The sequence below is a fragment of the Teleopsis dalmanni genome, chromosome 1, assembly GCF_002237135.1.
Source record: "Teleopsis dalmanni isolate 2A chromosome 1, ASM223713v2, whole genome shotgun sequence".
In the NCBI taxonomy this organism is placed as follows: Eukaryota; Metazoa; Arthropoda; class Insecta; order Diptera; family Diopsidae; genus Teleopsis; species Teleopsis dalmanni.
Genome location: NC_051846.1, coordinates 57,888,940 through 57,961,028, shown reverse-complemented (window position 1 = coordinate 57,961,028; position 72,089 = coordinate 57,888,940). Strand labels below are relative to the sequence as shown.

The 72,089-nt window shown below is 29.8% G+C and overlaps 1 protein-coding gene across 1 annotated transcript; it reads left to right on the top strand.

Annotated features, from left to right (window-relative positions):
* The first annotated feature begins 23,940 nt into the window (after window positions 1–23,940).
* Window positions 23,941–58,063, top strand: LOC119666393 (Ig-like and fibronectin type-III domain-containing protein 2). Its single transcript, XM_038075675.1, has 18 exons — window positions 23,941–24,035; window positions 24,124–24,294; window positions 24,354–24,491; window positions 24,561–25,662; window positions 25,734–25,947; window positions 27,137–27,410; window positions 30,507–30,683; window positions 30,917–31,269; window positions 37,514–37,652; window positions 37,934–38,072; window positions 38,191–38,383; window positions 38,453–38,699; window positions 38,831–39,509; window positions 41,135–41,373; window positions 49,087–49,325; window positions 49,582–49,738; window positions 51,116–51,141; window positions 57,758–58,063. The coding sequence occupies exons 1-18, from the start codon at window positions 23,963–23,965 to the stop codon at window positions 57,770–57,772; spliced, it is 4,575 nt and encodes a 1,524-aa protein (XP_037931603.1). The 5' UTR covers window positions 23,941–23,962; the 3' UTR covers window positions 57,773–58,063.
* The last annotated feature ends 14,026 nt before the right edge of the window (window positions 58,064–72,089 follow it).

The window sequence follows — 72,089 nt, the reverse complement described above, 5'->3', positions numbered from 1 at the left end:
TGTAAGAGACTTTAGGCTAAAATTTCATAAAATGATGAAACATAAGAAGTTTGGTGTTGTATATGTTTTCCAACGTTTTTATTATTTTTCAAACAGAAAAACCTTTCATATAAAAAAAGTACCCGGATTTTGTAAATAAAACACACAAATTTAAATTTTATTCCAAATTTATTTTATCTCCTTCAGAATATGCTCCTTCTGAAGCGATACACATATGCCAACGCTTAACTCAATCTTCCATACACGAGTTCTCTTTTACCGATTCAATCGACTCAAAACGCTTACCACGAAGGGGCAATTTAAGTTTCGGGAACAGAAAAAAGTCGCACGGCGCCAGATCTGGCGAATATGGTGCTCAGGCACCATACAGTGGTGCCGTGTTTGGTCAAAAAATCGCGTACAACAATTTTTGAAAAAGGTCTATAGCTTAAGGAGTAGTTAACAAATAACAAAATCCGGGTACTTTTTGAGCAGAAGGTATTTAATTATTATGAAATAATTAAAAAGGGGTTTATCGAAATTCATTGTGCTTGTAAAAGGACCTACAATACTGAGAGAAGAGATCACCCAAATAAGAAATAATAAATTTAAATATAATAGATCAAGTTCACAATCTAATAATAGAAGAACGCCGTTTCAAAAACAAAGATAATTTCCTAAAAATTTCAAGTATTTTAAATATAGTTATAAGATTTTTCAACAATATATATATATATAAATTGGAATTATTTTCAACCAGTGTTTACAATTATTTAAACAAAACCCAAAAGAACTCCTGTAACTATTTATAGTTGTGGTTCTGAATATACCACCATACTTTTAATCGAATATCTAAATTTTCCTGATGAACCAGCCTTAAAAACCCACTCTATTTTGGGTCCAACATCGTTTTGAAATACGTTCGTCAGGAAAAGGCCGATGTTGGACCCAAAATAGAGTGTGTTTTCCTGACGAACGTATTTCAAAAAAGTGAACGCTTTAGCAAAAATTTCAACTTCTGCTTTTTGGTATGTGAAAATTTATGACTGCTTATCTCGAAATAGGTAAAAATTATAGTAGTATCTTAGGCGATACTTAATTACGATTGTAGGAGTGCCTAAAAGAAAATGAGATTGCGCTTGAGACATAAAAAAATTTTGTTTCACCATAATAACGTAGAAATTTATTCATTAGTAATTGTAATAGTAAAATTGATAAAATGATGTTAAAGGTTACTATTAGTTCCAGTATGTTTATCAGATTCAAATCCATCTGAAATTTATTTAATTCCAAATTTGATAAATTAGAATTACTGTGGGCAACAAATAAATACTTAAGAATATCAAACAACCCAGTTTTGAAAAAAAAAGCTTGGAATATTGTTACAATTGTTTTTTTTTTGTTTTTATTATTATTTTATTCAATTGCACCTAATTGAAACAAAAACTACTTAGCAATATTTTTACATTGAGGATAGTCGATATTAATCCTTATCTACATTATCATAGTATAATGGTTAATATGTGATTTAATTAGTTGAATCAGACGGTTTGGTTTTCTTAGGCCGTCATACAAGGTCTTCTGTTTCAAGAAATAATAAAGATTGTATATTGCAGTGAATTTCAAGTCTTTTTAAATATGGTTCAACGTGATTATTTCAGCAACTGTCGGAACATGCAAGTCACGAAGAAGTTGGCTGCTACAAACATCTAATGGAGCATTGGTAATTGCTCTTAGTATGTTGTTTTATTATTGTTGGATTATCTGCCTAACGGACTTAAACGTGTAACCCCAGAGTTGAAGACGTAATACCTAATTGCATACCATTAGATTGTTTTCAATTGACATAATAGAATGTCGTTCAAGTAGCTACTTAATTAAGTTGAACTTAAGATTTAATTTTTGACGTTTTATTTTTTGACATATTCACACCACCGAAGTGTCGCTCAAGTGTCATGCTCGAGTAGTTAGCTGTATTAGCGTATAGAATTTTTTGGTCATCAATATACAGAGGTATATGTCTAATTTGGGTATATGTAAACACAATTTGTACTTCACAATGGCTCCGCGAAATATACAAATTTGAATCCAATAGATATTTAGCTCCGACCTAAGGACATGGTAAGCTTCTAGAACTTCTCCCAACTACTACAGTTTCTACACTATATTTCCACTAATTGTCGCCTATACTTCGTCATTCTCCTTTCTCTTTTCTCCTCTCATATCGCAGTACTGTTACTCCCAGTCTTTTGTACTTGCATACGTCCCCAAATATTAAGTGAATTTGTAATTGGCGTACAACAACAATAATAATAAACTCTGTAATATATTTAAAGTTATTAAATACAATCTTTATACGTTTAAGATTGATTACCCCCTTTGCTAGCCGCATGACTTTTCGGGCTTCCCAGAAGTTTGTGCTAATATTTTCTCTTTATTCCGGAATAAAATTGTTTTTAAAACTATTAACTCTATCTTACACAACTTTTCTTCAGTGAATAAAGTTAAATAGTTTGCAGTTGTACAATTTAAAAATTTTTATATATTTTAAGAAAATAATTTTTTTTTGATATTATGAATATGTATATATATTTTTATGTTCATGAAAATTATTATACTCTCACATTTTCAGTTAAAGTTTGATTTATTTAAATTTATTTTAATTTTTGAAATACTTTCTACAAATAAACACTTTTCCAGAAATTTATTTGGAAATACTTTTCAAAGATGTGGTCACACTTTGACAATTACGCTGCTTAGCTGCTTATAGGATTATTTACGATAAAGAATGTTTTTGAAATGAAATCACTTAAAAATACTGAAAGAAATGGAAAACTTTGATTACCAGCTTATGAAAGAAAGATGAGAAAAAAAAACAGAATGTAGAATTTTTTTCTACATTAGATAAGCAGTATCAAAAGTTGCTGAGAAGTCAAATTCAGAACATGAAAATTATCATATTCAAGCAAAGTTTTCAAAAGAACTGCAGAGATACGCTTTCATAAAAAAATTAACATATTCCACAAAAGTTTTCCAAAAGTTACTGAAATAAAAAAGAAAAGTAGACAGAGAGCATTTTTAACTTTCCCGTTTTGTTTGCCATAAAACACGAGATTTTAATGTTAAATTATGTATTAAGAGAAGCTGAAATCCCAAGGAAACTTTTTCGATACATGTTAGCGATTTATACATGAGTGAACTAATAATTTAATTCCCAATGTGGGTTTTTAAGTTCTAATAAAAATACAATTTATTAGGGCGAGCATAGAATTAAGAGCAAAACAGAAAAAAATTTTATAAAATTGAATAAAAAATTAAAAGAAAAATACTTAAAAGAATTTTGTATAAACAATAAAATAAAAATATATTTCGACTTTATATATTGTACATACCATATATAAAAGCACAAGAGATCAGCCATTGTCATAATACTCTGCTCCACTGGGGGCCGCCTGTACGTCAAATGCGTTTTATAATTACATTCTATATACATATGTGAAAAAAAATAACTTAAAAGAAAACAATGAGAATTATAAAATTAATAAAATATAGTAAAATTTAAATTAATTAATTATGTATTATATTATATATAATAATAATATAACAATATGATTATTATATATAATATATTATTATTATAATTATAATTTAACAAAAGAAATTAGACTTCAACAACAATATATGAAGTATTTAGCTTGGATTTCGCTAGAACTTCAATATCTAAATACAGGGGAATTGAAAATTCACTATTTAAAAGTTACTAGATTAACAAACATTAATTTATGTAATAGATTATATATATTTTTTAATGTAGGATGCATACATTTTTACTAAGAGTGTTGAAATATTTTCACAATTTTTTTTTTTCTTACATCACATTATTTTATTGAATTTCTCCATTGCAAACTAACATACTATGAAGTGAAAACTGTTGTACTGAATAATGACTTTACACTCTTACTTACTTTTTGTTGTCGTTCTTTCTTAGTGAAACGTAGGACCTCGCGATTTAAGACATTTGGATACTCAAACGTGAATTTAGCGCCTCCACATGCAAAGCACCTGCTGCCATGATGGGGGGATTAGTTGTAGATCGATTCCCACGAGGAGAGATCTTCCGCTATGATTTGATTCCTTCTCTATTCATGATTTTGATTGTTTCGAATATATCTAGAGATTAGTCAATGAGTGATAGGCTCAAAGACTACGGTGAGCAAGTTTCTTAGTGAGTTCTTAAAGAGTCCTTATTCTCGTTAACATTTCTCAGACACTAGGGTGTTTAAAAGCCATTCAGTCTAGCTAATCCTGTTCCCTTCTCCTTTTTCTACCGGGCTTAGAACCGGTTTCGGTGGAGCTAAACATTACACTCACCTATTTGAAACTACAATCCTAAAAATACTAAAAAAACATTAAATCTCCAGGAAATGATTAGATAGCGTTGAAGATTTTAAAAGAATTACCAAACGAAGCGATTAAATTCCTTTAAATCGTTAACAATATCATCATCGCTCGAGACTTTGTTCTATCCCAGTGGTTAGTAGCACAAAGAAACAGTGTTTTTAAGCTGAGTAAATCGACAGAAGATGTAAAGTTCTATCCAATAAACCGGGATGATTAAAATCATTATTACTTGTCTTTCTATAGGACCCAACAGTATCTGGAAAGATATCAAAAATACTTTTCATAATTTTGTTTGAAGAGATGATTAGAGAGATGGTTAGATTCTGTGACTTATGCAGCAGTATCATGCATAAGTATATTAGATCTTAAAGTATTCATCAAAGTTGGTTAAGTAGCTAAATAGCTATATATTTAGCTATTATTAAATAACTTCCCATTAAATAAGGAAGTTCGTTGATGTTGACTTTTGTTAGACTCCCGAATTTATTGAAGAGAGGTTTGCTTAGTGCAGTTGTTTTCGCCATATATAGAGAAAATGGGAATTATTTTTTCTTTCCTCTGTCTGGTTATAGCTGTGATAGTAAAATATTGTGAGAGATTCTTATTTTGGACACCTTTCTCTGATAGGTGAGCATTCAGTAAGTACTGCCATCAGTCTGAAGATGTCTTTTCTATTTCTGTTTATAGTATTTGTTTGAGATTGTAACCAGTATTTGTTTGAGATTGTAACCAGATAATATTGTTCAACCTAAGAAAGTTACTTCTGAAGTTATTTTAGGTGCATTTGTCGTTTTTTTTTTTTGAAACGAAATTATTATTACGAATTAACTGTCTTTGACAATCACTTAACTTTTCTAGACTTTTTATTACTACATCACAAGTACAAAAATGGAATATGCATCCACCTACAGGTAAATGTAAGAAGAAAATTAAAAAATAAATCAGTCTTATATGTTCCATTGCGATATGTGTATAATTATATGAGTTCATGTCTTCTAATCGAACTATTTAAAAAGTCATTATGTCACATTGACTTCAATACAGATATCGATTGACAGCCAAGTTTTCAACATTGTACGTCAATCTCTAGGTTCCACTGGATTGCGAACCTCTAGTAAGATTTAATTTGCCAAATTTTATGTGTGAAGAGTGTTATAAATTAGAAATCTGAATTTATTTGCAAATACAAAAAAGGTGTAAATAAATTAAACCAAAAAAATTGTCAAAGAATTTTTTGCTAAATAGAAAATATTTCAAATTGACAAAATTAAACGAGATACTTAAAAGTTTAAGGTAAAATATTTAAATTTCTTTTTTCTTTGAGTATTTCATAAAGTTTTACTTGATGCGCTTTTGTTTGCTTCCAAATACAAAAAGTCTTAAGGGAACGAACAGAGTTTAGAGAAACTTTTTACACATGAGAATACGTAATCTCGCTTCCTTTAAAATACTTTCAGATTTGTTTCGAAAAGAATATGTTTCCTTAAGAAAAATAAAGTTAAAATATGAAATAATAACAATGCAAGTTAAATGAGATACTAGCTACTTACGAAAGTTATTAACTAGTTTTTTCTTAAAAAAAAAACATTCAAAAATACAAATCTCTAGCAAAACGTCACATAAACTCTTCGTTTTAAGTGCTGTTAGAAAGCAACACAGTGCTAGAATTATACTTTTAGCAACTAGTATTTAGTATAAAAATGAAACCATAATTTAATATATGGTGTATTATTGTTTCATATAAAATTATAATGTGTGCATGCTTTCTTCACAGTGCGTTTATGTTCAGTATTTATATAAATATATTTATAAATGGTAAATAGTAAATCACAGTAATGTGGAAAAATGAATATATATCATAATTACACGTCATATACTACGTTTACGCCAGTCTTAAAATCACTTTTAAAACTGATTTTAAAATTTGTTCTTAGAGCGTTTACGCACAAAAATTAAAAGCACTTTTAAGGTAGCTGTCAATCAATCAGCTGTTTAACAGTAAACAGAAATGTTGATTTTAAACATTTTTAAAATGAATAGAGTAAAACTACAAATTGTTTTACTTTTATTGCAAAAAAGAAATATAACCAAAATTGTAGAAAATAATAATGAAGCAACAATGCAGATTTTTAAAACATCTCGTAAAAAATTTACAAAATTACGAGAAATGCGATTGCAGCTCTTTAATAAAATGGCAATAAGTTCCGCTAATGAGGCTTTAATGAATGTAAATGTTTTTATAAAGTTTTTCATAAAATATTTAGAATGCATTTTTGTTTTTAGATTCCACCACGAATAAGAACTTTTAGCAAAAGGAAGAGAAGTTCGGAATGGTGGTATGTTGAAGTTCTGTAGTTCTATGACGATGAACAATGGATTGTTGATTTTAGAGTGAATCGACAAATATTTTTCAGGCTTGTAGATTTACTTAAGGATAAAATGGCACCAGCAGAAAATACTTTCGTTGAAGGGTTGAATATTCCCAACCTGAACATATGTACAATCGACAAAATTTGTCGTCCGGACAACTTATGCGAGATCATATATGCGCGTACTTGGCGAGAAAATTTCCACTTCTATATAGAAGCAATTAAAAAAATAATGTAGAAAAAACCAATTTTAAATTAATTAATTTATAATTTTTTTTATAACTAACAATATAATATATATAATATAATATATTTATAACAATTTGTGCTTAATGACAAATTTAAATAATTGAAAATAATAAACTTAATTTAAACTAAACTAAAATGTTTTAAATATATAGTTATCATTACGGTAAAGTTAAGATTTTCAAATAGAGAATAAAAAATAAACAAGTTTAATTAATTTAGATTCTGGGATGCAATTAGGCTTTTTCTATATTTTTTGCCGTCTAACAATTTAATTATTTGTTTTTCTGCAAATATTTTAATTAAACATTCTTCCTCCTCTTTCATCCAATTTTTTCTTTTCATTTCCTTTTTCTCCATATTTTTAGTTATTTGATTAGTGTTATTTGTAATAAAATTCAAATTATTTGTACCTATTTACTGTTAACAGCTGACAATTCAAACCTTAAACTGCTTTTAAGGTGTTTACGCAAAGATTAAAAGTGACATTTCTTACTAAAAGTGATGTTAAACTACATTTAGTAAGCTAAAAGTGCTTTTAAGCAAAATTCAATTTAGGGTGTTTACGCGATCTTAAAATCGATTTTAAGAGCCTTAAAACAACTTTTAAGGCTCGCGTAAACGTAGTGATAAATATAGAAATAACATTATCATGCTGGCACTACAGTGACGACATAATGTATAAATGTAACCCGTCACATGTTATTTTTCTTTAAAATACGAGGGCGATTTGATAAGTCAGTGAGTTTCTGAATTTCCCGCGCAGTTACTCCAAATGCAAGTGCGATACTTTAGCAAGTATCGAGCTAAAAGGTGATTATGTAGAAAAATAAAATGTTTATTTGCCGAAAAAAATTTGTTTTATTGAAAAAGTCACTGACTTATCAAACTGCCCTCGTAATAAGATATTTATAGCTGATCCAATGAGTTCAGTGCTATCTGAGTAATTTGCAGTATATATATTGTATATTGCATTTGGCAATGTTTATTAAATGTTTTTTCATACAATAAGTGTTAGAGATTATTGTTATGTTGATTGTGTTTTCATACGTCACGATTATGAGACTTTGTGTGTCTCGTCAATTGAGAATTGTGATATGATATGATTGTATAACACACCTTTTGGTCATTACTAAAAAGAGCGTAAAATTGCGGTGACCACTCGTCATATGATGACCCTTACTGTACATACAAATATCAAATAAAAGCTGCATTTTAAGTTTTGTCATAAAACAGTGCTGGGATTCTACTTTTTACATAGTATTATTCAATATAGCGTTTAATATAAAATTATTTATAATATATGATAATATGATCTCAAATAATATGTTCAAAATTTTAATATAAAATTTGTAAAGTTGATTATTGAAAGGTCTTAAATGGTTTCTGATTTCAATATTCAGATGAGGAACTCCAGAGTGATTGAAAAAATTATGAAAACAATATTTGCTTATCTATGTTTTATTCTACGTTCAATGTTTCATATTTGGAAAATAAGATAGCTCACTTGGTATAGCGTTTTGATACTACTATATTCTGAATTTGGCTTATAGAAAGAAGTACTCTTTTGCTACGGTACCACACAATCTCGAATGTCCGTAAAAATGGCGATAAAACCATATGAATTACTCTTTGGATAACTTTTGATTCCACTGTATTCGAAATCTGGTTCTTACTTTTGAGTAGATCCAAAAAAAATGTGAAGTACCTAAAGGCACTTTAGGTAGCTTTCATATACACTATTTTCTAGATCCGGATTAAAGAAAAAACCTATTTCACAATGTCGAAAATCTGTCAAAACAGTATTACGTACTACTACTACTGAAATTCTTGATAAGTACATCTAACTTTTTTACGAGCATTAACAGTGACGTCTTTTGAAGTATAATTGGGCTTTTGCATTCCTTCTTCAATCGTACGCTGTTCTAGCTGCCACAACGGGACGTCTATACAAAATACCTATACGGGATCATAATGCTCTTAATTTGATAGTGATGCCATTTTGCAGGGAAAAGCTTAGACTAATGGAGACTTCTAGTAAGAGAATTTTTTTATTTCTTTTATTTTTGAAAGAAACTAGAATAGCATTTTAAGATATTTATTTATTTGAAATGAACAGTTGTTATAGTGAAGTTAAACATTCAGACATTAGTGTTTGGGACTTTAATTTCTTTTTCTTATTTTCAGTAAAAAAAGATTCTAATTTATTCCAAGCCTTATAGTGATCATCAGTTGGAGTATCATTCGTTTGTAAATAAAAAATCAGAATTTCAAATGAGTCTTCTATTTGATTCGTAGAAGACTAATGAACAATTTAATTCACCGTATCCCCAGTTTCCGTGGTGCTTAGAATCGAATCCACTAATTCAGGGTTATAATGCTCAATAATATTATCTGTAGAAAAGCTTGATGTACAAATTATATATAATCGTCAATATAATCGTTAAGAGGAGCATTGGAAGTTATTTTATTTACTTTAAATCACTGCCATCGACTGGAATTTGCACAAAGAAGCAACATAAGAAAGAAAAAATTAAAAACTTAGTTTGGAAAAAAAGACTTTCTCTAACACCAAAACAGATTCATACTTAAAACATATTTAAAAAAATTTGACTAGAATGCACTTTCCCACATTCGTATCGGAACGGACAAAATTTTTGTTCGAGTTATAGAGAAATTCGAGTTATGGAAGCAGAATTGTATGTAATTTACTCTCTAAAACCTTGGTGCACTGTTTTTGGTTCGAGTTATAGAGAAATTCGAGTTATTGAAGTTCGAGTTTTGAAAGTTTGATTGTATACATATTATTATATTGTTACGTTATCGCCTGTAATGCGTGTTCGTCCGAATCACAAGATTTTGTACAGTGAAAGAAACTTCTTGACTTGAGAATCTATATACTTTACTTCATCAGTAGTATTAAAATTCTAGTATTTTATTTGGAGCAGTTTACCGAAACACCATACAACTATAGACATAATCAAATTATATCTCAATTATTCCATTGCTGCCATTATTAAATTCGTAATAATATTATTATGTTGAAGCTCTTTGAGCCAGTGCACTTGAGCACTTTTACTCTTTCTTAACTCGAGGTATTTTCAAAACCCCTTTTTACACCTTGACTGGATTATTGTTTATCACTTCATCAGACTAAGCAATAATTGACCTTAGAACTGCACACCTCCCCGAGGAGCTTGTAACCAATCTGAGATTTGATAACACGGTGTTGGTAAGTCTGTTAGTTTTCGCAAATAATTTCAGGGCTCTATCCTTTATGTATTTTTTGATGGGATCAATCTTGAGGTCCCTGAGGATGTCATTTGTCCTAATGTGTCATGGTACTTTGAAAAGTTTTCTCAGAGCCTGACTTTGTGTATATGTATACGTATATTGAAATTATGTCTAAATGTTATTCATATACGATGTAATCACCCTACTTACTTATTGAATGACGGATTATTACCATGCTCCATAGCTTATTTTCTTATTTTATCAGAAGTTTTAAATGAGCTTTTTTAATATTCAAATTTTAATATCCTTCTGCAAATATACTCAAATTTTAATTAAAAAATATTTTTTTTTGTTTTTTCTGGTACAAATTTAACAATTGCACCTATGACTATAACAGCATTTTATGTGCATAAAAGTTTTATAATTTTGAATTAAATTTCAACATCATAAAAACTTTTAAATTCAATTTACAACCGAAGTTGGCAGAATGTGAAAAAAGCACAAAAGTTAAAAAAGAAAGAGAAAGAGAAAAAACAAAAACAAAAATGAAAAGATTTTGCAAATATAATGAAATCTCCATAAATGCGTTAAATCCAATGTTGCGCATACGCCGCGTTGAACAATTGCAACGCACAAGATAAATCACAGTAGAAATAAATAAAAACCAAACGAAAAAAAGACAAAAACAAAGAGATACTAAAAGCAAATACAAAAGAACAAACAAATAAACACGAAAAGAACAAATAAAATATGAGCAAAAACAATTAAAAAAAGTGAAACTTAGCGCCTCGTTATTTAATCAAATTTGTCACTTTGATGTTGAATTCTTGATGGGAGTTTTGTTGGTGCTATTCTTATTGTTGTTGCTATTATTATTGTTGCTGTTGTTGCTGCCTTTGTTGTGTGTGTGCTTTTATGCTGCGTTTGTTTATTACAAGGTCGCTAGCAAAGCTAACTTTTATTAATAGTGTTAACTGCAGTTGCAGCGCGCTTTTTATTGTATTTGTTATAACTTTGGTTGCTTTCCTCTTTGCGTGCTGTTTCCTTTGCTATATATTTTTGCCGCAATTGCTGGCAAGTTTTTTTCCCTTGTTTTTTGTTGTTTTTTTATTTTTAGTTTCTGTTACTGTTTCGATTTTAATTTGTTGCTGTAGTTGATGTAGTTGGTGTTGTTGGTGTTGTTGTTGTTGCTCTGGCACTCGTGAAATTTTCATGAATGGATTTACACAATGTTACACATCCCGTATAGTTTGCCAATGCGTTTCGCTGCTTACGTTTGTGAATGTAAAGCAGCAAGTAACTTGCTTTGTAAATTCAATTTCGTACGCATTATGCTTTCGTAAACTTTTGTGTTCTTTTGCAGTTACACAAAAGTAGCAATAACAGCGTTAACAGCAACAACAACAATAATAGCAACAACAATAACAGCAGCAACAGAAACAGCACTTACTGCTTTAGTCGCACAAACTGTTTTGGTTGCAGTTTTAGTTGCAGCAAAAGTAACAATAACAAAACAGCAAAACAGCAAAACAACAACAACAACAATAATAGCAACTAAAACTGCAGCAACAGTAAAATTTTCGAAATGCTTTTGATACCCTACAAGTGCTGCTATCAAGGGCATCAACACTATTTTGTATTGCATCTAACGGACAGACGGAAGTGCTTTTGTGCAATTCTAGTCACAATAAAAGCAAGCAAACAACATAGACAACAGAAATGGATAGTTAAGTGCAGTGCAGTAGTGGAAACGAAAGCAGCAAAACAATTTCACAAATTGTAACACAATTTTTCTGTTATATGCTCTAGCAATGCATCCATCCAACCATTCATCCGCCCATCTATTCCTCCGACGTCCGTCCGTCCGTCCGTTCTTCCGTCCGTCCCTCCGTTTATCTGCCCAGTCAGTATTCCTAATGTTCTTTGCGATGCACTCACTCACTTCCCGGTTAAAGTGTTCGTGCGATGTATTTGTTAACAGTGCACGCCCGCGCCATCACGATAGATTCATGATGTTATTCCACTGCAATTTCTATATTGTCAAACGTGTTGCAGTGGCAAAGAGATTCTTGTTGCATCTTTTAGAATAAAAATCTTCCCTACATTTTGGTTTTTTCTTTTTTTATGTTGTTTTATTTATATTCATATTTCCTTTATTTTATTGTGTGTGCGCCTTTGTGCCTTTATAAGTTAAAAGTAAAATTCTAAGTTAAAGCAAAAATTTATGCACCTTCAACAATTTCATGCGAAAATGCAAGACTGCAACACTGCTGCAAGACTTGGGGAATTTTTAATTTTAGGGCAGAGCATAGTGGTCTTAACTACTACACGGTGAAATTATCAAATGCAGCCTTTTATCAGAAGCAAAATGAAACCACAAGTTTCACGTTTCCTTCAAAAGGAAGTCGACAATGTTTTGCTCTGCTCAGCTCTGTTCAGCTCTGTTTTATGTTACTCAACTCGGAGGAAGGAAAAAACCTTCCTGCTTTGTACAAATTACTATTAAAATTTAAAAAGAAACAGGAGCAAAACAGAGAGTAGTAAAGGTAAAGAGTGGTAGTGTTGCTAACCAAATGCTGGAGATGCCATATTTCTGAAAAACAGTAATTATTTTTTTAATTGCAGGCAAGCTAGCAAATTTTAAGTTTGTGATACTTTAACGTACAAAAGAAAAATACTAAAGTTAAAAAAAAAAAATAAATATAAAAATAAAAAAAAAATATTATTTTTAAATAAAAATACTAAACTTTTTATTTCACAACTTCATTATAATTTATAAATAAGAAAATATGATATTATATTATTTCATATAAATTAAATGAAATACTTCGTTTCTATAGAATCATAACATAATATGTAGAAAAAAAGGTAATTCATTAATACTAAAAATAATTAAAAAAATATTTATATTGTGATTGAATAATACGGGATGGTATTGTTATTTCTGTATTCCACAAAGAACTATAAAGCGGATAAAATAAAAATAATTACAAAGACGTTTACATGGGTTAGGATGTGGATAAGTAATGGTATTGTGAGAAGGGAGGGGATTATTTAGGTGGAAGAATGGATTGAGGAGTGATACGTACTTAGATTAGGTTGAGTAGGAGCGGTGGACTTATGCTCAAAGCCAACTTAAGCTCAAATAATGGCGCATTGTATATACCACGGATTAGCGTTATTCATACGCAGACCAGAAGGACCCACTAAACAACCGCAATGAGGTTAGAATAAGTTGGAGTGGGGGTTTAAAATGATACCATGATACTATGGTAAAATTAGCGTTATTCATACACAGATCAGGTCAGAATATTCTATTCAAGTGAAAATGAAATAAGTTTATATATTTCGTCAAGTCCTCAATTTTGTAGAATGAAAACTTTATCAGATCGGTAAGAAAATGGGTCTCACATATTTTAAATCTTTTCTAAGCTAGCAACTAATAGTATCATTTGAGATAGAGTACAGTTGTGGTATATTGCATTAGTTTTGTTTATACGCAAACCAAAGCGAATTCTAAAAGGACAGCTTACAGGTCATAGCTATACAGGCAGGGTACAGCTAGATCTAAGTAACTGATGAAAAAAAATAAACAAATTTAGAAATATATTTGTATATAACATACCATATATATATAAATATAAATTGTGAACGAAACAAATGTTTTAAATTGTGATCAAAATACTACTAGAATTTTTAATCTTTCCAGAAAGTTTTTATCCATTTAAATCTTTAATGATTATACTGATTACAGAGGCTCTATGGTCCACTTAGGAGAAAAGAAATATATCATCATCAATGGTTATACCATTCCATTAAAAGTAATCCATTATTGGAATATACATATTTCAAGTTTGGAATATACTGTTAAAACGTATCTACAACTACGCTTCTTTGATCTTAAGCTTGATTTTCAATTTTTTCTTTATATGATAGACTATTTCAACACATTCTGGTTAGAGTAACATTTTGAGCTTGGGAAATAGAAAAAAGCCATGGAAGTACCATATCTGTAGTTCTCAGTTTAAGAATCTCGATCTGTTATTTTGCTCTTACTTAACAAATTAGTGAAAGACTGTTTGCTTTAAGTATGTTTAAATTTGGGAAATAGAAGAAAATCACAGGGAGTCATGTCTAGACGAGGCATGATGTTATACTTTCCTTTGAATTGTTGTAAAAGCACAGCGGTTCACCGGTGCGATGCTGTGTTGCAAAATTCAGTTGTCTATGTAAAGTTTAGGTTATTTTTTTCAAATTGCATCATGCTTATTGTTGTACGCAAAATATTTATGTTCCCTGTTGTGGTTAATATTTCAAAATACCTTTACGATTAGATGGTGAAAACTCATAATGATTCATTGCATTCTAGTCAAAGAAAACGACATTCACATTTGATTGAACTTGATGGCCTTTTCTCACTTGTGACCCTTTCAACAACATTCATTAGGATGATTGAGCTCACTTCTTATTACCAGTTATAACGTGCTGGAACAAGTCTGAATTGTCAATGCCAATGTTCACATATGGTTATGCAATATTGCTTTTATTGCAAATTCAGTTTCAATTTCGAAACAAATTTTGCTGTCACTAGTTTCATGTCAAAACATTCGTAAAACTGCTTCGAATGAGCCATACAGCATTTTCATTTATTCAGCCACCTCTGGGACGGCCCGTACCATTCGTACGTTAATGCCAGTTCAACAAAATATGAAACAAATAGAATGCATTAAAAAAAATACATTCCAGTTTTAAATTCTTCCTTCTTTTGGATCATACTTCATACATGCATAAAACAGGATTAATATGTTTATAATAATATTAATAATTAATAATATTATAATTATAATTTTCACTTTTTTTCCTAAAGTAAAAATTAATAAGTCACACTTTAGATTCAAATTTTGAGCAAATATTTATTTCAGTATATTATGCCAACTTTGCTATTAGGTGTGACGTACAATATCATTTAAATGTCCTCTACAATTCATTTCATATTATTGAAATAAACCATTTGAAATAATCCATTTTCGATGACTTGTCCACACATAACCTGATAGATATTATTTTTGAGTCTAGTTAAGTGTCTAGAAAGTTAAAGAATTTATTAAGATAGTGTTTCGATAGTTACTTACGGATTTTTGCTTTCCTAAACGTGACAAAATTAGTTGATGACAAAATTGATGATAACAACTAAGCGAACTGATGAAAATTTATTGCTTGAAATTATTGCCATTTCTGTTGTACGTTAAAATGCAACCATTGTTGCATATACCCTAGAATGGTAGTTCATGGATCATGTGGATTCAAGACTAGGAAAGATAAGCTGTATACTGCCATTTATTAAAGAAATTGGATTTGGAGAAACACTCTAATCCGAATAAGGGGCAGAATTGTTCTTTTAGGTCGCAGTGCACTACCTCTTTTCAAATAATAATAATAATAATGCATTGAGTAATCTATATTATCTATATAATATTTTATATTATCTATATTATAATAGGTATATAATCTCTATTCTATTACAATATATTATCTATATTATACATAATAATATTTATAATAATAATAATATGTAACGTCTTAAACTAAACGTTAAATGCTTTGGATGATAGTTTTGTTTTACAATTCTTACAGAAATAGTGCTGTCGAAACAATACAATGAAATGGATATTGCTTGTGCAATAATTTCCCTCAATTTTTTGTTTTTCTATGTACATTGTGTATTACATAAGATTCTGGAAATTAATACGTAATCCCTAAAGAATTCCTTGGACTTCTAGAGATGAGAGTGTGCCTTGTCTTCTAGCTATTCTCATGTCAGGATCCTTATGCCAGAAAATATAATAATTCTGCCTTAAATGTTGTCCATTCTGTTCATCGCTTTTTATAGCTTTTCAACCAGTTCAGTGCAGTTCGGGCTTGATTCTTCGGAGCAAGTCTTTGTGGATGTTGGGCGTTCCACCCAGCTCTTCAATCCACTCTATGAATTAAAGTATTCACCTGTAAAATAACATCTTTTTTCGTTGATCGTGTGTCCATAAACGATGACAGTTTTTTCCAAAGTTTCTCAATTGATTTGTACTTACGTACTCTTATCTTATGTATCTTATATGAATATAAGACATTAAATTTATTGAATGGAATTGAACCATTCATTTCAATCGATATTTTTTCAGATATAAGTGATAATATAAAGGTATTAGATCTGTAGAATATTGCGGTGGTGGTCATATGTTTTACTCAAACTGTAAAAGGCTTTGTCTCTGAGATAATTCGCTTCAAAAATAAATAAATTTTTTGACATTTGAAAAGCAAAATATACACTGTAAGTCGTCAGGTGGAGAAAATTTTTTTTTTAAAGAATATGTCGAATTTTGAAATAAAGCCATTGCTTTTAAATTAATCAATCAAAATCGATAAATTTAATCTCTAAGCAATCTAATTAGTTTTGTTAGGCAATTAGCATTACTCAATTTCTTTTTTTTATCTTTTTTAGTTGTGATTGCCTTCACAATAGGTTATATCTTCAATATTAGATTTGTGGAAAAGAAACTCTTTGAACTTGTTGTAGTACAGATCTTCTAGCAATTATGTTCATTTACAACTAATAACTTTTTTCCCTGTTGAACTCATTTTGATTTTTCTATTAATAATTAAAATTTATTATAACTACTGCTATTGACTTCTCATGTTTGATGAAGCACTAAGTAGAAACTTTTACACAAAATCAAAAATTCTTTTTTACTTATCCTTTTAATAGCCCTATACAATCCTGCAATTTTTATTAAACTAACGATTATGAAAAGCAATTAAATCCTTCGAATTCATTTCAAATTTTCCATATGGTCGAATTTACCGCCAGCTATGATTTAGTATTGGCCGACAAACATGTCGTACTTGCTACCGGAAGACGTTCACATTATCATTGACGCCACTGTCCATAAACATTAATGAACCATTGCGACCACAGAAGCCAACATAATTGGCGATGCTTGACTTCATGTAGTCCTTTAAAAACCTAAATTTGCGTGTGACCTCGTTATTAAGAATTTTTTATCATATTATGGATTTACGAAAAGCTTGAGTGAGAAATTTTTTTTATCGTAGTATTTCTTTTGTTTCATCTACTCTAATCTAATTTGTATCTTTTAATACTTGTAAGACAGCAATTAGAGTATTTTTTTGTTTACTATTTTCATAAATATTTTAAATATATATTAAATATATTCATTTGTTTTGCACTGTGATAAGGATTTCGCTGAATTTGAGCATTACTTTTCTAAACTACTTTAGTAGGTGCTACAATTTTTTTAACAATTTTTCTTATAATATTATCAGTTCCAGTATAATATGCTTTGGTACTACACTGTAATAATTTTTTTCTATTGTTCGAGGCCTTTTTATCAATTAAATATGGCGTTACCACATCGTTATGTTTGAATTTAATCTCGATCAAATTTTATTTTGAAAACTAGGACCCAAATACTTCCTGTTAAAAATTATATTGCCTGATATTAAGAGAATTATGGACACAGTGTTTCTACCAACTGAAAAGATATGTACATTAGTTTAAGATTAATTGCAATTTAATTGGATCATTTTTGTGTTCCAGATTAGTACTTATTTTATTTTTTTTTAACTGAATCCTTTTTTCAAATTTAAATTTTTATTAATTTCAATTCAAAATTTAAATTATGGACACAAAGTTACCACCAGTTGGAAAGTTAGATCAGTTTAAAATTTGTTGCAATTTAATTGGACCATTTTTGAACTCAAAAGTATTAATTTATTTTAATTGTTTTCACTAAAAGTTTTTATAAATTCATGATTTTATAAATTTTCATTTAATAGTTAAATTTTGAACACAGTGTTACCACCAGTTGGAAAGTTACAATACTTTAAAATTTTCTGCACTCTAGTTGCACGATTTTTAAATTCTAAAGCATCACTTTATTTTTTGCAGTAGGTGGAAATTAACGAAAGCCACAGTGTAAGACTTGAACTCACTGAGACTACCTCTTAGAAATAAATGGAGAAGATTTTCACAGCAATGTGGTAACTTCATTCCAGTAATCAGTGGAGAGAGATGAGAACAGATAGGCTTAATCCTAGTAGATTTGGTTCATCTAAACTAGAAGCATGGGTGTGAATTAGGGAGAATGGATAATACTGAAGGGGGTGGAGTTACGGCTAGTAAGCGGGGGTGAGATTAACGCTAAACTTTGTGGCCAGGGTCACGAAAGCCGCGGTTATAGAAGGGGATGACATAGGGACTGCTGGCCCATACATCAAAGTAATGGTATAGGTACTGAGGGGGTTTAAAGTGCAAGACTTAAACAAGGTCTTTAGAGAGGGCAATGGGAATGGAGGTCGTGAAGTTTGATGAGGTATCTAACTTTTTGTATTATTTTTAATTATAACCTTTTAAATATTTATAATTTTAATCTACAATTTGGCTTAGAATTGCTAAAATTATTGTTGTGTGTACAAAACTTGTATCTTACTGTACTGATAATTGACAGAAACAATGATTATATTGTTTATATTCATTAATTAAACTTGTAAAATATATTTTAAACAAAAATATTCAAAATAAAACTGGAAATTTTTGCATAAATTTAATTTTTACATAAATTATATTTTTACACAAATTCAATTTTTACTGAAATTTTTAAATATGTCACAAGGTCAATATTTTTAAGTAATATTTTTCAAAAAGTATACAAGGATGTTCTTCAGCAACATAAAAAACATACAAGTATTTGCTTTAAGCAAATATTTTCGGGCTGGTAACGCTAAAGTTAACCAAAATTATGTTGCTTCATTGTAGCTGAAAGATGCCGCAAGCACATATTTATGCCAAAATACCAAAAAACATAACAAGGAAAACAAAAACAATTTTAGAAATTTTTGATATAAAAAACAAAATAACGCACTTAACCCAACTACCTTCGAAATACATAGTTGACATGCAAAATTTTAATTAAAATAAAATCTACATTAAACTTAAACAAGCAAGTATGGCGTTAAACAACAACAAAAACAACATAAAGAATAACAAAGTAAGTAATAACAACACTACCAACAGTAGTAACATAAGCAGATGCCATAACAGTGAGGCATAGACAACAAGAGCAACAGAATTACACACTAAGTTACACAAAATAAGTATGGGAACAACAACAATAATAACAACAACAACATCAACAACAACAGTAATAATTATACCAAAAGCAAAACATAGAAGCAAAGATGACAAAACTAGCTGTTGGTGTTGATGGTCCCCTTGAAAAGCTCATTAGCACCTTCGCTTGAGTTGCTTCTGATACCAATACGCTGTAGCAGTGATGATGTTATGCTGCTGTTAATGTTGATGCGGTTACTTGAGCGTTAACAGTTTTTTTTTGTTTTTGTCTTCTTCTAGTACAATGTTTTCTCAGTAGGTATAAAGAGCACATACACACGTGCTGGCATATGAAACATAATGCTAGCAGCATTATGGAATAGGGAAGATGTAACACAACAAGTCATGTGATTGTTGCTGCTGCTGCTGCTGCTACTGCTGCTGCTGCTTTACTGACAATTTTGGCGCACTTCTATAAGTACAATATGGTAGCAACCTACACATACCCTTATGTGTATGAGTAAATGACAAAGCTGAAGTTTATGCCATTGGCGCACATCAGAAGCTTTTGCTTAGACCACAAATACAGACAGAAACATAGCTATGAACAAGTGCATTTGTCAATGAAAAACAAAGCAAAAAGTCACATTTCATTATGAAATCATTGTGCATTATTTGTTTTTGTTTTTTGGCATTGTTGTTGCTCTGTGTTTTTTCATTTTTTTTGTTGCTTTTGTTAAGAGGTAAACTTGTTGTGTGTTGTATTTGTTGTTGCTTCAAGTAACATTGAAAAGTAAACACTATTTATGAAGATTGTAAAGACAAAACTATTGTTGTTGTAAAAATAATGTAAGTAAAACACAAACCGCAAAAATATTACAATTAAAAAAGAAACAATAACAAGTGACAAAATTAAGTCTAGTCTTGAGCATTTGACGGTTTCAATTTGTTATTGTTTTTACTGGTCTTAATGTTTATGGTTTATGTGGTGTATATTTCCCTATTGAGATTTTTTATTGTTGTTATTGGTGCTATTGCTGTAACCTAGACATTCAGGAGGTTACAAGTTCAAGTTTAGTTTACAGTATTCATTTCAAGGTAAATAGTTTGTTATAAATATTATTCTTTCAATATTACATATATTTTCTTAAAAAATAATATTTATTGTTTTGTTATTCTTTCTTGTTTGTATATACAATTATAAAAGTATTAACAATTTTAGTTTACATATCGTAAAGTTATTACTCAAGATTTTTACGCCTCATCGAACAGTAAACTTCTCCAAAAAAAAAGGTGAGAATTTACAGTTGTCGAAGAGGTTAAGCATGCAAACTTTGCTGTGCTTCCTTGCCACTTTGCCACTATCTTTGCAAGTACTTTGTGAATTTATGTGTGAAATCTTGCTAAAGTTTCACTTACACCTACACTTGCACAAGTAAGTTGGCTGCTTTACATGGGTGTGTGCGTATCAGTAAATATGGTCGGCTTCGCACTAAAGTTACAAAGGTCGTCTCTCTTAACTTTTATTCTGTTGAGTGGTCTCCAGACTGAAATATTTGATTTCACCACACATGTGCACTTTGAATGCAACTCTGCAAGTTTATTTGAACGAACTAAGTGAATTATGTTGATTTTAGTAGATTAACAATATGGAAATGTTTATTTGGAAAACTATTTTCCTACAAAGTTTTAAAATTTACGAAGATAAATTAATTTAATTGAAAATTTTAATTTAATTACTCTACAAAATTATTGTTTTTTTTTAAGTTACAAACACGGAAATTTATTTAATGCAGTTTCTTGACTATCAGAACTATCTAAATTATATTAGAATAACTCAATTAAAAATATTAATTTAAAATTTAATTTATCTTATTACTAAAATTAATTCTTTAGATTAAATATTAATATAATTATAATAATTAGAAAAAAATACTAAATAGTGAGTGGACTATTGCCGCCGCAGCAGCCACGTCGACAACCTCTAACTTAATACACAGAAGCAAATCAGAGATATCTATGTTAATATCTGTCTTTACAGGGCACTGGACTATAGGAGGGCATGGAGTTAGACTTCGCTAACCCTGTGGTATTTCTAGCAATGGTTGTCTACCAGGTCTCGAAAAAAGGACACCAGAACACCTGATATGTCTATATCCAGGTTTTGCCAGAACTATGCTTTAGTTTCCGGGGGCCCCCTTCTTCAACACACTCGGCGATATCTCTAGCATTAGCAATAGCCAGATTTGTTCCTTTATAAATGCCTCTGGTTGGTTCTAGCGTGACCTTCTCTCTACTACCCACTATTTAGAGGTTTTGTGAATTCAAAACGGCTTTTTTTAGCTAACTGAGGAGGACTTATTCCTCCTTTCATCACAACTAACAAAAAAATTTGCACCTCAACATAAATCGTTAAATTATATAATGTTATATATGATCTGGCTACTCTGGTCTTTTTGTTCAGATACAAATTTTTTGTTTTTGAAAATGTTGAAAATTTCAGCTGTTTTTACTGTTAAAATATTTAACTCATATGGAGTTAGATAACAGGAACATCTCGGAAAACTGCATGATAGACGATATTGTTTTGGAGCCGTCTGCTTTCCTAGATTTTTATATCAAACTTGCAAAGATCAAGCTGAAATCAAATAAAAATGTTTAACAGATGAGCAAACCTGAGCAGATGAACTCTCTGGTCAGATTTCAAGATTAACTTGGTTTAAACTGGACAGAAAACATACCAGTCAGCTAATTCAACTTAAGTGGATTCTGCTCAGCACTACATTAAAGGTGGTTAGAGATCACATGCTATGAAACTGGGCTATAATTACTTTTGTTGTGTTTGTGGTTCTGCGAATTAGGAGGAAATTCTCACTTATAGTAGATTCAAAATCTTTGGCACTTTGTTACAATCATTTTTAATTATATTTTTCATTGGCCAACTTTAAGCGTTTGTGAAAATGAAAACAAACCTGTATCGAGGAGAAGAGCTCGATGAGCTGAAACCCCCTCCGCATTGAATCAATTGAATATATGCACAGAAATAAATCAATGTTAAAATATCGTCTGCAGAGAAAATTGAGGATAGATTATAGTTTGAGGGTTTGAAACTGCTGATGTGAAGTAATAGAACTTATTTTTCCATTAAAATGGTTGTGGTTGACTTCCTATTCAAAAATAATTTACAGTCAGAAACGGAAAAAACTAATATCTTCATAAGAATTTAAGAAGGTAGATAAAAATTATTCATTTATAAGTAAATTTGTGTCAAATTTTATGCATGCTGTGTTCGCAAATCAGTTTGACAACACTTAAAACTCAAAAAAAGTTATGAATTATGTCTTATAATAAAAATAACCACAAACTACATCATCTGATAACTTCAAAGAAGAATTTAGCATTGAATTTCTAAAAACCGCAAATGGAATAAATTTTTCCCATTTACTACAACTAACCAAACATCACTCAGTAGTCAAAAGAATAGATATTTTTGGATGAATTCAGAACAAAAAATGTGAAGGTACATTTATGGACTATTAAGACCATTGCAATATGCCGCCTATTACTTTGAATCGATACGCTTCAAAAAGCAATTGACAACGTACAGTGTGACCTAATTGAAGTCCAACCAATTCCTTTATGTTATAAGTTTTGAGCTAGTGTTAATATTGCGTCTAAATTTCATTAAAAGACAACTGATTTTATTATTTAAAAGCGTACCGAAACAATCACATCTCAGTTTATTGCAAGAAAATTATCTGTGATGGAATTCTAAAGTTATTGTGGGATGATATTATTTTTTAGGGGACAACTACATGTAACTATTGTTAGGGCACTCGACTCCTTGTTAGATCACGTTAAACATTGTATTAAGCATTAAAAAAAATATTACAGAAAGAGCATAACATAAGCATTGATTGATTTGTCGTGTTCTTTCCAGATAAAAGTTTTTCAGATACTTATAATAAGTTTTGGAATCCTTCACTATTATAAAACTTATGTTAACTATGTGTACGAACATTTTTTTGTAAAAAAAATATATTTTCTATACATTTGTTATCAGAAATTTGAGTAATAAATCGTCTAGGCATAGACAAACATACATGAGCAGATGAACCCTCCTGTCAGATCTTAAGATCGACTTTGTAAAAATTGGACAAGAAACATACAAGTCAGCTGCTTCATTTTAAATGGAATCTGCGTAGTATTACGCTATCGGTGCTAACGGGTTAATGCGTAATACGTACAGATGAGTTTGGGTGTACCCTATAATGACTTTTGATGGGGTTGTGGTTCTTCGGACGAGGAGGAAATTGTACTCCACCTTATGTGTCGGCGTCTATCTGTATACTCTCTGTACCACACTCATGTGTAATAAGTATTGAACATTATTTCATACATCAGTTATCAGGACCTTGCGTAAAAAACTGGTTTTTATTTCGTTGTGGTATATTGCCGAATAACGATCCATTGCAAATTTCTTTAATGATCTATTATATCATCTATACTTTATTATTATAACTAAATATAATTATAGTTATTATTATTAATATAATATGTTAAATAAATTGATTTTCTTTTTTCATTACAGGCGGCCACAGTGAGAATAATGCTTAAGCTGCTGGTGATATTAACAACCTCAACATGCTTATTTTCGACTGTTAATTCTGGTGTGCCAATTGGTAAGATCTTTTTATTAATACGTATTCATTATAAAAGTGAAAAAAGTATTATAAATAAATGTGTCATAACTAAATGTAATAAACATAGGAACTGGTGGTCCGTCAATAATATACGAAGGTAAAGATGCATTACTTACATGCGTGGTATCAGAAAACCGCTCGAACAATACAGTTATATGGAAGAAATCGGGAGAAATTCTGACAGCTGGTATGGTGCGCGTCTCCAGCGATTCTAGAATAAGTGTACTACACGATGAGAGTAAGTCGTTTCTATGCCAATTATATTAAATTTTTCACATAAATTAAAATTGACACTAGATCCGCGTGGTCGAATTGGTGGTTCAGGTGGGGAAGTTTGGGTATTACTAATAAAAAGACTTAAATCTACAGATTCTGGTAGTTATATATGCGAATTAAATTCTGAACCTGCGTTACGCAGTATACACATATTAACTGGTAAGATTTTCTACTTATATATACTTTATACATATATACTTTTACATTATGAACTATTCATTGGATTAGTTAAACAATTGCCGTCAAGTAGTACGAATAGCACAGTGATAGAAACAACAGATTCTAGTGATTTGTTCTTAGTACCACCACCACTTGACGCCACAGATAATCGTTCCTTCTGGCGTCCCAGCATACCACCACAAATTACACACGATTTCACAGAATGCTGTGAAAGAGGTAATGTTACATCGGAGTGCATGGGCTTCTGTAATGTGCACAATATACTCGATGGCACAACAGGCGTTGAACCAGAAGCATGCGAAAAAGATTTTCCCAGTATTGTGCGTTGCATGGCTGATGGACGCAACCATGTGCCATGTTGTGTGGAAAAACAAATACCAGATTTGTGTCAAGATATGTGTCGTGGTGAGTACACGCCATTCACTGACCACCTCAAGACACGCGTGTCGTGTGTGCATCACACATTAAGTGGCTTACAATGCATATTGCAAGGCGTACAAATGATACCAAGCATGCCGGTAGCAGTTTCAGCCACCAATATTACAGAAAATTCAGTAACCATTTATTGGTCTCCACCAGAGAAATTGTCACACAAAGTCGATCATTACATTGTTAATTTAACCGCTTTGCATAGCTTTGATGAAGACGATGCTAATGATGAAGATGATGTGTTACGTTCACCCGAAAAAGTAATTATTCGTTCAGTGCCTAACAGTCAAAATACAGTAACGATAAATTATTTGAATCCACTGACGATGTATGCTATCACCGTAACTGCAGTCAATGATTTTGGTTCGAGTCTGCCAAGTGAACGTTTACGTATTTTCACTCACAACAGCGACTCAGCAGCTGAACAGCAAGCCGGTCAGACCAATAAAACGAATGCACCAGATTTGCCAGACATACGTGGTTGCTGTGAAGCGAATGGCATGACACATCGCATGTGCTTGGAAAAGATGTGTGATCCACAAAAAGCTGACTTGGCACGTTTGCCGGACTTTATGGTTTGCGCGCCTTGGACGAATATCACGTTCAATTGCTTGGCAAATAATATCGATCATACGCCATGCTGTCGTTCACGAGGCATCCCAACCGCTTGCTTTCCTTTGTGCACCGGTCAGGTTACAGCGTTGAACTTTAGTTTATTTAAGTAAGAAAATGAAATTGCATAAAATTTAAGTAACAAATAAAAAGATATTATACGTTTTTAATTTCTTTTAGGTGTTTGCGTTTTATGCCTGAGTTCAGCAGTTGCCTCTTTCAGGGATATGGGGTGCTAGCGGGGCCACCATCGAAAATCGTAACAGTGGCAAAAACAGATAATTTCGTTATACTGGATTGGAATAAACCAAAAACTTTACCCGAGACCATAAGCAGTTATCACGTTAAATTTCGGCGTTTGGGCGTTGGTGAGGACTACCTCACAATTGAAAAGGTATTGCAAAAAATTTTAATATACCCGTATATTATAATAAAAATTTAATTAAAAATATTATTGCTTTGCTGATTAAAGTTAATTAAATTACTGAAAATTTTGCGAAAGCATAAATGCATTAATAAAAAAATTTCACTAAATTATATTATATTTTGTAATATTGAATTATTGAAAATGATATAAAACTCATTAATCAAATGTGACTGTTTAATGGAAGTATTTCAAGGATATGCAAAACATTTGTTGAGTTGCTCATGTTTAGTGGGAAAATGGATACAGTTTAGTAAAACGATATTTTAAACTGACCACATGTCTGTTAGGATTACTGCTAAATATATATTTACAACATTACTCAGTAGTAAGGCCAGCTTGAAACTGCATTTAATTAAATTTTTCAATTTTTGAAATAATCAATTTTTATTTAAAATATATTAAAATTTGTAATAAAAATAAAATTTTATATAGGTTTATATAAATGTTAATTATTTCCATTATAAATTTTTATTACCTTTGAAAAAAAATTTATATCGAATAGAGAAGTGGTAAATTGTCCAAATGAAAAATTTAATTTTTAATCAAGTTTTAACTTCTTGGACTATATAACTAAATAAACATTAGCAGTGGTCTTTAGCATTCATTAAGTTAATTTTCCGCAAAAACTTTTTGAGTTACATATGTCAGCAATCAAATCCTGCCCGATTTGAACCATAGATGCCTATATTAACACCCAAGCCAAACTTAAACTTATTCCAATTTCAAATATTTTCAATTTTTTTTTGTCAAATGTGTCGTGTCTTATGATGAAAGGAAATTCTAGTTAATTTATTGAAATTTTTGTTGTTGTTTCTTCATTATTGTTCGAACCTTTCTATTTTCAATGATGCTTAACATGTTTTTTGCATCAACTCTAGAACCGTTAGCTGATACCAAGAATATATTGGAATATGGAAAAAATATAAAATATATAAATAAATATAAATTAATGATATGTATCAATACTATTATTAATAGTTACTTTATATAAGGTATTAATCAATAAAACTAAAAAATGGGGTAACACAATCAGTTTATAGGCCTAAGTGGGTCCCTTGAGATCACTGGTACAACCTACCTACCTACCTATCTAAAACTTAAAAATTAACTTAAAAAACTAAGCTTTGTATATAAATAATATTTACAATTATTTCAGAAAGCACCTCCTCTAATCCTAGAGGGTTTAGAACCTGAAGCATACTATGAGTTTTACGTGGTATCGGTGAACTCCTACGGCAAAAGTGAACCTTCACCTCGTTTAATAACTCGAACACAACCAGCTAAGATTGAAGAAGAAACTGAAAGTCCTTATAATATGACAACATGCTGCAAAGCTTCTGGCCTATTACCACAATGTGCACCCCTGTGTAGCTATAATATTCGCATGTCTGATATAGAAAAATTGGGCCCAGCGTGCAGAGCTCAAATGCGTAAGTATCTTTTAATTTATTTGTTATTATATTAGAATAATAAAACGTTTTGTATTTTAAAAACATATTAATGTTACATTGCTAATAACTTAATATATGGTATAATGATATAATGTAACATATATATGACATAATAGATTATAATTTATACTTGATTAGGAAGTCTTCATTACTTATTCAGCTAACATAAATTAAAATTTTTGAAGTAATATTTTAAATAATTGCCACTTAACACATTGATTTGTTTCAGGAGCTATCCACTTAAATTTGCTTTCTACTTAAAGAGTCCGAAGAATTTTCTTCTACCAATATGGATAATTTTTTTGCTGTTATTTGTTTTTTCACATAATCCTCTCCTGATAGACTTTTTTAAATGATAGTCCAACTTTTTTCCTCATCTTTTAATTAGATGAGGTTTAAATTAAATCAGTTTCTTTTAATTAGAGTTCTAGCTGTCCGAGTCAAATATTTACAATACAAAAAAAAATTATCTCTAGGGAACAAATGTAACAAATGAGGGGGACGATTAATTAATTTGAAATGTTATTCGTGAAATTTTGCCATGGCGACTAGTGAAGATGGAACACTTGCATTTTCTTAGTTAAACGAAATGAGTCCATTTTCTGTTGATTACGTCATTTCAGTTAGTAAGTTGTTGTTGTTGTTGTAACCCGCTGGGACCTGTAAGTAGGTAACATAAAAGGATATACAAGACGATTATATGGATAGAGAAGTGGGTTGGTAGTGGTATGGGTGATGGAGGAGGATAGATGATAAGGTGAAATGGGTTGGTGGGATATAATTGAATGTTAACTTGGATCCAGACGGAGACATCTGGCCACTTCAATACGGTCTTCATTTAGTAAGTAATGTTGCATAGTATTCTTCAGTTACTATAGACATCTTTAATTTCATTGTTCTGGTAGTTAGGCTGTGAACTGAAGTAGTGTGTTGCTTAACAGATTTGTAAAGATCTGGCAAATATCAACGATTTTTTTTTTAGAGTGGTAAGTTTTCATTTTATTATAATGCCAACGTCCGCTTATCTATCAGTAGTGCTGGAGGTTGTCTTTAGCAAAGAAGAGTCAAAGTTATCTTTATCTTTTTCTAATAGAGTTTTGTGATGAGTTTGGATGTTGGTTATATAGTAAGTACTTTTAACGATTCTCTCAATTGTTTTTAACTGATGTTTATGCAGAATTTCGATGTTGAAGTTTGAGCTTCCACGGCTGTTTTAATTGATTGTTGTTGCTTACTATTGAATATGTAATATGTAATATTCAATATTCATATTTTTTCGAAATGTATAATAACTCGAACGCTTGACCATGGTTGAGTTATATGTAGATGTTCAACACAAGTTATGAATAAAATTGGCAAAGATTTTAACAGTATATATATAAATTTTTCAGTCAAGGTTTACTCAGTACGACATTTAAGCATACGTAACTTGTTTATTAAAGGTTAAATTTTTATGATTTGCTCTCAGAGCATATATTTAAAATGACATTATAACTCATAATCAGATAATTTTATAGAAATGTAATTCAAAGCTCAGCATATTTTCTTGACGCAATGTATATATAATTTTTTAAAAGAGAGAGCAATTCTGAATTAATACCAGCATCCCCAGAAAGATTTAGGTTTAGTGCTCTGTTTTTGATGTACTTTCACACGCTCTCGACTCTTAAGTCCTGATATACATCGTCATACCTGATATACCATGCCATTTTTAGTTGTATTTTGGTTGTCTGAACATAGTATAAATATGTTCTCATATAAAAACATAATTAAAAAACCGAAGCATATACTGTAAAAAACAAAAAAATTATTAACAGAAAGTGAATTTCAAACAATTAAGTAATGAAAAGAAATTAATATATGATATTGCTCCAACAGTCCAATATTTCATAGAAGTAAAAAAATTAAATGAATTGCTTGATTTTTGGTCAGCCAAAAATTCAATTAATTAAAAATAATATAAAAAATAAAATTTTTGTTGTTGTAGTTTACTACTGTTCGAAAAAACCTCTTTATGGAGAAAGGAAGAAAACGATATCCAGTGGATTTTTCTTAACCTTTATACGCTATATAATCAATTCTCTACATGATTAGCTATCCCTTTACTCTTTTTAAGTTCCACTGCACCTTATTTTTTGGTCCGGACCGTTTCTACCCTGAAACTTTGTCGCGAATACTTCAGGGTAGTGTCCCTGTGTTGGTTATCCATTAAAAAATTTTTTTTTTCTTCGTTAGCCTGCATCCAGCTTTCATTTAGATTTATTTCTTTGTCGCTTTTTCGAAATTAGTCGTTTTCGAGGTCATATTTTTTCCGTTTAAGGAATCTTTAAAGTAAAGTAAAGTAAAATAAAGAAATTAAAAGAAAATAACAAATAAAACAACGTTATTTTCTCTTTAATAATTAAATTTCATTACATTTATTAAAATTCTACATTTAATTTCTTTAAAATTTCCTTATAAATTTCTTATAGTTTAATCTATAAAACTCTTATGATTTATAAATGAAGTCATATTATAGTTCCTTGTTGATTGTTCTATTAAACTTTGAAGTTAAGACAGGAAATTAGTTTCCTTTACGAGTTCATACTGTAAGATAATAACCGGATGATCCATTTTCAAAGTGCCTATTTTTTACTAATTTTTTTTTTGTTATTTTTGATGAAATTTATTTTATGTTTTAAGTTATGCTACCAAGAATTGTAATAAACTTCAGCAGAAATGCGAAATTGATTTCATGGGGCAACTTTCAACAGAACTCAACGTTGAAATTTAAATCCTGCGTTCATCTTGTGTACGTAATGGTGATTATTTTCCTGTTCCCAATCCATTGGCATTCGCATTTTCTGCAGAATCTGCATAAAGTCATTCACAACAGTGTATCCGCTGCTTTCCACTACATCAATTCCATTTTCGTATAAATGCAATAATTTCCATAAATTGGTATAAAAAAAAAATAAAATATAACATATAAAACATGAATTGAATATAAAAATAAATAAAAATATTTTAAAAATAATAATAAAAATAAAAATAGTAGTAAAACGTTTTCAATAATTTTGTTAACTTTATTTCCAGCTGTAATTGCTCGCTGCGCCGCTGGTGGTCGCGATCATACACCTTGCTGCAATCGACGCGGTGTCATACCAGCCTGCCTGACACTCTGCCGCGGCGTAATGCCCGTAACAACTTCAGCAACGGCCTTGCCAGATTGTTTATCTTACGCTGGCAACATACTTCAGTGCCTCGAAGAAGGTTTGTTTATTTTTCCATTATATTTTACGTGCTTCTTTATTTGACTTTGAGTTGCTTTATTGAAAATATCTCGTCCGTTTGTTTGTCTGTTTGTTTGATTGTTTACTTTGGACATTTTGTTTGCTTGCTGCTTTATGCTATGTGCTAAACGTTGCATTTAGTAGCGCGCGAGTAAATATTTGTCAATTAAATAGTAATTAAATACAATGCCAATTCGTGCTTATTTTCCACAGGCACTAGATTTATACCCGCACCCGTTGAAGATGTGCACACCACTGCGATTACGAATTCAAGCATTACTCTGGCTTGGGTAGCACCAAAGTTCGAGGGCGGCAACACGTCAAGCAATCCAACAGAAATAGCAGAGCCAACAGCAGCAACTGGTGAATCTGATGCAACCGTAATGGAAGAGCATGTTGACACTGATTATGCAGACAACAAAGAAGACGATGCAACTATGTCGTCATCCTCTTCGACAGCAACGTCGACATCGACAACGTCGCCAATTGCAGATATTGATTTTATTGTGCAATATGGTAAAGTCAATAACATGACCATGTATGAGACCGTAGCTAAGCTGGAAAATGTAAGTGCACTTGATACAATATATACATATAACATATATATGAATTTCACACAAACACTCGTACTCGAGTAGTCATACCTTCGGTCTAAGTAACTAATCGTTGCAATTATGGTAGTTGGCATTACCGCAGTACAACTGCTACTGTTTCTACTGTTATTGGTAATAGCATTATTGTTGTTGCAACGTAATGTGTACACATTCATTAAGTAATCTGGCACCGTGTTTGTATGTATGCGTGTTGGTGTGTGTGTGTGTGCATCTCTCTAATTGTATGCACTGATTGCCAATATCTATTGAATTGCTATTTTATTTGTGGCTTAGTTAATCGCTGCAATTTAGCAGCTTACATTTCTATAGAAATCGCATCATTATCATTACATTGTACGCACATCAATGCCATCAACCAAAATACTGACTCTGCAACTACGACGACAACTACAGCAATGTTGCCGGCTGCAGTTACTCTTGTCGCTGCAGCAGTGTGGCATCATTGACAAAAGTGACTTACTTGTACGATGCGCTTAAATATTTGATGTCAATGTTGGAATATGCGTGATAGTTTTGTTTCTTTTTTGGTTTATGGGGAAAAAGAGACGTAAAAGCATGCGGTGCAGCAGTGCTAGTAACTGCTGAGGTTTAATATATGCAATACCGAAAAGCTTTTAAATAAGTTGTGCAAATATTTAGCGGCTTGGGGTTACCAGATGTGAAAAATTTCTTTATTAAAATATTAATTCTATATATATGATAACATATTAACATACATCACAAACACATATATATAAAATATAATTATATATAGTAGTAATTATATATACAGGGATACAGAAATGTGATTACATACATGTATTAATCATTATATATACAGTCGAATGGGAATAACAGTCGATTTTCCAGTCAAATGGGAATACCAATGTTATACGGTCGAATAAAATAAAGGCAGTGAAACACCACGTTATGTAGTGACAATCGCGCTAACGAATTACCCAGTCAACAGAATATTTTTGGAATGTTTCGAGTTCAGTACTCCCCGCGAATTCTCTTTTATAGCAGCTATCGAATGAAAACAAATAGCTAAATGTGGTAATCTAAAATTTGGAAATAGAAGAATGTCGGCCAAAATTATATTAAGGAAGTAATAATACTTCCAACATTATATTAGGATGGCTGTTAGATAAGATTTGTTATGTTTTTGGCTGGAAATTTCTTTACAATGATAGCCTAAGGAGATGATGCGTTATTATGCTGGTAATTCAGTAGTTTACTTTCCAGAAACCTAGTCTTTTTCGACAAATAGGTTCTCTCACAAGTCGCATAACGCTCAGATCATATTCTTTATTTACTGTCTGCATACACAATACCGCTGTAATCACAAATAAAAAAAAAACTGTGGACATCAAGCTTATTTTAATCGATTTTTATGTGCATTTTTCGGTTTAAGCTCAATTACAAGGCTACAATCTGAACTTTAACTGCTTCGCATGTTAAACTTAACTGAACGCTTACAACGCATTTTCTGAATATGAGATCGAAACTAACTCATTCTATTATGTCTTTAGTGACTTTTATGTGGTTAAGTTCTCATAGAAAATTCAGTTAGGTGAGTTAGGAAAATTCAAATAGGTGAACGGTAACGTACTTCATGTCCAATAGATATATCGTTTAGAATAGTACAAATAGATTTGAGAGACCCAGAAATTGCAGCAGCTGCCTCTCTCAGACTTGAACGATGGTTTTCAGACATTATTTTCTTTAACCTAACGGTAATAAGTTCATTGAAAGCGTTGATAACTGAACAGAACGAATAAATCTTCCACTGCACCCACTTTTGAATGTACTGTATTAGTCGATTCATTGTAATTCTTATGCAATATTCTCAGCGCTTCGACAGAGTGCTGATAATTAAACGATAAAAAGAATATCGACAACCTCTCTAAGGGGTCCTTTTAAATGATCGATGATACGATGCACATTAGTAGAATCAGATATTCCACATAAATATTTATGCATAAAGTTATTTTAGGTGAAGTGATTAGGTACCACTTAAAACTATTTTAAAAAAATATTTTTAAATTACGAAAGTGTTTAAAACACTTAAAGACCACACTTATCACAATAACTTAGTGTAGTTTTTAAATTAATTTATTCATTACAATTTATAAAAGATTAAAAATAATGATTAATAAAAGACTTCAAAAATTCGAGATCTATATCCTTTACTATATGCTTCCATATATCTATGTCGTTGCATAGATCCAAACAGCCTCACTAATAGTTTTTTTAGAAGAAATTCTGCTTTGTAGATTTAATGTATCTCACAGTTACAGTCACTTTACTGTAACCATAATTACTTCAGCTAAGTGATGTGGTGCATCTGCCAAGTTAACCTTCTGTCAAAATATAGCAGAAGATTTTGGTAACAGCTTCCTTTCAAAATGGATGATGGAAATAACGTGGCTTTGTGTTGTGTACGCGTCTGAGCGAAAATGTAATTAAAGCAGAGCTGATGAAGTTAACACAATCGTTCCAGTTATTGCTGTGTCATCAGCAATTGTAGCAATAAAGTGCATTGTAATTGGTAACAAAAGGTATCTGAGACAGTGAAATTCATACACACAGGACATAAAGTGTTACGTTATGAAATTTATGGGGTAATGCTAGTGTATGTAATTTCATAATTTGTTTAAATATTAATTTTAAAAGTGAAACTGTTCTTGACCATTTCATATCAGTTTTTCTAGTAGTTTTTACATCGATTCTCTGTATACACGGTTGCCACTTGAAAATTTTTTTCTGTACCAAAATTGGTTTAAAAAGGTACCATTTCTGTAAAAAAAGGTCCAAATTTTTCTATTGTCTTTTTATAAAAATACAATTATATAAAATGTACAAAAAGTATAAAACAATACAATATCCACAATAAAGTTGGGTCGCCGAAAATGTACCATTTTTTGAACATGAGTACCAGAGTACCAAACGGAAAAAAAAGTACCAATTTTGGTACTAAAGTACCATAAGTGGCAACCGTGTCTGTATATATCTTTTTAAATAAAAATGATTTAAGTTAATCAAACAAGCGTTGGTGACTTGTTTTTATATACTCTAGATATATATAGGTATACTAGGTATTCGGCCTAACAATATTGAGGATTGTTTAATATCACATTGAAATAAGATTTTTCGGTCTAATATTTCCTTCCTGGTGCAGTTTAAACCCAGAAAATCACAAAAAATTCAGTTGAGGTTTTTTTTTTTTTATGCAAAAACCACTTTCTAATAGCTCAGATTAATTTATCTTATTGTGATGGTAATTTAGGTTTAGACGACTCTGTTCATAAAAACTAAACAGCTTGAAGGATTAAGCCTATCGTTCAAGCACTAACTAAGGATGTTATAAAAAGCTATATAATCTCTTGAATAAATTAAATAACAATAGTTTAGACGACTCTGCTTATAAAACGATTGTTCTCGTTTTTTAGTCTTTATAAACAGAGTCGCCTAAACTATTTTTCTTCATTCTATTCAAGATATTATATATCTTTTTAAAAGATCATTCGTTAGTGCTATTAAGAAGCACTTGTTTGGTCGTTAAAAGCATTATTATTATTAATTATTACTTCAAACAAAAGTGATGAGAGAATACAATCTACGCCGAATATCACGATTGATTCTTTACAGTTGGGCAGTATTTTTTTTACATTAGTAGATAGCTCGCAGATGTGTTATTGAATTTTTTGGTCTCTATCCAGTCAATGAAGAGAAAGAATATCGTAATTTTGCAGGAACGTAAGTTCCTGAAAAACTTGCCATATAGCACAAATTTTATATGTATCAAAAACTCATATAAAGTTGATGAGAAGGAAGAATAAAGACAATCTTCAGTTTTTGAACTGTTTACTATTGATTTAGAGCATGCTGATATGCTTCAGGTGCTACTTGTTTAGTTTAAAGCCATTTTGTTCTTATTGATATGTCAAAACACATATATGTTATGTTACACATATACATTTTTTGATGAGATAAATGTGTGGATACTATGATTACTTTTATGATGTTAAGTAAAGTTATATTTTTCAATCTCGTATAGATATGCTACCTATATGTCATGTTGTTAGAAAGTCACTTTTTTCTAAAGCTACATTTCTTTGAAAGACACCTTACTATGAAGGTCACTTTTCTTCAAAAGTTACTTATCTTTGGAAATCATTTTTCTTCGAAAGCCACATTTCTTCGAAATTCCTGTTTCTTTATAAGTCGCTTTTTATTAGTAGTCAGCTTTTCGCAAAATTCATTTTTCTTTAAAAAATGCATTTTCTTGAAAATAAGTTTTTTTGAAATTCCTGTTTCGTTGAAAGGCGCCTTTCTTTGAAAATTACCTTTATGGCAAAGATATCTGTCTTTGATATTTTTCATTCTTTACAAGTCACTTTTCTTTAAAAGTAACTATTAAAAGTCACCTTTTCTTGGATGTCACTTTTCTTTGTCATTCACTTTTATTTAAAAGATATCTTTTCTTCTAAATCGTCATTTTGAAGAAAATATCTGTGTATGAAATTCTTTTTTTTAAAACTTACATTTCTTTATTAGATATCTTTCCACGAGGGTCGCCTTTCTTTGAAAAGGCGAGTTTCTGTTCCTCAGTCAAATGTTAGCAATTTATACTTTTATCTTGTATTTTAATTAAAAAATTTAATAATTACAAAAAATAGTATTTCTTATGACCAAAAAAAAACTCTTTAAAAGTTAGAAAGTTTCAAATAGAACTGAAAAGACAATAACAAAAATTTTAGTTAATTTATTAAAATTTGGCTGACCATATAACGCTGTTTCGAGTTTTGCCAAGTACTCATCATATCAGTGGTCATAGAAAATACTTGAAATTTTAATTAGTAACTGTCACAAATTAGAAGCTCGTACCAGTCTAGTATTTCACTAAGTTACATGTTTCTCTTCCTCGTTTTAATTTTTTCAAAAGCAACCATAATTAAACTGCTACCAATTTTACATCTCATATATCTCATTTTGCATCTCGTAGTTATTACTTTTCTATTATATATTTATTTACTATGTAGAACATATTTAAGTTTCACACATGTAAATAGTAATTTTGAAGCAATTCATCTATGAAATATAGCAAGGATTTATACTTCTAACTAATCCGTTTCAACTGCGATATTACTTAATGTTTACTGCTCCATTACACTTCCTCTCATCTTCCTCGTAAGCAATGTGTAGTAATGCACGTAACGACTTTGGCTTATTGTATTAGTTACTACTTACTAGTTGCCGTTTTATTACATACTTGGCAACTCTGCACTTGCAGTGCAAGTATGTTGCTACGACACATCATCACTAGCAACGTCAACATAGCACATAAGCTTCATCATCGCACAAACTTGCTGGATTTAGCAAACAAGCTAAATAAAGATTTATGCTTCAACCAAAAATATCCAAAAAAAGACAAAATTATCCAAAAAAAAGTCAAAAAAAGCCGAAAAGCGCTAAAAAAAAGTCAAATGAACCACATTGCCATTGACTTACATTTTAAATTGTGGTGCTTGAATAATGCATTTTAATGCATGCAACCAGCAATTTGAAAACGTAATGCGACCGATAAGCGCAGTATAACCATATTTGAATTGGCTTAGAGCAGCGAAAACAAAAGTTTCGCTTGTGCTGAACAACAATTAGTATATAAATAAATAAATAAATACATGAATGAATGTATGTATGAATGAATAAATGAATGAAAAAAAAAAAATTGTTAAGCGAAATAAAATTAAACTGCTTAAAATTTTATTTGGCGTGTTGTAATTAACACAAATTGCTGATTTGCACAAATGTTTTTGGTTTGTCGGCTTAGCAGCAGCTGCCATATTAAATATACAAAAAAAAAACCAATAAAATAATACCAAAAAAAAAGGAGAAAAAAATAAACAAAACAATGTTCAATAAAAAAAAATAAAAAATAAATATAAAATCAGAGAATAAATTTTCAAACGTCAAATACCACAAATACAAATAAATTATGCACTTTAATAGTTGGTCCACTTCCAATTATTGGACATGCTCGCACCATATATATCCGAACAATGCTAATTGTCTCTGTGTGTGTTCGTTTTCAATGATTTTTTGCCATTTTATCCATTTTATCCATTTTGCCCATTTTCGCCATTTTAGTGCATAACTGCTTTGTTCGCATTGTTCGAATATTTGCTTTATTTTGGTTTTATTTCCCTCCTAGGAATTGACCACCAACGAGACGAGCATCGATTTGACAAATTTGGAGCCGCACGCATTGTACCGCATCATGGTGGTGGCGCGTGGAAAATTTGGCACATCATTACCATCTTCAATGCTGCTGATCAATACAACCGAGAAAGGTAAATACATAAAATACATAAAATGCTTAAAATACCCGTACTTTGCCAAACACACAGTAAATAAGCGTTTAAGTACGAGCAGCAATGACTGAGGCACGTGCGAAATATTTTGCCTTCGACCGATCCATAAACAACCGAAATAAGCTGCAATGAGGTTGACATTGTACTCTAAGCCAAATTTCCTTTATTGCTATTATTTAACTTGTTTCCAGTTATTGTTGCTATTGTTGTTGTTCTAGTTGTTGCTTTTGTTTTATTTGCCTTTTTCAATTTAACTTTAGCTGAGGATAGAGCAAAAGATATTTATGGTGCACCATCACCGCCACATTCCTTGGCAGTTATAGCGCAAAGTGCTACTTGGATGCAGCTTACTTGGCAACCACCTGAGTATTCGCATCCACATGAAAAAATCTCTTACAGGTAAATATGCACGTACAATATGAAGTTTGCAAACACAAAAGCAACTTCCTTCCTGCCACACAAACATGAACATCATATAACCTTCGAACTATTTTCTCTATTTTCTGTGCTACTGCAGAGTCTATCACAAGCCCATGAAAGCGGAAAAATTCTTTCAAATTGAAACGAAAGTTGCATTCTTACGCATGAACAATTTGAAACCGAGCTCTCAACACATACTCTATGTGGAAGCAATTGGTGAGAAGGCGACGTCATTACCTTCAGAAACGTTAGTTGCATGGACCGATCCGGCATTACCAGCTTTTGTCGATGTAAGTTGCACGTACTAAGCATTTATAAAAATTTAAATTTAATGATTTCACATTTTCTGTTTGCAACAGCCACCGACAGTGCATCCGGCAGATAATGTAGCTGAAGGCGGTTCAATGACAATTTTATGCTTAGCTTTGGGTAATCCAGCGCCTACGATATCTTTGTACGTGGGTGGACATTTAGTGCGTCAGGACACTTCCAGGCATATGGTTACTGTAATCCACAATGTCACCGCCGACATGGAACATGTGTCCTGCTATGCTGATAACGGTTACGGCGTGCCAATGCAGGCAACCAGACGTGTTAACATTTGCTGTAAGTATGCCTTGGAGAGCACAAACCAATACAATTTTTAATTCTACATATTTTCACTATACACCCATTATTTCCAAATACATACATACATACACATATACACATATAAATTAAATGTATTTATTACCCAGATCCACCAAAAATACAAGCAGCGAGCGTTACCGTTGCTGCTGTTGATGATGAAGTAGTTCTGCGTTGTATGGTCAATTCGAATCCGGAACCTAAAACAATTTTCTGGCGAGATCATGACGGTCGTATTCCTGTAATACAAGGCGGCAATTATGACATATCAATGAAAACTAACGAATCACGTCCTACGCTCTACACAATGACGTTGCGCATTAATAAATTGCAAGCGACTGATGTTGGTGATTATTTCTGTCATGCAGAGAATCCTTTCGGTGCATCGACAATACCTGTTTCGGTGCGTATACGCAACACTCCGCCCCTGCATCAGAACGTTTCGGAATGTTGTGCTCAAATGAATGTATCGCTACCGTGTCGCAATGCGTGCAGCTACTATGTTGACATCGATGCAATTGCCGATAGGCCAGAGTGTATTGTTGACTTTGATAAGCTCATGAAATGTGCTGCCGATGGCTCAGATCATCGGTCATGTTGTGCGGATGCTAATGTGCCACGTAAATGCCTAAATTGGTGTCGAGGTGAAGCGGTGCGCTCGAAAGAAATTTGCAGTCTGCAATATGCGCGCACCATTGTTGGTTGCTTCGAGTCAAATAGGGACCGTTTACCTGGCCCACCTGAGAATATTGCGGTTAGTGTGGTTTCGGAAAGTGAAGTTGTCATTAAGTGAGTATTATCGGTTGTGTTAAATTATATTTGGGCGTCATTTTAAAATTATTTACAAATTATTTGCGCTTTTAAAAAAAAATTTTCTGTAAATCAAATTTGTAAAGTCAAATTTGATAGGAAAATTATTTTTAAATAGAAGAAGGGTTAATAATAACAAAATAGAACAAAAATATTATTTTTAATTAATTAAGTTTTTAGGTTGATTAAATAGCTCTTTCGATTATATTCCAAATATTTATCATCAGTAGTTTTTGGAAATATGTATTGACTTAAGAATTCGTATATAAAATTTAAGTTCAGGTATCAGACTTAAAACTTCAAATTTTTAATTTTTATTATAATTGAGGTTTCAGAACTTTTTACGAACTATTAAACCTTAATTACTTTATGGTCCATATATAATTTTTGGACTGCAAATATGCAGCTTAGATCTTCGAAGCAATCAAACTAGAAAAACTTGTAGTTCAAAAATTATGCACGAACGATTAAACTGTAATTAATTATCGATGCGTATATAATTTTTAGGTCATAGAAATGATCTATTAAACAAGAAATAATAACAGTCCAAAAACAATCTATAAATTCCTTATAATTACTGGTCTGTGTTTAATTCTTGGACAACAAACTTAGAATTTTGAATCAATAAGTTCAAAAAAACAACAGTCCAAAAATATATATAACATATATTATATATAATATATATGTATATTATAATAAACCATAATAAAATATTGGTCCCCATATAATATTTGGACTGCTAATATCAAGTTTTTACCTTAAAATTTATTGTCGGAAAGAGACGTATTGCCAATTAAAAAAATACATTTCGAAAGACCACTTACGATGAATATTTGGCTATATTCGAAGCATCTGTATGACCAGCCAAAATGTTCAATTAATTAAAATAATATATCAAATTAAATTTTAAATAATTGCTAATGCTTATAACAATAATAATAAAATATTATTACATTATTGTATAATATTATAAAACATGATATATGCTTGCTATTGAGAAATATTATTATTATTATGATTACTGTTTAGTTTAAGTAATATTTAGACGAATAGTGTACAAGACTGTGAAAGGCTTTTCGGTTGTAGAAAATATTTTCTTTTAATAATAGACCCCAACTGAATGGAAGAAATTTGAATAATTCACATGAAGTCTCTGATTCAGAAGTTTGTATTATCAGACTGTGCCAAAATCACATGACTCTATAGTCTCTTTGTAGTTTAAAACGAAACCAAGCACTAATCACAATTTAAATAAAAAAAATTTTTGAATAAAGTATTCGTGTTTGTCCTTTATTTCTTTCTTTGTTATTCAAAAACCCCTCTAAATAAAAAAAATTAAAATAGTAATATATCTAGGCGAATCTATAGTCATTGGACTGGTACTAAGAGTTTAAATTTTTAAAAATTTATAAAAAAAATAATAAATTTTAGATCTAGGCGAAATTTTAATTATTTTCGATTACAAAAGATAAGAAATTTAAATTAAATTAGATTATATATATAGATTCATATATAGTTTTATATATGTTTCATCCTTTTTTTTTATAAAATAGACAATATTATTCCCATCCTCATAACATGAAATTTTTGTTTTAATTATTTAGATGGGATCCACCTTCAAAGAATCCAAATGTAGTCGATGGATATAGAATATTCTATCATGAATCAGCTTTATTGCCGCATGATTCGGGCGAATCAAATTTGGATGCTATGGGAAATGGCACCAGCATGCCGAATACAACGGAAATACGTCGCATAGATGTTAAGGATACTTCTGTTAATATAGAAGGTCTAAAGAAGGATGTGCTCTACGAATTAGTAGTAAAAGCTGGCAATACGTTTGGTAAGTTGATTATATTATTAACATTAATATTATAATTACATTGTTACAAATATTATTATTTTTATTACTATATTATAAAATATTTTATTAAAAATTGTTGTTTGATTTTTTTTATTCCAAAATAAGTGAACAAATTAAATTAAAATTATAATTATTTTTAACACAAATATTACTTAAACTTGACCAAGTCCATCTGAAGTACTTAAAGTTAATATAATTTTAAGATAGTTTAAAAGATAGTTTTTATAAAATTTATTCCAAATTTTAATACATAAACTGAAGCTCTTTAATATTTGGAAGAATTGCCGGGTTCTCGATTTCATACAATTTTGTTGGACAGCAAAACAAAAGTCATAAAAACTCTCATTTTTGGTCATAAACGAAACCAGTTTGGAAAATAGAAAGCTACTGTTAATACATATATTTTTTAATCCTGATTTGCTAATGGCAAAATATACTTGTCTAAAAAATAAACATTATTTTATTTTATAACTACAAATAAAAGCATTGCCATCAACTCAACTGGCATTGCTTTAAAATTATTTATTAGAAGAATTTTTTTATTGCCGTCTTGAAATTAATAAAATATATTATTAATCTAAGGTAGTTAAAATCTCAAGTACTTATACGGACTTCACACTCCTAAGGTTGAGCTTTTTATTACTGATTTAAATAAAAAAAAATTGATTGTTTCTGAATAGTTTTTGCAAATTAAAGAAACAGAATATGAAGTTTTTAGACAATGGAAAGTGATTGCAGCAAATTTAAATATCATTGGTTAAAGTACTTTTATTTATCATATAATTTCAAAAATTTGATTAAATGAAAGATATGATCACTGTACTATATCCAATTTTTTGTACTAAAAACAACAATGGCACTAAGCCACTTATAATATGTATTATAGTATCTCTAGACGAAGTATTCGAAGCTTATCCGAAAAAATTAGGGCTTTGATTGATAGCTTTGACAATATTTATGTGTTGAAGATCCCAAGCCTCATTTAGTTTAATGAAAACCAGATGGAGGCACGAAACTTATTTCTTAACGACCTTAAGAACAACTTAAGTAAATAAAACAGACAAATGTTTTAACCTGCTTTCAACAGAACAAGCTAGTATCAAAGTCCTTTTATTCTATCTTTGAAAAAGAGTAATTAACAAAATGAATTTAATTAAGAAACCAGTTATTAATCTGAGAATCTGAGATCTTTTGAAACTGGGAAACCTATTATTTTTGTTATTGAAAAAATGAAACTTCATGCCAAAGTGTTCAGATACTGATGTCTAAAATCGCAAGGACCTTTGTTGAATAGAGGAATCCGTGGAAAATTCTATAGTGTAATAGTGATATCTGTATAAAAAACAGATATGTATAACCTATAAATACTTTTAAAAACAAAATCACTACTTCTCTATCTGAAAGTTTTTTTTTTTATTCTATTTTCTATTACAAAATTTCAGTTATTCTTGCTCGGTGCTTTTATAAATAATTCCACGATTCTAGTTTATGGTATACGCTATATTTATATTCCTGTTATATTTATTCTGTTAATAATTATCCATTTGTTAACGATTTATTATTCTTTTCTTCAATGGCTTTTCTTCATTGGTAGATATAACGAATGTAAATTTTTTGGGACCCCTTAACTATGTTTAGAAACCCAAATGGATTAACGAAGATAACGCAAGAAACGATATTGAAAAGAAACGATATTCGCCGACAATTTTAAGGGCAAACCAATGGGCAATAGTTGACGGCAACTATGCATTTAATAAGTCACAAATTGTGTTGCGCTCAATAAAAAGTTTGAACAGTATCATTATGATAACATATTATATATGACAATGGATATAGAATGGACAATGGCATATTGTAGTTTAGTGAGTGATGAGATCAAAGTATTACGCTTTTTTAAAATAACCCCCCTTTTTGAACAGATGTATACCATAAGAGCTACCCAAGAAATACAAGCTTAAATTTGTGAGCTGGTCAAGTTATTCTCACAAGAATCATAACTAACCATTCCCTATTGATTGAGAAGCACTAAATTTTTACACTTAAGTGAACTTATAAGAATGGCCTCACTCTCCATGTGACTAAATATTAATCGAAATAAAAAAGTCTTTCCATTTCATTGCTGTCACACATTGCATTTGAAAGTGGTGCCCTCTAATTATGATAATTTATGATATGGGAAGGTTTTAAAGAGCCGCTACCATAATTAAAAGATTAAAAAAAAATTAATTAAAAATAAAATTAATATTCCTTTTAAATTATTTTCTTTTACAATCTCTTACAAAACGTTTTATGTTTAAAGCTCATGAATTACTACTCCTCATATTAAATATAATATTTGTTTTTGTTTTTGTTTTTATTTATTTAGACATGTATTGCATTGCACAAAAGTTTGCGTATTATAAATTCAGTGAATAAACATTAGTCAAGTTCTAAACTTTTCCGAGCCACAATCGTTGACATGAAAATAAAATCGCACACAATCCGAAAACAGAATACATAGCCTTGACTGGAAAATATGAAATGCTTTAATATATCATAAATACGAGTATATAGGTGCACTGTACATACTATATATACATACAATGTACATATGTACATATCAACAAAACTTTGACTTAATTTTGTTTTTGTTGTTTTTTTTTTAAACTTGGCAACATATTTGCTCTGTTGAATTTTTACAATTAGTGCACTAAAAGTAGAATTTATGATCTGTCGAGCCCAACCAAAGGATTCAGTATAAATGAAAATAATAGAGCAGAACTGAATAATGTGTTAGTCTCTTTGATGTATTCACAAATGGAAGTTCAGAAAATTATTTAATCCTTTATAAATTTTAAATCAAAAACGCGTTTTTGTGAAATAATGTTTAATATGAGAGAAAGTCATTCATAAGACAATATATGAGTTTTAATTTAAATATGTAATTAATAGTCAAAGAGATCCAAGCTTTGCATTTACCGAATCTACTATGGAAATATGTAGGTGGACTTTTACATAAAGTCTTACAAGCACTTTCTGTAAGACCCTTAACATACAAAATGGTAATAAAAGTCACCGGATCTTCAATGTAAAGGGGTGGACTTTTAAAGCACTTTCTGTGAAGATCCAGTTAGTGTATTTAGTAATAATCTCTGCAAACAAAGTGTTAGTAAAAGTAATCATTTTACTTTACTTAATTAATAATATGTTAGTATTTGGTAAGATCGTACATTGGCTGTTCGTGACACGGTATCCATTTATAAACTATTGTACTCTATATATGATGATTCAATATCATATGGTGATCCAACTTTAATCCGTATCAAGATCAGATATAGTTAAATCTGTCTTGATGGAAAATAGTTATATTTTTGACAACAAAACGGCCCTTTTAGTTAGAGTTTTTGAATCCAATTAATCTAAAAAGTTAATATTATAAATTTTAAACTATCTTGAAGATAAATTTTAAACTATCTTGAAGATAGTCTAATAACATTTGGAGTTATTGCATCCAGTCAGAACAAAAGGTTAAAATTATAAACTATGATTGTCTGCAAACATTTTCTCAATCATGGTGTGAACACGAATTTCTTCGAAGAAGATTATTATTGGCCTCTTGTTTGGACTCCAAACATCAGTGGTAAGTCTAAGTGTAGTTCATTTATAAGGAATAACCAATGCAGAAAAACTTATTTTCCATTTGAGACAATCTATAAACAAAATTATTTTTACATTCCAAAACACTGATAGTTACTACTTTTAAAATACTTTTTGAACACAAACATGATTCTGACTTTTAACTTCTTATTTTGTTGGACGATGATGAGGGTGGGTCCCTGTTTCAACAATAAGGATAAAACGATATACAACGCCACCTTCTCTAACGCAATAGATGTTTACTTAAAAACTTGCTTGTTACATTATTAGTAAATTTGTCTCTCATGAACATTCTACTCTAGGATCTTATATGTTTTTCCCCGGCTTTCTCTAAAACTTGTTAAAAATTTTTGCGGTTATAAGTTTTTGGTAGTTTCTGAACTTGGATGAAGTTCAGCGAAGTTAAAAATTCGCTGTGAATTGTTATGATTATGTGTATCATCATTAACTGCTTTTAAAAACCCTAATCTGACATCGATAAAGGTCTTATAGATCCATGCGAGTTCTCGGTCTTTAAGCTTTAAATTTTATAGGAATTATGACCTGCTTCTAAACACTTACCTATGAAATCAAAAAATTGACTTAAATTATAGCTCACTATACCAGAAGAACCCAAAAAAATCTATTAAATACTTCTTGGCTAATTAACAGGCTTTTAAACTTTTCTGTATTTTTGTAAAGGTTTCAGGTGTTTATGCAGTTTTCATACCCTATATATTTCCGACGATTTTTGCCCAGCATATTAGACCAGAAGCTATTAAACTTCTTAAGCACAGATTAAGCTATTTTTAGACATTCTTCAGATTGACAATTCTTTAGATAGATAGGTCATATAGACCTTTGTATAAACAGTTTTAATTAAGTTAGTCAATTTACAAGGAAGCAGATACTGCTAACGCACTGAAGGCTAACCTATATATAATCACGTCCAAATTTTAGAATTTTGTTATTAAGCTCGAGGTGAGCTCTAGGTCATATATCAATAAAGTGTTTTAAAATTTCAAAATCAGAAGTTAGTTATATTTTTGACCACACGTGCCTATTACTAATGAGAATAGTGTACTACAGACATTTACATACGTGTCACTTATGGCACGCGTGCTTTGGTTCGTCATCGCTATACTCACTAATAGGGATAGCGTGCGTGTTAGAGAAATTTTCATAACTGCTACTCGTGGCACGCGTGTCATAGATTCGTTATCGCTACCATATCGATATGAAGTTTCATTGCTATTAAATCTTTTTTATGAAGCATTTATTTACCGCATGATGTTTAATTTTTTCTCTTGATAAAAAATACATTGACACGTCATCCTTAAGTGACTTGTAAACAAAGAATGATAGATATGTTCTCATAATAGATGAAGTTTGTTTAAAAATGGCCTTACAGTATTAGTTCTACTACCGACGTATAGATGGCGTCTTGTGAAACTCTTAAAATATTGAGCAAATGTTTAAGTAAAACTGCCAAATCAATTTCTACTATAAGAAGAAACTCGAAAAGCTTTAAAAGTTATGAAAGTACATTGACTTGTATTATAGAATTTCATACATCATAATAAATTTATTAATTTAAAAAAAAAATTGTTTTTTATTTAAAGTAACGAAGTCTTAATAAGTTATATACTAGGTTATTGTGTTATATATAGGTGTTTGAACCCACCAGTTTGGAGGGGATGAAGTTTGTCTCTGACATCGGAGTAAACTATTTTCTAAAATTGTAAATGACACACAAATCTTGAGTGATGTGAACTGTCACTAGATGGCCTTTATGGACTGTTGTCGGGTATCGTTACAGATCAAGCAGATCTATGCGTAGTCTAAGCCCGCCAACACTAGATACTACCTACATATGTTACAGAAATTACTTCTTTATATTTTTAAACTGAAATGAAATTGAAATGTATGCAAAAAGCTTTATGGTATGGTACGTCAAAAATGAAAATATACGAAAAGACTTGAGAGTCAAGAGTATGCAAAAGTATATCTATCAAAGACAGAACTCTGAAATTGTTTGCTTCTGTAGATACTTACACTAATTCAGAATTGCATTCTGTTAAGTCAAATGCATTATATATTCTGTTAAGATGATATGCTGAGCTTTGAACTATACATCTGTAATAACTTCTTATTACAATTCAATAAAACTCTTGTTAGAGTGAATTACCTCGACTGAGTAATTGTAGTAATTTCTTTCGAATTTCTTTAATAAATTTTCACTATTATTGTGCATCTCGACTATAAATAATGCAATTCCTATGTTACCAATTAACTACACCAATATATAAATAAATCAAGATTACTCAAAGAAAACAACGTGAAATTAATACGAGTATAGGCGTTAGAATATGTGTCAGATTTAAAATTACTTGACCATTAAAATTATAAACCATTTTTAAGCCCAATTGGAATACCGAAACCCATCGAAATTTAGGTCCAAACATATTAAACTTTTACATTTATTTTAATATCTTAAAAACTATAACAAATAGAGAAATGAAATTTGGTAAATAAAATACGTGAACTATATCGCCAAATTTTATTTCAAATGGCATAATTTTATAGGTACCAAAAATCAATGAAAAATTATGCAAAATATGACGTTTAGTAAATCTCAAGTATATAAACAAAAAAATCAATAAGCAATAATATATAATTTACTATAGCATAAATATTTAGTTTATTTAAATTTCAAACAAATCACTTGAAAGACAACGAATTAATCAGGCATTACCTTTTACTATTTAAAAAGGTAAAGCGAGTCCCATTTAAAGCGAGGCGAAGAATGTTAATAAGCAACCCATTCATTCTTTATAATTTCTGAATTTTTCTCATTAGATATCTCCACACATCACTAAATTCTGCTTAACTAATTAAAAGTGCATTTTCAATAAACCGCGGACATAGAGACTCATCTAAGGAGAGGATTTTAAAAAATAGGTCAAACTTTATTTAAAAATATTTATTTGGAAAAATTTCAAAGCCCCCCTTGTACTTTATATGCAACTATTTTAAATATTCTCCTTCAAATTCTATTTCCGACATAATATTATTTATTCCATACTCCATTAGGAGCTTAAGGATACAACAAATGATTTTCATCTATCTTTATTCTGTGACAGAAATTCTGTAAACGATTTACAAATTTCACTGTTAGTTTCGCTTTACTTGCTTTTGTTACGAGGCATGTTTCTAATTCATACTCTAAAGCCTTTAATTGAAATCCCAGTCTATAACTATGATAAATAACAACGGCGAGGGGATGCATTGTTGTTTAGTACCTGTAGTAGATTCGAAAGAGTCACTTAACTTTCCATTACATACCTAGCTCCTTGCATTTCGATTTCTCGTAGCTTTTTTTTATAATACTTATAATCTTTTGATAATTCTTATAATTTTCGACATATATAATTTGATTTTAGTGTTAGAAGACTTTCATTATCTAATCATTATCCTATCATTATCATTACTTCCGATATTATATCATAATCAATTACGACTTTCTATATATACAATCTTATAACAATATACGATATTTACTATTTGAGATTTTTCTATTTTAATTATTATTTTAATTATTATTGTTTTAATTATTATGACAATTTTTATTAATAAATATTACTTATAGTCATTCATACCTGACAGGTTGTTATAAAAAAATAGATTCAAAAGAAATTAAGTTTTATTTCTTTGATTGTGTCTTAATAGTTAATTAAAATTATAAATTTATAATTTATTACTCATTATGAATATTAAATTCATAATTTATTATTTATTAATGGTAATTATTAATAATGATGATTTAAATGATATGTAAATAGACATTTGTGAAATAATTTGTTTATTAATACCAACCACACACTATTATACAATATTTGATCTTTATATTTATTGACTATTCAAGTCAAGATTAAATTTTGATTATTTATGTGTGGTAGATCTTAATAATCAAATTATTTCACAAATGTGGAAGTACTTATATTTAATGACATATAAATTATTCAGTTAACATTTAAAATCAATTATGTTCGTTTTTTTTTTTTTTGCTCTCGAAAGGTGCCAGTGTCTTAACAGAACCCATCAAATTCACACTCGGTGATAATCATGTCACATCAGCGACAACATATTCGCATGCTGTTGGCACAATCAGCGGCATTATTGCCAGCATATTGGCAATATTGCTGGCAGCAGCAGCCATAATATTCTATCGACGCCATCGAGCAAACGGTAAGATAGCTGGCAATGGTGTAGCTTTTGAAAATCCCACATACACTCGTGGTCTGGAACAAGTGCAGGTGAGTAGAGAGGATTAAGGGTTTTTTATGTTAAATACCAAATAAACATGTAAAGGTACTTGGAATTATTACGTTTTCATGTGGAAAAAAAGTTCATTTTTATTTTTTTATATTTTTTTTTTTTGATTTTTTTTTATTTTAATCTCAACTGTGTATTTGTGTATTACGCTAACATGCCAAATACCCTTCAATGTTTATTGTATGTTTGTATTTATACATTCCAATTTATACGAATCTTTTTTCCAACTTCCGGTAGTTACCTACTGTGACATCAGCCATAACAAATAGCGGCACCACCTCACAGCCACCAACGCGCGATGTCACAGATGGCATCAACAGCACAGATGCGCACTCAACCCAATGCAAAGAAGTAAATCCCACAATTTATGAAGAGCTCAAACTTGGCCAAGAAGGTGCTGGATTTAAAAAACTTGTGCCATAAATGCCAAAAATATTACAAATATAAAAATCCAAAAAGAACAAAAAAAAACTAAATATATTATATACAAATATATGTAGCAGATAAGCTAAAAGCTGAAACTAGAAGCCTTGATTTATGCTTTTATGTATATGTAATTATGTTTGTAAACGTATTTGTACATTACTTCTTTATGCTCGTTATCCTGTATGGTTGGTAGTATTAACCCCAAAAAATGTATCTGATGTGTCAATTTTGGTAATTTTATTATGACTTTTATTTCCATTTTAACTTTTATTTTTATTTGTATTTTATTTTTATTTTTATTTTTATTTGGTTTGTGTATATTCGCTGTAGTGTTTTTTGTTGTTTTTTTTTTTTTGTAAATGTTGAAGTGTAATTCTGCACTCTTATAAGCTTGACAGGATTATACTCCTTAACATACACACTTCTTAACATATCTTTGGTTTTTGTTTTATTGGTTCTATTTAGTATTTTCTTTTTCTTTTTCTTTTTATTTTCTGTTTTCTATTTTCTATTTTCTACTTTTTTTTATTATTTTTAATGTTTAACACTAAAAGTGTTTTATGCTGTAAACATGAAGTATTTATTAGGTTAGTGTGTAAATTTTTACATAATATATATAAATATATATAAATTTAATTGAAATCTTCTGTGAGTGCACCGTAGTCCTTAAAAGCGTTTTGAGTGTGCAAGTGCATTTGGAGAAGGATAATTAAGTGCAACTTAAATTTATTATAACTGCATTAGTTGAAAGCAAATGAGTTAAGTGTATAAAGTACAGCTATTCAATGGTAACTACTTGACTAAATAATTAAATTTCTAATTTTAAATTCAGAAAGAATATCTGTACTTGTATTTTGTAAATTCCACTTAATTAAGATTTAATCTTGCATCTTTGTACACTCAAACTTATCTGCTAAAAATATCTTAATATTAAAATTGGTATTGTAAGTCGAAATATTATTTGTATATTGTATGTAATGTAATGTTTGTAAATATAATTTTTCAAGCACATGAACAAATTATCCTTCCCTTAGTTAAATAAAATTAGTTATATACTAGCTTAATTGTAAAAAAGAAATTAAATAAATAAAAACGTAAAAATAAAAAATAAAAAATGTAAATGTAATTTAATTAAAAAAACAAAAAAGCTCAGTTAATTGTTTTAATTTAGTTTCTCTAACAGAAAAAAAGTTTATTTATTATTTCACTAATAAAAATTAATTTAATTTTTATGCGGCCCGCACCAATAAACCACATAATTAATTTCTATAAAAAAAAAACTAACAAACACGTTAATTGCCAATAAAAACAACAACAACAACCAAAACAATAAACAACCGAACAGACTCATTACGTGTCAAGGTTCACTGGGTAAGTAAAAAAAAAGTTTGCTTTAAAATTATTGCTTTATTAACAATAAAATGAAAAATATTAGAAAGGATCAACACTACAATAGGGACACCCTACAAAATGTTTCGAAATAGTTAAAGATAAAATATATATACATACATGTAGATTTTTTAATTGAAGAGACTGTAGAACTGTAAAAACCAATAGGTCACTGCTTCTTAATGTAGGTATCAAACCTGGAGGAAAAATCTTCTAAAGATATAATTTGCAAAGATACCATTTAGGCATGCATGTCTACGGACTAAAAAGTCCCTACATATTCAGATCAAAATCCTGGAGATCACTGCGACTAATTAAATTGTTCCTTCACAGAACAGTTTAGAAGAGCAATTAGCTTCCTTTTACTCTGATTGCGTACTAGGTACTTCGTCCGCTTTTGTTTGCTGTTCTAAAGATTATGCACTTGTAGAGGTTTCACTCTTCAGTGTCTGTCAACATCTGCTTTACAAGGGAAGAAGGGTTGGCTTTCGCGATTAATGTCTCTAGATTTTGCCGAGTATCTACGAATCTTATACAGTTTCTATGTATATGTTCGGGGCGCTCAATTTTATGTGGACAAAACTGGCAATACAGATTACTTGCCAGCCTTAACCTTAAATTCACGGAAGTATTCATGCCCTGTTGCAAATTGTGTTTAGTAACAAGTATTCCAAGTATCCAGTTTCTCGACTGATCCAAATTTTTATATTTGAAATTAGCAAGTGCGTCTATCTTTTGGGAATTTTTGGGAATGACCCCTTACGATGTTGCCATTCATTAAGGTATTTGTTTCTTATTTTTAAATAAGAATCTGACAGCGATTAGTCAGTTTCACTAATCTGTAGACGACAGCGCAGGAAAAAACTGTCTCTGGGTCTGAGCGTTTCAAAATCTATTTTCATACGTCCACCCAATACTACTGCAGCGTCATCCGGTACTGTACAGTAATCACGGCAAATGCGTAAGTTTGACAGCCTATGTGCATTTTTCGTTATGCGTTCACACATGGGCAGCATATATCGTCACGGACTTGGAGACTGCAGATAAAAGAACTCTGGCGGTGATCTTGGGGACAGGGGAAATATTGACTTTTTCTGAAAGCAATTCCGTGTTCAGGCGGAAGTAAAAAATTTCAAAAATTATGTAGTGAATTGCAACAAAATTTTATTAGTTTATATTAATTAAATATTTAGCTAACAATACAATACAATAGTTTCTATTAAGTAAAATGGTTACAAATACTAAATATTTTAGCCGACAAAACAAACCTAAAGGGAAAAAAAATTTACCAATATTTTTTAAAGGGGCACAGTAAGAATAAGTTATGTAAAGACTGCCAGAATGTTTGGGGAAATGAGACAAATACCTTAATGGTATGACAACATGTTCCAGACTCATGTGTATAGTCATAATTCCTATCTTCAGGACTACTATAATATTTATAATAAAAATAAAAGAGCTTTCTTGGTGAGATATTGTGGAGAAATTTCTGTCGTTCCAAAAAAAAGTATAAGCAGAAAAAATTATCTCTCTTAAATCATATCACTCTCAACACTTCTTCAACATATCATTTTTATAGCATTGAGTTCCTTTATGAAAATTGAGTAGTGAAAATCAGTTGTAAAATTTTTGCAAATCCGTTTTTGCAAACTATTGCTAACTTTGTGCTAATAGGTATTCGAAAATATCCTCAAATGGATCTGTGGATGGTATTGTAAAAAATATATAAATGATGTTGTACTTCACACCCAAACAATATATTGAAATAAATGTTTGAACGAAATTTCAATTTAGTTACGTTTAGTTTTGCAACAACGACCTGGTTAATCTAGTATATGAAAATATATACCTCTTTGCACATCAAGTCAAGAAAATAGATTTAAACATATTTTTCAAATTGTTATAATATTTTAATACTTCAATTTTTGTGTTTCATTTCTACTAACAATTTTAATACAATAACAGAAATTGAATTATCATATCACCCCAAGATAATTTTCCTTGATTACTATTCTCGAGGATAACTTCAATAACATTGATGCACTTGCACTATTGCTTTTGGTGCAACTTGCGTTTCTTTTGACATGAAGTAAATATGCATTAACCAAATCGTAATATCAATAATGAATTTAATTCGATAAGAATGCACCATTAAATGCAAGGATGCTTGATTTACTATAAGTATCTGCCTTCGCAAGCACAAATTTGTTAGAGCTTAAGAATAATAATAAATAAGTTTGTGCGCTTTTAAAGGAAAATCAGTAAGCAGCTCACTTCAGATGTTGATTACGAGAAAATGGCATGCGATAGATAGAAAGTTCCTTAGCGAAAACGATTTATAATAAAATGAGGTATTGATATAATATAAAGAAACAAAAAAAATATATAACCATTTAAAGATTAATAAGTTTTTTTAATAAGAAAATAGAAGGGTTTTTTTTAAGATAAAGGAAAAGAAAATGTTCATGAAAATTGATTTCTAGCAACCATATTAATATTCGGACTATACTAGAAATCAAATTAAAGAATATTTACCATAATGGTTTGATTAACTGATTGTTATTTGACAAACTAGCCATGCACAACTTAATTTTAATAGTATCACAATTAATAGGGGTATTCAGGCAACTGATTCGTTGCTTAGTTTATTCAAAAACTTCATATAAAAAAAATTTAGCATTTTGATGTTAATCAGTTGCTTGAACGACCCAAAATGCGTAATCTGATTAGTTTGTTGTGTGAAAATGCCTTGGCAGCACTCGCATCAACAGCAAAAGTGAAACATATTTGTGTTTGCAAAATTGTTTACACACAATACAAACAGCTGAGAGAGACAGCTAACAAATTCCTATACTAAAGTTCATTTTAAGTTATTATTACGACACTTGGTATTGGTAGCACTATTAATCAAATTTGTACTAATCTGAGAATCACCGAAATAGTTGATTCTCTGCTTAGTTTCATTTTTGTGTGCAAATTTTTGTTGTAATCAACTACTAAGCAACTAATCAGTTGCCTGAATACCCCTAATGTTAGAAATGCATTAAAATTACTTAACAAGAGAGGAAAGAGTAGATTAGATTATATATTGAAAATATTTTTCAAAAATAAATATGGTTTAAGCAAAAAATAAAAAATAATTCAGTGGCAAACACGACCTTTAAGGTATTAAGCAGGTATCAACAAGTGTCGACCATGTTTCCTAGAGTGGATTGGTTTGGTAAAAATCTGTTATTAGATCTGAATCAGCATTCATTATTTTTAGATCAGCATAAGTTTAAAAGGCATGTGTTGATACGAACATTAACAGTATCACTTAGATTCAACTAATGCCCATCATGATGCCCTTATAATTCAACTTCTTACATTATCAGTTTTGAGATGAAGCTAAGGAGATCCGTTGAGTCTAATTATTATTTTTGACAGACTAGAACGAAACGATATAAATCATAATTTATAAGTACTATAGACTTTTTTCCCGGTATAAATGATATTAGTGCCTAACTTCAACCAATAAAAGACAAAATAAATAGTATAACATTTGTCTACCATGCTAAGCTATGATTATACTATGCGATGCCAGAGGCCTAACTGGCAAGAAACACAGTTAGAAGTAATTATGAGAAAGATTGGCCAACACTGTTTTCGATAGTATATAGTCTATAGCACATTTAATTAACGTTGAGTATGAGCTGAGGAAAAATTTTTACAGCTACAACAAACAACCAATATATCCATTTTCATATTTTTTTTTATTACTTTATTTAAAAAAATTTATTTCCTCACAGATGTGAGGAATATGTTATATTCTTATATGTTATATTAACGATATAAAGTTTTTCATTATGTATTTAAAATTTGCATATGAAATAATATTAATAATATATTAATAATATATTAATAATATTAATAATATAATATACAGAGATATTTTGAACAACATATTTTATTTTACAAAAACAAAATTTCATTATTTAATAATTAATTGAAGTTTTAGCTGACCATACAGCTGTTTAGAGTATTACCAAAAACCCATTATCCAAATTTAAATAATTAATAAATAATACAATTTTGTTGTTGTGATTTAATGCTGTTCAAAATACTTCTTGCAAATACCTCGAGTTAAAAAAGAGTATAAGTGCTTAAGTGCACTAGCTCAAAACAACTTCAACATAATAACAAAGCAATAGTTTCTATTCAAAAATTTAAATTTGAAATAATCTTAAAAATTGTTTCCATGATTCTAGTAGTATAAAAAGATTGTTTTAAATATATTCTTAAAACATTTAACTAACAATGGCCTTCAAGTATGTTGCCTACAATAAAATCGGAATTCTTAAAAGTTTCATAAAAATACCTAACTTTATACCTAAAATAAACCTTTCGTCACGAAACTTGCTTTTACGGTAAGACACTCAAGATCCAAAAGATTACACCTCACTGACAGAAGTCAAAACTAACCCTACTTTATTTTTTATTATTATTGTTTTTATCACATTTTTCATTTTTTTTTTCTTCTAGCAAGAATATATGATCCTCAAATCGCCTCTTCACGGAATATATACCTGCCTTTCTATTCTTCTAGCCCAATAATGTTCAATGGACCGCCTATTCACGGAACATATACCAGTCTTTCTATTCTCTTAGCCCAATAATGTACAGTAGAGGCCCGTAAAATAAGATTTACTTATTATATGGTAGTAGCTAGTAAGTGTTGACATGTAACATAATTTTGTAATATTATTAAATAGTTTTAAGTTTCAAGTACTTATTATGTTAGTCTCTAAAAGAAAATATTCACAAAATATATAAAGTCTATAAAAAGAAAAAGGAAAGATTAAAGTTACTCTTGATACTCTGACGCTCTTTATCCGCTTATAAGGTGAAAACTAAATCTCTTTAACCATTCGGATTGTACCTAAAAATCATGTTTGTGATTTTGTTCTTCTATCTTTGTAAGAAGTATTATATCCACATCTATTTCTATTTTTATTAATGATTTTTATTAGATCATAATGTTGTTTGTCAAGTCCGATAGATTATTATTAGAGATAACACAAGACTAAAAGGCGTGAAAAATTATTTTAAACACATTTGTTTAAAAACATTTGTGGTTTTCAGTATATATTATTTTCAAGTTTTGATGTCAAAAAGTAGAAGTGGTTTGACGTTGGATTCGTATGAGTTTTGATATTTTTTGTGATTACTAATCCTCACAGTGCAAAATCTATTTTAGGTCCTCCGCCAGTGATTATTAAACTGTCAAGGTAGAATACTTTTTCAAAATCCTTGACATATACTTTTGATTGCCATAGAGTGTTGTTAAAAGGTAGTTGTTCGTACTTCTTTATATGCATTGTTTATTGATTTCAAAAAGCGTTAGATAGTATTAACAGAGATTATATATAGAGATTATCTATTGCGCAGAGGTCTACCATCGAAAATAATCAATATAGTCAAAGCCATGGACAACAATTTCAAATGTCGAATTCTGCACACCGGTCTGCTGTCAGAACCATTTGAAGTTCATACTGGATTGTGACAGGGATGTTATTTGTCGCTTATTTTATCTCCGCCTAGATGAAGTTATGAGTGGTTGAATGAACGGAAAATTTGGAATACAGTAGACATTTTGAAGATTTAGAATTGTATCAAAAATATAGACTTTCATAAATAAGTGCTTGCGCAGACTACTTGGTATAAAATGGCTGAAAGAATAAGTAATTAAGACCTGTGGAGCCATACACAGCAAAAAAGCGTTCCAATTTAGATTGGTCGAAGCAAGTAGCGATGGATTGGTCACATACTTCGAAGACTTGCGAGAACATATTGCAAGAACAGCACTCAGATGAAACCTCCAAGAGTCTAGAAGTCCTGTCGCATCAGCACAAACATAGCGCAGAACTATAGATAGAGAACTCCATAATGCAAATCGTAACTGTAATTATATAAACCACAAATCACTCAATAGAGTTAGGCTTATCTATGGCAGGGGCCCTATGCTCCACAAGGAGAAGAAGACAACAGTAAGTATGTAAGTAAGTTGTTCATGGTTGCAATAGGTATCTGTTTTTTTGTGTATGTTGATGTGTTGATATGCAGATGTTTGAGTTGGTGATTCATAACCTTAACTCTATTATATCTGTGGACAGTTTAAGTCACACTAAGAATAACTGAATATGGGGCTTTATAAAATGATGGATGTGATGTCTTTGTATCTGCTTGTGTTTATCAGATTTCGCTGTATTTTTAGTGTTGGATTATTGTAATTGTCAATAATATTGACAATATATTGTGTATGCACATTGACATTAATATATATATATAATTTGTTGATTAAATTCATAGTTTATCTAAAGGTTAAGTATTGTGTGAGCCATAAATTGAATGACCAAACTAGAAGTGCAAACTTAATATATTTAATATTCTGCGTGTGTAAAGGATAAGATTATGATTTATGCAGAAAATTTTATGAGTTTTTATGTTTCTCATAATGAATTTATTCATCTAAGGCAAAGCATCATTTCTTTGCGTCAAATTTGAAATTTTGCATGTAATGTTTTCTTATTTCTTATATTTCGTCCTTTTATTTTTGCAGGCTTACGACTTTTAATTACCAGTGCCATACGCAATTAGTCTTTTGGCTAAGATACAAGTCAGCGGGTAAGCGAACGAACAATGAATGCGTGAATTAGCCAGCATAAAACAAAGGACATGAGGTCCAGCCAAAAGCAAGGGCCAAGGTCCTTGCGTGAGTCTATGTTATTATATTTCAATGCACACTTTGAATATAAATTAAAAAAAGCTTCTGTTTTTCTTCGCCGTTACGATTATGATTTTGTTATTTACTACCAAAATGATTTGTTTCTGCTACTCTTTCTGTTTATGGAGTTTTTTTTATAGAACATAGGATATATTTCAATATACATCTGTTTACATATAGATACATATATTAGTATAAAGCATATATATATGGTATATAAAAATGTAATGTAATCGTGTATTAATGTGGAATATGTGTAAAATTAATTGTTATGATGCTTTGCATGTTGTAATGCGTAAAAAAGCCATTATGTGTAAATATAAGATTTATGTAAATAAAGTTAATGGAACTATTTTATATAGTGCAGAATACCACAGAATAAAAAAACATGATGAATAATGTTTTTATTAAACGCAAAGCTAATTTCGGCTTTAATAAACAATGCAATTAACAAAATGAAGTTTTAGTTATGGAAGGTTAATTATTTATGGCGGGAAATAAAATAACTGGAATAAATCAAACGGAATTGCAATGAGAAGGCTCTTTTGAGTGAATGGATATTTTTATGAGAAAAGTCTTGTATATTAATATTGTTTGCTAGCACTGAAAGGGTAAGGACGTTGTTTAAATATTTTTAATGATTTGGGTGACCCTACAGTTATTTGGGTTATTGCTCTTTGCAATAGGTTTAAAAAATATGTGCTTTTCACACAATGGCAGCGTTGACCGTCAGCGACTTGAGACGCCACTAACGGTCGTTGACGACCCCGAGCTCAAAGGAAGCTCGCAAAAATGATTTATGTAAGATTTAAAAGTAAATTATTATTAACCGGTAAGAAATGATTTTGTATATTCATTTAAAGTTACGTATGATTAGTAGTTCTAATGTACGAGAAATTAAGTTCAAAATATATATACGAACACGACTAATGATGGGTAGTTGTCAATACTTAAAAAAAATTGTAAGGTTATACATATAAGAATTCAATGCATTCAATATAAGGAAGATATTGTTGTAATTTTATATCACATACTCATTTTCTATACAAAATAATTTATTCATCATATATAAATTTAAGCTTATGAAGAAATACTTTTTATATATAGAGAGTTTTTGAAATAGTAATAAACTACAACAATAAAAATTTTTTATATTTTAATTAATTGAATTATATATATTAATTATTTTATAATTAATTAAATTATATGTTATTATAACATAAATATATAATTCAACATAAGAAATATTCAAAATGATAATTTTGAATAAAAACAATTAAATTAAAACAATTAAATTTTTGTTCTTGTCTTTTCTCTGCTATTCGAATCCGCCAAACTTTTAAGTAGCATCATTTCGTGATAAAGACGCGTCACTTTCGGCAAGATAAACTAACATTAAAAACCAATTAAAATTTGATTTGTCTTCTTGAAAGTGGGTCCCATTAAATGTAATATAAGTATTCCGAAATTAGATTGATCAAATAATTGTTACAGAATGATTTCGGTGTGGACTGATTTTGGTATGAAATGACTTCGGTATGGACTCATTTTAATACCTTAAACGAGTTTTCTTTTATAACGTTAATCAATTCGAAATATTTGCGTCCAATTGATAATTTTACCTACATGTACTACAACAAGTTATATGTTTATGCTGTATAAACTCTACTGAAGCATCTCTTCCATAATGAAATTATCATCCGTTAGGTCCAAAAAACATATTTGTTGATTTGCACATAATAATTGAATGCTGGATGATAGCACATGTAAACGTATATTTAATAAAAAAACAATACGGCTCAAGGGGAAGAAGAAGGTTCCAATAGACGACTTGATATAGTGAAAGCATTTTTAAAAACTATAAATATTCAAAATTACGAAATAAGTAAGCCACTGATCTTGTATATTGAAGAATATGACTTTTGTGAGGGAGGCTTTAAATGCAACACAAATTCTATTAACTACAAATGATGGTGATGATAATGATAATAAAATTATTGCCTTTAGATTCATTCAACACTGAGACTTTTTGAGAGTCTGGTCGACTTGAACAAGTACTCTAGTACAAGTAATATTTCTGAAGTTCTCTATTTGTTGATTTATTTCGGAAGTCTCTTATAGCTTACGTTATGTTTGTAGTTTGTCACAATTTCAGGCTGTCAGTTTAGCATCCAACACTCTTCAGGAATGGTAGGCTTGCATTTCAATTTAGCGCTGCGTGCTGCAAGAACTGTAAATCTCTTTCAGCCGTTTCTGCAAACGATGTTAATTTTACATGATATATCATAAAATGGCTTCATCATCAAGTATATTTCTACTATTTTTAAACCGCAGTATAATTTGAAAAAATAAAATAATTAATGAAATAAGATATATGCTAATCAAGTATTCTATATATTTCAAAATAAAATATATTTCAAAATTTTGCCCGGATTTAAATCTACATTTTAATTTGAATAGATTTTCTCTTTTGCTTCATAGTAGTTTTTAAATAATCAAGAGACTTGAATAGTTCCAAAGAAAGTATTTAGCTTTAAATTAAAGATTTAATTTCTACACATAATTAATTCCATAAATGTGAGTATCTGGTAAATGTATTTGCATTTGTAGGCAATTTAATTTATTTCAGAAATTCTATTTTAATATAAATTGATATGCTTTGACTGTTCCTTAAATAATTTCATTTGAAATTCACATTTCAAAGTAATTTTTTTTCTATATAGAGAAGAATTAATTTTTCAAGATAAATGGCAGAAGCAATGGATGTGGCTGAGATTAATAATTTAGAAATAGATCCAGATGTGACATTCGCTCATTCTATCGCTGGTTCGGTTTATACTTATGCGATTAGTGGTACACCCATTGATACGATAATAAACTTCATACACAGATCATTTGCAGACCGTTGGAATGTTTATATTTTTAAGAGACATAATCAGGGTTTAGTTTTGATCGAACAGTGTGAGCTCCTTACAGACGAGTACTTACTGTTTATGCGCACATCGTATTATCGTGACTTGACCCGAATGCATTTCCGTCAAAATGTACCAGCTGACAGGGTCAAGTCACTTGCTCTGACTTGCTTAAATGCAATTCAGAATTAAGCACCAAAATTGATCATATCATTATATCACATCTAGAGGTAAATTAATTAATTTTTTATTAGCAATTAAGAATTTATTAATTTAATCAAATAATTAAAGGTCATTTTAACAACTAATGGCGAAGGGAAAGGGAAGGGTGGGATTAATTAACTCTAAATCTAAAAAAATGCTGCAGTAAAATATATAAAAATGTCAATAATTTTCAAAGAACTAAGTCTAAGAATTATATTCTTAAAAAACTATGATTAAAGAAAAGAAAGTTGATTGGGAGGGACAACTCTTTCAGATCTATAAAATACTAAAGAAATCATAAAAATCTCAATACTTTTTTAAAAATATGGAGCTTTTGTATATTTTTTTATAATTTTGCATATGGTATATTGATGACAAGAGAGAAGAATGAGAGCGTTGAAAAAATTAAATCTGGATCTGTAAAAAAAGTTCTCGGTGAAGATATATGAAAACTGAATAAGATCTATTTTATTTAAACATATTTTATTATGAAGTAAGTAATAATAAACACAAATTGATGAAAAACGTGGAAAGAGGAAAATGGGAAAAATCTATTCTAGATCTTTACAAAATATACATAACAGAATTTCAAAAAAAAATCTGAATATTTTAAATATAAATATGAACCTTTTGTACATCCTCTACGATTATGTTATAAAGGATGTTTAGGAAAGGAAGAAAGATGGAGAAAGGAAGAAAATATGAAAATCTTAATATATTTTATATAAACACTAAACTTATGTACATTAGAAAAGAATGTAAGGAATGGAAAGGAAGAAAAATGGGGAAAAGAAGAAACAATAAAAGTCTGAATACCTTTTGGAGAACTGTGTTTTTATTGCTTTAAAAATAATATTTTTGATATGAATAAAAAATAACAATGTATGTAGCCATGATAACGAGGGAGTAATGGAATCCATTATTAAAATCAACCGATTATATTGATTGTACTAAATACATAAAATTATCCAAGGTTAAGTCAACATCAATCAAATAAATATCTATAGAAATAATAATTTTTCAGGCAGTAACACTTAAAATCTATTAAGCAACAAAAAAATCATTAATTAATATTTAAAAAAAAAATATTAATATGAAGAAAAGTGCATTACAATAGTAACAAATACCAAATCCGTCATAAAATACATTACCGAAATCGAAAAAAATTTTTAATCATTATTATACGAAATCGAATGCTATCGTCGATGGACTCTGTAACTCTGTATACGTCGTCAATATATGTATACGTCTATATACCTAAACTCTTCTTCATAAAAATGTCTGAGTAATATAGAATACATAGAAATATATACTTATCAATATAGCAACATAAAAAAATTAAGTTGATGACAATAAAGCAACTCAAGATTGAAAGATATAGTAAGTCAGATATGAAGATATATATAAAATCAAATATAACTAAATTATTTATTAAATGCAAATGATGAAGAAAGCAAACATCCTTTTTTCGATATAACAGAATCTCTCAGAGAATATAGTAAGAGAAAATAACTACAAAAATTAAATTAATTAATTAAATTAATTAATTTGAGTAAAATATTTAAATTATTTATACAATAAATATATATACATATATCATATATATATATATATACATATATATTTTTAGATTGAAATTACTAATGGTTGAACTCAAACAGAACCCGAACTTTCTGTAGTACATGTTGAACTCTTGGTACTTACAGTCGCAAAATATCATATGAAAAATTATTATCATAAAATTATAATCCACAAAAATCCATAATAAAATAATAATCCATAATATAATTTATTTTCATAATCTAATATTATGCATTACTTATCGAATGGGTTTAATTAGTCAATCAATTAAATGATTTAAAAAATATCAATAAAATAAATGATATCTTCGATAGTTATCATCGAGGAAATAAACAATATTTATAAAACCAAAAAATTCTGTTTCAATTAACTTACCAATTAAACCGCTCCATAATAATATTCTTCAATATATGTATACGTCTATATACATATATAATTATCGATAATTATACTAAGCGTGTATGTTTGAATGTGGCTGTTACTAACAGTTATTGGCACTAGCTAATTTTTTTTCGCAAATATGGGGCTGTACAGCGTCAATTTGAGACTCATATAAAAATTTTTAAAAAGATGTACCAAATGGGTTGCGTTTGTTAAATAAGGTTATGAGTTCAAATGGGTCCAAGAGGTTATAACGAATATATCACGTCAAGATGATTCGATGATTATGGAATAAGAATGCGACATAGGCGAGTATATATATTTTTTACTTAATTAAAATTAAGTTGAATTTCAGTTGATATTAAATTTTGCAACCACTTCAATCACTAACAATGATGTTAATGAAAATTTGACTTATCTAGTTTATATATATTTCAGATTGGTAGTTTGTAAACAAGAACAATCAGAGATTGAACGGACTAGTTATTCGTCATTTTGCGAACATCAGATTTAGTGTTAGAAGAGGAATTGCAATGTATAGAATATTGTTATAGAAATCAAACAACTGAGATGAAAATGCAAAAGAAATTGATATATTGAAGGAAGTCAGAATATATCTGAAATATGAGTAGGAAAAGTAAATATTGTTATAAGAGCGTAGAAAACTTTTTGTTGCTGCTTTTTTCTTAAAAATTTATAAAGTAACTTATTTGCGGATGTTGGAATATAATACTCCGTAATAAACACGATTAATACCACCCCATCCCATAGTTGTCCACGAAAAATTGAACGGAAAATATTTATTTTATAAACATAATATAAATATATATAATAATTTACTATTAACACCACATTTGCTTACAACTTTATATTAAAATTTTTAAGAAATAATTGTAACAGGTAAACTTTTATAGGAAATACTTAGCAAACTAAGTAGGAATTACAAACCATGCAAACAGAAGTTATAAGAGTGTACCTTGTTGTTATAATTCGACCGCTTTGTAATCCCCAATTACCATTGCATAATATTTCATAAAGAATCCAATAATTGCTCCTTATTCTTAATTATTTTAATATAAAATAACTAGAACTATATTATTCAGCATAATTATTTTCCAAACATTTTGATCCAATCAATTTTCTTTTAACATAATTTTTTTAAACAATATGGGATGATTTATTTCTCATATTTATTCTATGGAAGGAATTAAAAGCTGAATAAAGTTTGATTTTGATTGTTAAATTGGTCACCCCGACGTGATCTTCGTAAATTAAAATTAAAAATTCTCAAGCAAAATTTCAAATTCCGTAGCCGTGATGTCAGTTCTAGATGAAGGTATAGTCTCGATTTCCGATAGTGAAAGCGCTGGCTGTGAGAGTGGCGTAAACCGTGTGGCGGTGAGGGTGCCGCCGTTTTGGCATGAACGACCGGAGATTTAATTTACGCAGATAGAAGCGCAATTCGCAGTAGCTGGTATCTCTAGTGACTTCACACAGTTCAACACGGTGACGGTAGCGATTGAGTCAAGTGTCGTGACCGATGTGAGTGATGCGGTACGCGATATCATGAATGACTTGGTGTTAATGCTAATGCTTTCCGAAGCCGTGTAGTTTTACGGCAAGCTCACCATAGTTAAAAAAACTAGGCACTCCTTCTACGTCGTCGAACCGAGAAGGGGGTAATGTCCATATAGCTCGAATTATTCTACCACGTCGACGGTTTTTTTCTTTGATAGTGGCGCTGACATTTCAGTTTTACTGAAATTCAGTCTTTCGAGGCGAAAAGTCGTCAGTGCCTCAACAACTAATTTATTTACCGCCAATGGTTCGCCAATTCGAACATTTGACGAGCGACAGCTGCTCTTGTCTTCGTTAAACACTACGACTTATTGGTGGACTTGAAACGGAATCGGTTAGTTGATCCGAAGACGAATTTGATAATGATCACCCTTCACTGTTGTGGCACAAGAATATACTGTGCATATGTGTGGCTCAGTTTTTGCCTATGCTGAATTGGTAAATAAATATTGTGTTTTAAGTACGATGAGTTCAAATTGAAAGAGTTTAGTAATTAAGGTTGAATATTGTATTGAAATTTGGCGTTTCGGTTTATGACTTTCCGTCTTCGTAACGCGGCCCAGACCTTTCAACGTTTTATGAATGTGACTTTGTGCGCTGGTTTTGCGTCCTTCAAATCACCAATTTAACAAAGGACTCTTCACTTTGTTAACGAAGAAGAAAGCGAATCTTTAACAGTCAAAAGCAAAGTTTATTCAGTTCGAGTAAAACTGTTCGGTTCTTTTTATTACCTTTTTTTAATTCTTTTAATTCAATTTAATTTAATTTATCGAAAATAAAATTCATTAAAACTACCGAAGTGGGAGATAAAAGTGTTTGAATTTATTTGTAAAAGTTACGGACCCATGAGATTTGAATAATTTTCATTTTAGTTCAATTACCAAGCGGCCATATCTGAGACACAGTAATTTATAGCAAACTTAAACTTTTGCCGTTATAAAAACATTAAAACATTATAAATAATAATATAAATAATTAAAATTGTTCATGTTTAGTTACCAATTTTCATTTACATATTTTTGATCATTTAAATAATCTTGTCTTTTTTTGTCATTTATATATCTTGTCTGTATCATTTACAGATCCTGAGGTATGGTAATTTAAAAGTTGGTGTAAAATACAAATTCTCAACTCATCAATAGGTATATAATTCCTAGCATAAAAATTAAAAATTTTTTCCCGAGACATGGGCATTTCTTGTTAAAAAAAGGAACTCAAAAAAAGCGAGTTAGAAGTGAGGTGATGAGTCAAAAAACGGTCCGCTTATGAAAGAATCAACCATATACGAGTTCATGTAAGAAGTAAATGCTTTGAGATCGTTTATATCAGAAATAGTTCTTAAATAGCTTGTATGATAAATAGTACTTTGAAACAAAATGTTAGTACTGCAGATATATATAAAAGCTTTGGTCTTCTATTCCACATTTAAAGGTAAAACAGTGTATTTCGGATGATAACTTAAAAATTAACCATAGCCAAATTTTTATTTTTTTCAAAATATTAAAAAAAAAGTCATTTAAATTCAAAACAAGTTTTTAATGATGATAAAATTATAGTAAAACTAACTGGACCATATATGTAGCTTATTGACCCTGGTAAGGATTTGTAAGTCTCCAGTGAAATATTTTGGTTTGAATTTTTCTTTTGTGTGTAATGAGAGCGCTTTTATTGCAGCTTCCTCTTGTATTGCTTGGTGTAGCGGTGGTTATTTTAACAGTGCTTCCATGCCAGCATAGCTGTAGTTTGTTTATACCAATGGCCCATATAGTATGATGGGGTAATATATAATACATAATAATAATATGATAACACACAAAATAACATAAAATTGCCCATAGCCACATTTTTTTATTTTTTTTCGAAAATATTGCTTCAAATTTCGTCTTTAAATTCTTTTAAAAGACAATTAAATTCAAAACAAGTTTTTAATGATGTTAAGCAGAACAACACATGCATTTATTCAAATCGTAAACACCTAAAATTATAGTAAAACTAACTTTTATAACTTTTAAACTTAAATATGATTATTTTAATTAAAAGTTGAAAAGTCATCAAAAAACTTAAATGTGAAATCTTTTCATAAACAAAAAACAAAAAAAAGAAAATAATTTAAAATAATATAAAAACTAATATGAAAAACAAAATGAAATCAACATAATCCAGAAGCTTAAGATGTTCAAGAGTTTCTCAATATAAAATTTTTATTCGAGTTTTTCTAAAAGTTTTTAACAACCCCTGCAGAGTGAAAATGTTTTAAATTCTAATTTTCAACAGCTAATAACATTGTTTTTAATTAACATAATTATCATTTCGGTTGGAACAAAAAAACTCATAGAAATTTTAAAATTCAATAAACTAAAAATATGTTGCTGCCTTAATTGCCCTAAAATGTTTTAACGCGTACCAAAATACTGGTACTCACCCATTCACCTACCTACCCAAAAAAACTGGAAAAACTTTTCTAAGACCCGCCATAATCGCTTGAAACCCAAATTTTGTGGTTTATTAATGTGAAACGAAATTAAAACTAACACGCTTAACCTTTTTTTGCCCGTAAAGCACCCTTTTAACTTTATCACTTCATATCAAGCCAGACAAAAAATTAAATAAAGGAAGGAGCGCATATAACCAGCAAAAACAAATACAAACACAAAAAAACAAAAACAAAAGCAAAAATGTCAAAAAAGTCAAAACAGCAGCAAAAGTTTAAATAACGGAAGCACGCCATATTGTCTGCCATTGTTGTCATAACACGAGAAAGGGTGCTTAATGTACGAATGCGAATGTATTCTGCTTGCTTCCTGCCTGCTCTAAAGTGTAAAATCGTGTGAAAATGCCATTGTTTGTTGTATATGAAAGCGAATGTTAACTCAACACTCACCTAATACCCAACACTCAACACTTACTACCACTCAACACTCAACGCTCTCACCACTTACCATTCCAGACTTCATATCCCATTTTATGTTTCTGTTTATTAATGTATTTGTTTGTCAGTATTATATTAGTGTGTGAGTGTATATATATGTGTGTGTGTGTGTGTGTATGTTTGTGAAAAGAAGTATCAGATTACAGGTCTTAAGTAAGTTTCACGTTAAAATATCATCACTTTTACAATTAATACACAAAAATTAAACAGTGCCAAATGCCAAAAAGGTGCAAATGTCAGGCATTAGGAGGAATGAGCATAATTATGTGAGATGGCGGTGGCAAATAAACACTTAAATAAGTTAAGTGCTTGCAGAGATAAGTGTGCGCTTGTGTCTGTGTCCGTGTCTGTGTATTATATTGAAAGCAGTGTTAACTCCTCTCACACATACTCGACATACCCTTACGTAGGAACAAACACATTTCAACAGATTAACTTAAGCAACACACACATGTTAACATCTATGTAACTATAGTATGTGTTAAGTTTAACGTACGAAATGACAAGTTTTGTTCGTCGAAAGCTAGCAAAGCGTGAAAATTGCGCTGAAAGGTATACTACATTTCTTTTATTTTTTTTTTTAATTTGCGAAATGTGGGAATTGTAATGAGTTCGAAACTAGTTTCCGCTATGTTGAGAAGTGCAATCACAGGAGAAGATGAACTTTACGAGTAAATATGAGCAAAATTTGAACTTTAAAAAGTTTATGAACTCAAAATCAAATTTTAAGTTCCTTTTAAAAATCTTATCAATCAGCATTAAATTAAATTTTATAAAAAAAATAAAATTTATATACCACTGATGATGGAAATTTGGCAATACTCGAAACAGCTGTATGGTCAGTCAAAAATTCAATTAATTAAGATAATATAAAAAGAATTTTTGTTATTGCAGTTCACTAACAAACCACTCAATGACTAACTAAGAAAAACAAATTTTTTCTGCCAAAAATCGATTAATCTCCTTCAAGGAGATGCAATACAACGCTTCTCTAACTTCTCGATGCCGTACTTGTAGAAGGATTTGTTTTTTACCTCAAAATAGGCTTTAGTTTCAGCAATTACTTCTTCATTTAAGAAGGTTCTTACCGGCGAACATTTTTTTGAGATCAGCGAATAGCCAGTAGTCGTTGGGGCCAGATCTGGACAATTTTACCATCGTTTTTATTGACTTTTAACATGGTGAATTGTCTTGGTGAAACAAAATTTTTTTCTTCACCATATGCCGTCGGTTTTTCACAATTTCTGCTTTTAAACGATCCATTAATGCCGTATAGTAGTTATTATTGATGATTTTCCCTTTTCGAAATAGTCAATGAAGATTATACCATTTATTACGTATAAACATTGCCAAACACTGCTCTGAATCATCAACACGTCGTTGTTTTTGATAGACTGTAAGTAAACGCGGCACCTACTTTGAAAAGATCTTTCCATGGTCAAGTGTTCATGCATAATTGTAAACATACTACCTTCTGATATCTTTACGGTCTCAGCTATCTCACGCAATTTCAATTTACGATCAGATATAACCAATTTCTGGGCATTGAACGACCAGACCGTTCACCATTATCAGTGTCTCAACCCATCTTTAAATTCAGCAAACCAACAACAAATGTCTCTTTTCGATGGACCAGAGTCAGGATAACACTTTTGAAGCCATTGCTGAGCTTGTACAGTATTTTTTTTTATCATGAAGCAAAGATAAATTGACACACGAAATTGTTTTGAATCCATTGTTTTGAAAATAACAAAAGTAGCTTCACTTAAATGGCTGTCACTTTTTTTCTGACTAATCGAAATGTCATGAAATTTTACACATAGTCTTTTGAAGGTCGGTTCTTCATAAACATCATATGGATTTGGCAATGGCAGCGCCATCTGTGTGTCAGTCATACGACTAATTCAGTGATATAATACTTTATGAAATCTCAATAAAAAAATAATTTTATAATTATAATTATAATTGTAGAGAAAATATTTTATTGCTTTTCATAAATTTATATAACCTAACTAACTATTCGGAACCTCTATAAAAAAATAAAACTATAATAAAATTGAAGAAACATTATTTTATGGCACTACATAAATTTATATGAAATATGTATATAAAATAAATAATTATATACCAAACATACTCAGCCAAAAATTCAATGAATTAAATTAATATAATTAGAATTTTTGTTGTTCTAGCTCACTACTTTTCGAAACCTCTATAAAAAATTAAAACTATAATTAACTTGAAGATAAAATATTTTATGCTCTACATAAATTTATATGAAATATGTCTATACCAAATAAATAATTATATACCAAACATACTCATTTAAAGTGTTCATATAAACAATTCAATTTCACAAATATTTACTCATTATACTTGTAAGCCTGAAAATGTAATAAATAAATCTAATCACATAAGTAGCAATCTCACAAATTTATGAGTTAAATATTGACATATGCAATTCATGATATACATATATATCAATATATAATCATCATTAATCACTATAGATTCTGATTTATTGCATTCAAATTACATACCCCATAAAATTTTAATAAGTTCTTGTCTTCTAAGTACATAATTCATTAATTCATAATTATATTTGCTGCAATTATCTTCGTATGGCATCAGCTATTCAGTAGCGATAAGCGTTAAGCGATAAACGATAATTGATAACCGATGACTTAAACTAATTAACTAATTGATTTTATCAGATTTTTGTTGTAATAACTTTACTAAGCTGATATGTTTCTATATTAACATCAATGAGTACATTTTTTTTTTTTTTGCTCTAAGAAAAACATGTTGAGTGATGTTTGTTTAATAAAATTAATTTTATTACTTTGAAAGGAAAAAAAATATATAACTCAATGAATTTCAAGTGATTTAATTTCGCATGCATATTTTAAAATTATTGAAATAATTATTTTTAAATATAAACGCATGAATAGTTTCAAAAATCGATACACTAATTGGATGTCTTTAAATATTTACGTGTATTTTATACAATTAAAATAAAAACTGCAAACAAATATTTGCATGTCTTTTTTTAAAATATTCTTATTAATATTATTATTTATTTAAATATTAATATTTTTTTTCATTTATATTCATTCATTAATTTTATTGATATATGCTTATGTTAACAAATGAATTTTTGTGCTACCTATAAAAAATAATTAATAAAATGTTTCAATTTTATGCTTTACTATATTATTTAAAAATAATTTTGAATTAAAAATTATTTAAAATTAAACTTTAAGTTAAGAAATATAAATTTTTTTTATTAATTAATTTTTTAATGACCCAATATTATTAATACCTATATTTTTGAACGGACTAACTGGTTGCTTATTTAAATCAAACACAGTTTTTAAATTTTTATCCAATTTATCTTTTTCTTTTATAAGATACGAGTTAAAAATTTAATAGTAGAAAATATAACTCTCACCTGTAGTATTCATTATTTATGTGCAGTGATAATTAATTAATTACTAATTTCGAATATGTTGTTAGTTTCAAATAAAATTGTGTATTTAGAAATGACCAATTAGTAAAAATAATCATTAAACATTATCTATTTTTCATTGAACTAAGTACTTTTTGCTTTTCTCTTTTCTCTTTCTCTTTCTTTCTACAGCATTTCTAGTCATGCTTTTTAGTTTAAATGATTGCCTTCTAAAGCATTCAAATCAAATAACTTCAGTACTGAACGTTTCTAAAAGGCATTGTTTTCTCAACAATGCAGCTAATTTAGTGTAAATTAGTTCAAGTAGTTGTAAATTACAAGGCATAAATATTGTAAGTGTTATTTGAATCCAATTCATTTATTAAATTTAATTGAACATTAATTTTTTTTGAAATAATCCAATTTGTGAATGCTTGAGTAGGTGTTGTAGCAGTAAACGCTTCAAAGTGTGTGTAAAAATTACTTTTCTGTTAAATTGAATATATGTCAGATTATCAATTTTCAAACTGAGTTATCAAAAGCTATTAGTAGTGTAGTCTTGTCGATATATCTGAGTATATAGAAACTCACATGAAACTTGAAATGAAGACAATAAAGTTTGAAAAGTCCATAATGCAAAAACTGATATGCATGAACTATAAGCAATAACCAAAATATGTCAGAAATTGCATAGCAGAGTGGAAAAATAATTTTCAAATTTTAAAATTATAATACGTTACAAAATTCCTGGTAAAGACTAATATTTGTTCTACTATAAAAATATAATTGATTTCTGCAAAAATTGTTTAAAAATTCTGAGGCATAATATGCAAAAGTTCTTAATATTTTCAAAGCCAACAGCATGAGCTCTAGGAATTTTTCAGTTGTTCTTAAATTAAAAAGCAATTCACTTTTGCCCCTTCTTCAGGTTGCACCATAAAAAAGCAAAGCCTTAGGAAAATTGAATGCCAAAAATAAATCATAGCTAATACCTGAAAAATTTTTGTTGAAAATATACAAGAAAATGTTTAAAATTTGTTATTCTACAAAAAAAAAAAACAAAAAACAAAACACTAAAATATATAAGAAAAATATTTAATGAGAAAACTTTATAATTTAAATCTTCAAAAATAT

What these genes read in the sequence shown, in the direction of transcription:
- LOC119666393 (XM_038075675.1), top strand. Translation starts at nt 23,963, where the DNA reads ATGCTTAAGCTGCTGGTGATATTAACAACCTCAACATGCTTATTTTCG. An exon ending in ACTACCTCACAATTGAAAAG is followed by an intron (nt 25,948 to 27,136) that starts GTATTGCAAAAA and finishes CAATTATTTCAG; the next exon opens with AAAGCACCTCCTCTAATCCT. An exon ending in ACTTCAGTGCCTCGAAGAAG is followed by an intron (nt 30,684 to 30,916) that starts GTTTGTTTATTT and finishes TATTTTCCACAG; the next exon opens with GCACTAGATTTATACCCGCA.